Here is a 70,631-nt window from a genome sequence, read left to right on the forward strand (position 1 = left end):
GTGCACTTCAGAGAAGTCAACTGGAGTTTTGTGAGAGAGACCAGAGCAGGAACACAGTATATTTCACATAAGGGGTGCATTTTTAGAAAAATTAGGGCCCCCAGAATGAATGCCAGCTCATAAGGTAGTGGCCTCCATTCTTTTTGTCCAGACTATGTCATCAATGGAAGTCTGGGAAGCCCTGCTGTTAGTTCCATTGATGGGAGCAGCGAGATTTCCCTTTCTGGTATTAGTTTTGGCTGACCAGAGGTGTAATTCTTACAAATTTCTGTTATTCAAAATTTCCTTGGGTTTCCAGTTTCCAGGGTAAAAGAGCTCCATTTGAGGTCCAGAGTGGATTAAACAGTGAGTGCTAATCCAGACATAGTTTTTGAGATGCTGCACTGGTAGAGGGAGATGGCTTCAACCAGGATAAGGTGGAAGGAGGGTCCTGAGAATCAAAAACCAGCACAGGAGACAGAAGGATAATACCAATGAGGCATATCCCATATACACAGCTCTGTCTCAGTTGTACATAAATGTTCCCTGCCTCCCCAGCAGTCACTAACCCACTGATTTTCTTCCAGAAAGTAAATCCTTGACAGACTTGAAATGATGAGTAATGACTCCACTTTCTTCCATTCCAGCTGCCACACAGGCAGTACGTTGGTTGCTCATTGACCCAGCAAAATTGAATTTGAATGTCTTCCCCTTCTCCTGTTGTCCCACGTCTACCCTATCACTTACCAGCTGCTTGCTGTCATGGCACAGTGGGACCACCTTCTCTCAGCAGGCACTGTAATTGTTTTTTTTACAAGAAGAAAGAAAATGCTGGTAGGCAGTGGTACACATCTAGGGAAAATGTCAGCGCTTAAACCTGAGCCTTGCTTTCCCCTCTGAGCTGTCAGAGCTGGATCCTCTGCCCTTCCTTACAAGTGGGTTTGAGGAGGTGGTTGTTTTGGCTGGAATTGGAAAGGCACAGGTGGTACCACCAGCTGTAAATTGGAGGAGGCACTTCCTGATTATGACCACTGCCTACACACAGATCACTGCCAAGAGAGGAGCTGGAAGGCACAGAAGCCTTCTCCTTACTTGGAAAAGGAGGGTAGTCATCACTCCTCTCTCCTGCAGGCTTTCACCTGTACACTTTGGGCTTCTTTGTCAGTGCTTGGCTTCCTAAAATGCTGTGGTATGAACAACCCTCAGCCACCAGTGAGAGATGGATAAACTGAGGCACAGAGTATTTAAATTCATGCATCTAACATTTAGGTACTTGGGTCTGTATATACAAATGCATGGCATGTTTGAAAGCCAGCTTACTTTTTAAAGAGGCTTCAGCATGGATTCAGATGTCTACTTAGCCATGGCAAAGTAAGTAGTGAAAGACTTCCTGACCTCTGCAACATCAGGATTTTGCCCTCTGGCTCTGACTGTCAGTGGTGAAAGGCTTGTACCGAGCTGCAGAGCAAGCACGCACCAGGCTCACCTGTGAGGTGTTTGGAATGTTGCTCTGGGAGTGGGGGGGAGGAATTTCAGAGGGCACCAACAGCTGCCTGGTCTCAGCTGCAAGAAGACATCCCCATTTGCACTTAGGTATTTTTATTTCCAGGTTACAATTTTTTAATTATTGCCTGGTGCTCATGTCTCCACCTTCACGTCATGGAGACCTCTGCTAGCTGGCCTTGACTTGCCTTGTCTCCAGGAAAACTGGGCTGCCTTGTCACCCATGTGCTGAAAGCCCTTTGCCTGGGGTGATGCCTTGGCCTCTTGCACCCTCAGTCTTGGTTTCCATTTCTTGTCCTAAACGTGGATCCACAGCATGGATGGATCCACAGCAAGTGAGGGAGAGCCACCGGAGGGTTCACCCGCCGCCGCACGCTCCACGCCCACCAGCAGCAGGAGAGAGAGAGCCAGATTAAAAGATTAAAGTCCCAAACTGCAAAGCCCCTTGGGCTCCTGATGAGATCTGAGTGCCTGCTGCGAGGCCAAACTCCCACTGTGGGGGTGCAGAGCTGTGTGTGCTGTCGCTCACCAGCTGCTGCCTCCCAGCATCCCCTCGCTGGATTTACAGACCAAGAATTAAATAACAAACCAGTTTTGCCCTGAAGGAGGGTCCTGAGTGATGCCTGGGCAATACTCAGGGGCTCAGGGGGTGGCTTTATGCTCCCCTCATTGCACACCTGAGTTTTGGGGTTGGTAGCTTTCACTGGCACCTTGCTTGCTTGTGTTGTGGTGGCTGGATTGCTTTGCTTGGGATGTGGGATGGGGCTGGAGAGGGAGGGGCGGCAGTCAGCAGCATGGTAACCACCCAGAGAGGGTCCTGAGCCCTTTGGTGCCAGCTGGTCACCTCTTAGAGGTCTCTTACAAGCCTCACCCTAGCAAAACTACCACTAGGTGTGTGCTCACAGACAGTGTTTTTTCCTCGTTTTATTTTTTTTTTTCCTCCCACTTGATCTCTATTAGGACTGGGCAAATAATTGCCTTTTTGGATTTATGGCTGAAAGGCACAGAAGTCAAACTGTCACAAACACTATTACTGTGTTTCTGTCTGTAATTTTTGTTTGACTAAAGCAGTGAGTCCAAGCCAAAATGATGATTCCAGCATCACCACGGTACTCAGCATGCTGAGCTCTCAAAAGCAATTTTTTCCCAGTTGTTTTTTTTTTTTAAATATTGTTTTTACATTTTTGAGTGGTTTTTTATCAGAAGCAGGTAATTTCAAAATAAAAAGTTCAGCCCTGCTATTTTGAAAGTGTTGAAATAGTACATTTTGGCTTCTCAGGAGTTGTTCCTCCTTCTCCTCCCTGTGCTTTTCAGACAAAGCTCTTTGTCAGACACAGGCTGAAGCTGTGAAGATGTTCAGTTCTGGAGCTCCCTGTTTCAGCACATTTCCCAGCTCTGCTTCAGGTGACGCTGAAGTACAGTGTGTGCCAGCACCTTCTGGCCCTTGGGGCTGCGTGGTGGCCACACAAGCAGTGCCAGAGTGGCCATGAGCTGCCCCTTGTGCAGCCCTGCCCTGTCTCCAGCTGAGGAAGCATCGGGATCTGTGCCTCCAGGGAGAATGGCAGCAGGACCTGTGTTTCCCAAGCTGCTGAAACCAAAATATCACACAGGCACAACCCTAAAATGGAGTAACTTCCAGGCTTCTTCCTGTTTTGGGGAAGAGTAAAGGCTAGGTTTTATCAAAGTCTTTTTGCATTAACTGTATGCTCATAGGTCTTTGTGATGCATCTGTATCTTCCAACTGATTATAATTAGTGCACTGTTTTATTTACATAGGATTAATGTAATTCAAATGACTAGATGAAGTTCTTTGATCTCCAGGGTACAAGAGGTGAGATTATGATGATTTACGATTTTAAACAGTCGCTCCTGGCCATAAAATCTATTCATTTGAAAATCAATAGAAAGATATCACTTGCCATGTTGATGAGATAACTTCCTCTGCCACTCAGCCCTGACCCTACTCTCCTAGCTTGCACCATCCTATCAAGTTTGAATACCTTTTTTTTTTCTCCTGGAAGCTCTGCTCCACCTGATCCTGCACAGCCCTTCTGTGTGTCTGGGGTACACTCCTTTTAATTTGAAGCCACTTTCAGATTTATATTCTCCAAGCATGCAAACTCTTCTTCAAAACTCTTTTCCCAACCGTGCATTCAGTCAGATGGTGTAGCTGCCAAAAATATATGCATCTCCATATTTGTTCTTTGTTGCATTGGATGAATTTATAGGTGCACTGTATGAGAGACTGTAAACTTTATGATCTCTAACAAGGGCTGTTGTCTGTTCTGCAAGTCCTGCCATTGCACAATGGCATGAATATTTATGATGGTAAATAATAATGCTTGCCTCTGACCCTCTTCATCAGCAGATCTAGCATTGCTTCATTGAGGAAGCAGTTGAATCATTATCCTAATATCCAGATGGGGAAACTGAGGTGCTGCAAGGTGAAATAACTTGTCCAATGTCAGCAAAGGAGAGCTAGAAAGGGAATGCAGCTGTCTCTGTCCCCAGCTACATGGTACAGCCACTAGACCCTGCAGCCTTCTCAATGACAGCTCATGAAATTTCTCTTTTATGCAATGCATTCTTCTCTATTAACAGCAAGCAATTCCAGTGTTTTCTTCCCAGGTATTAATAGCCTCCCTGAGAAATATGCTTCAACATGCATTTTCAGCAGTCTTTGTGTGTGTTGTGCCCCAGCCAGCAGCTGTGACCTGCTGGGAGGAGAGCAAACTGGGGCAGGGTTGCACCCACACCCCTGCACTGTGCTCCTGTGCTCCAGCACCCCTCTGCTCCTCCAGTGGCAGTCAGGGAGGTTGGGACCGACCACGGAGATGTTCTGCAATACCAGCTGCTGTGTTGGCAGCCTTGGAGTTGCCTCTGGGTCTGACTTACTGTCTTGTCTCCTTGAATATAATTGCTCACTGCTGATGGGTTTTTTTTTCCTTTCCCTTTGATTCTGTAGCGCTCGTACCCTACTCAGATTCTCATCAATCTCGCAATCTGGGGAATCTGAGGAAACAGAGAACTGATCATCTGCAGACTTCTTCTGTACATTATGATAGTGTCCCTGTGCCATGTGTGATTGCAATCTCTTTTTCCTTTAATCAGACAGAACATCAGTGTGTCAGACTGCACCAGCCAGGTCTGTGTGCTGGGTGGGGAAGGACGGAGCCGCTTCTGCGGAGCTGCTCCATGGAGGTGACAGCACATCTCTGGCTTCCCCCTCCCTAACCCTCCACCTCCCCACCCTGCTCAGCTCAGCCTTGCAAATGCTCCATGGCAGGGCATGTTCCATGTTCCATGCCCGCTGGGGCTGGCTGCCTGAGCAGCACTGGCTGCAGGAGTCCTGGAGGACCGGCAGAACGCGCCTGCCTGGCAGCCTGCGTGTGCCGTGGGTGAGCCCGTCCCTCGCTCTTTGGAGGTCTCCAGGGACCAAATCACTCCATGGAATTGGCCAGAATTGTAATGATTCCCACTCAGGTACCTTAGCATGGTGGTAGAACAAGCATGGATAGAAGGTTGGGTGGGTTTATGTGGGTGCAAGGGTGCTCTTTATACATTACACTGGAATGGTTCATCACAAGGTTTCCAGCATTCTGTAGGGCCTCTGTCATGAAGATCAGACTAGGCAGTCCACACTAGGTAAGGGCATTCAATTTTGGCACTTATTCCCTAGCTTGTAAGCATTTTTGGAAGGAAAGGAGATCAGAAATACAAGTGAAATTCTGTCACCTTCATCTTTTTTTAGTGTTTTATTCACTTAGTGTTACAAGTTTTTGCTTTTATCTACCTGTACTCTCAGTATACTACAACCATTTCAATACTGAATGGAACAGCTATAAAATTAACACAACTCTATCCATCCCTCCCTTCCCATTTGTGCAGGGCAACATCTGAAGGACACTTTTACCTCCAGATGTCAGGACATGTGGGAGAGGGAGTAGACTCAGAACTTGTGTGTCCTCTGTGGGATGTAAGCAGAAACAGTACCTAGACAGGAAAGTGTTTGAATGTTAATGATAGGACAGTGCTAAAAAACACTTTCAAAATGCTTCCCTGCTTTTTTTTTCTGGGGAAATCTCAATTTGTTGGCTGCCACTGGCTTTTTGCCCAGCATTCTCAGATCTGCTGGTGAAGGGAGACAGCAGAGCACGTTTGTCCTATTCCTCTTCCCCAGAGTGAGATGCCAGACTGGAGCAGATATGCTGCTGTTCCTAAGGACACGCTGCAGTGGAGACTACAGTCTGTTCAACCCTTTCCTACACCTGCCTTGATATATTCAGTAGCCCAGGGCAGGGCTGAGTTACACCTCCCTCACTAGCAGCCCCTGGAAGCAGAGCTAAGTGCTGTGAGAATCTCCACAAATCCATTGGGATGCTCCTGGAGCAGTGGTGTTAGTCTCCCTATCCCTAGGGCACACACTCACAGTCCCAGCCATGGACTGTCCCTGCATCACAGCATTATCCTGGGTGGACTTCAGCAATGTCCAGGAGCTTCTTGTGGGAGAAGGGATTTGTGTTGGGCACCCCTGGTTAAAATTTGGCTTTCCACCTTGATGTGCATTGTTCCTGCTCCTTTTCCACGGGAGTGGCTGAATTTCTGTAGCATGGTCTATAAAGCATTTAGGACGGAAAGTCTGTAGAAGTGTGATACTAATAATATTTTACAGCTTTAATTACCATGATTGTAGTGCCTAGAGGCGTATGCAAAAACATTTTGAGTGGGTGGAGGGGAGGCAGTGCTGTGAACATTTTTGTGGTTTTGCTGGGCAATGCGCAATGGAGTTTTCTCATGGGAACCACAGCATGCCAGGGAGAAGAGCTGCCTCTGCCTCCTCATCTGCCCTGCTGGGATACTGGGATCTTTGGGATCACACCCCAAAGATAGACAGCCCCAGTCAGTCCAGTTGTGCTGATGGACGCTGCTCTGCAGAGGGGCTCTGGGGCAGGCGCCGCCCGCTCCTCCAGGCTATTTTCCCTCAGGCATCATCCCCTTTGTGCAGCCAGCTTCACCCGCGGGGTGATTTCGGGTTGGGCAAGCGCTGGTTTGGGGCAGGGCCCTGGGGAGCGGCGTGCCCGGCCCGGCTCAGGGTGCGCAGCGCGGACAGAGCTCCCGCCAGCCGCCCACCCGAGCGGCCGTGCCTGCGTGGGCACGCCGGGGACACACAGAGGGCTCCTGTGTGACACCCACCCGCGCCCGGCACCGCCGGGAAACTGGGAAATACCCCGGGCAAGTTCTGAGAGCTTGGGTGGTACAAAAGGAAAAGGGTATAGAAAAAAGGGTGCTTGCGTTTCCCCAGCTCCAGAATGTATCCTGCGTGCTTAGAACTTTTTCAAACTTTGTTCCTAGGTAATTTATTAATTCTTGGACTTTTTTTACTTAGTTTTAGTGACAGGGATGTGACATAGATGTACAAAGCCTCAGCCTTCAGGAAAAACTGAAGGAAAAATTTGGTTTTGTTCGGAGCTGTTCACCAAGGAGCCAGGTCATGACTCTGCCTCCTGCCTGGCCTGACCCTGCTCAGACAAACAGCCAAGGTATGGATTAGAAGGCAAGGGAAAAGGAAAGGAAACCCTGTGTGAAAGGTATTCCCAGCTCTAGGCGGAGCCGTACGTTGTCTACAGGACAAGCTTATTTTATTGAGGCTTTTTTTTTCCCTCACTCGCTATTTTTTTCCACACATATAATGGTTTTTTTTTCTATTGTTATCGGCACTAAATATGAGTTACTTAATTTATTACTTATTACTTAATTTTATCACTGAAACATTACTTAATTTTATTATGGAAACATTACTTAAAAACTCATCGTTTAACCAATTCTCCATCAGTAAAACAACTGTACGCTCCCTTTCTCCTCGCTCCAGCTGACACTGGGTACTTTCGCACCGGTTCTGCGTGTCGCACCCCAGGCCGGCCCTTTCAGCCCCGCGGCCGGCAGGGCGGCCCGGCGCGGTTCCCGGGCAGTTTTCCCGAGGCAGGCCCGTGGGGCTCCGCGCAGTTCCCGCGGGAGGTCGCGGCCCCGGCGCGCTCCGGCCGCTGGGGGGCGCTGCCGCTGCCGGTGCCGCCCCCGCCGGGCGCTGCGTCACGCGGCGGCCGCGCGTGGGCGGGCGGCGGAGCGCGCGCGGGCTCTCCCCATGTGACCGCGCGGGAGGGGGCGGCGAGCGGGGGGGCGGGGGCCGCTCCCTCCCTCCCTCCCTCCCCTCCCTTCCCTTCCCCTCCTTCCCTCCCTCCCCTCCTTTTCCCTCCTTCCTTCCCTCCCTGCCGCCCGCTCGGCCCCCGCGCACGGCGAAGGCGCGGCCGCGACGAGGCGAGGTGCGGCGGGGCGGCCGCGCGCCCCCCCGGCGGTGGCGGCGACAGCGAGGCGGTGGCGGGGACAGGGACAGGCTCGCCCACCCGCCCCGTCGATGGGAAAGGAGGAGCCTGGGCGGGGGGGGCGCGGGCAGGAACTTCGGCGGGGCTGAGTCTGCGGCCCCGGGACGGCACCGAGGGGGGCCCCGGGCAGCCGGCGGCGGCGGCCAACTGCAGAGTACGTGCGGGGCGGCCGGGGGGCGCGGGCAGCGCGGCCCCGGCGCCGCGGGGCACGGCCGGAAGGAGCGGGCGGGTCGTGCGTGGGTGCTTCCCGGAGAAATCCGGCGCGGGGGGGACGGGCGAGTGGGAGGAAAGTGCAGAAGCGTCCCCGCCGTGTGCGCCGCGGGGCGGGGGGGCCGCGGGGCGGGGGCGGCGGGCGGGACGGCGCGGCCGGGCCGGGCGGAGGCGGCGCCCCGGCGGCGGGCGCTGCTCCGGCGGGGTCCCGGGCAGGGGCGGCGGGGCTCCGGGCGCCCCCCGGGCTCTGCGGGGCCGCGCCTCTCCCCGGCGCCGACGGCAGCGGTTGTGCGGGAGCGGCGGCGCCCCGCGGGGCAGCCCCGACGGAGAAGGCGCCCCGGGAACGTTCCTGACGCCGGGCTCGGCGGCCGCGAACTTTGTGCGGGGACCGCGGCTGCCCGTCCGTGCCCGCCGCCGGGGTTTCCTTGCCGGGAGCTCCATCCCTCGGTGCGGGACCCTGCTCTGGAGGTATTTGTGCGCTCGTCTCGTCCTTACGCGAAGGGTGTTCTTGCATGTTTCGAGTTTCTCATTAGTTGAGGCGAGGTACGGGTTTGTACGTAAACGCGGAGCTCACTCATCGGCTGTATTTTGGCACATCTCAGAGCTAGACAAGACTATTTAATTTGCGAAGTCTCTCTTCTGCAGCTACATGTAATTTTCTCCTCCTGCTAAAAGTCCTTTGGAAACGCTGCAGAAATGTAATGAATATGCAAAGCAGCCAGCTCTCAAACCCAAACCCAGTTTGTCTTCAGAGACTTTTCAAAACGCCCAAAGTCATCAAGATACATTATGAAATAATCACTTTTGCCTAAAATACAGGGATGTGATGTTTCACACTTTCTCCTTGTATTCCTAATTTAATTGGTGACAGCTCAATTAGAATTCACCTGAAATAAAATCTCTACAATCGGTTCGCGTCGCTCGCTTGCTTTTACTTCCCGTGCAGCCTTAAAAAGCAGGAAAGCTGCTCAGGAAACCCTTGTCCCATGCGTACATCCCACAGCTCCCGAGTTTTCCTCCTGCCGGTGCTTCACCCACATCCAGCACCTGCCTACTTGAGCCGCGCATCTTCCTGCCACCTCCGGGAAGCGTGTGCGGCTCCGGGCACGGAACCGGTGCTTTCCCCTGGTTCAGGATGCCGAGCGGGGCTGCCGCTGCCCCGCTGTCTTCATAGAGGGAGCAGGAATAGGTTGTGACTCCTGCGCTAGTTGTTTACAAATATTTAGGAGCGCTCTGTGGCGTCTCTGTGGTTTTTGTTTTCTTTTTTCCCAGGAGTTATGTTTGTGGTCAGAGTTAAGGTGACAGCCAGCGTTTGGAGGGGAGGGCATGGCGTGTAGGGTGATGGGCTGTGGATGTGAATGAGGTAATGTGGAAAATCAGAATGCATGGTTGTGGGTTGCAAAGGCTGAGTGAAAAATCTAACTTGTGATTTCCTGGTTCTCCCGTGGCTATAACCGTGTGCAGCCTTGTGTTTATTTTAAACAGCTTTGTCTTCTGTGGGGAGTTTTCTGGCTTCTTTGTTCTATATGTGAAAAACTTAAGAGATGGCTGCCCTTCCCTCTGTGTTCTGACTCTTCTCACTGGTATGGACAGCCAGCAAAGAAGAGGGAGAAGTAGCAGCTAAAGTGCTGTGGCTGTGTTCATTTATTCCTGTAGACCTCCCTGTGCCAGCTTTGCATTCCTGCCTCTTGCTGGAGAAAGGGTTTGCAGTTGTGTCAGATGTACCTGCTCACTCCTGAGGCAGCAGATCGTTCGGGCTGCCTTCTTAGGATTTGCCAGAGGACATGACCAGGCTGTTACTCCTGAACCAGGTTGGTTTGGGATCACAGATTAGACAGCCTAAGACTTATCGAGCAGGCTGCAGAAGAGGAGGATCACACACGGTGCCCCAGGGTCTTATCCAAGATGCTCTTCCTGGTGAGGAGCAGACACAAATGTCCTGGCTGTGAGCTCTCCCTCTGTCTTCTCATTGTGTAACCTCTTCTCGTGCTCACCCTTTGCCCCAAAAGCACAGTGCCCAGTGCACTAAGAAATGAGAACAGTGGTGGAAAGCAGTGTTTCAGGGCTCTTAGATGCAGCTTAAAGGTCACCTGGAAGATGTGGGGCGCTGAGACTTGAGTGGGTGTGCTAAGGCTTTGTGTAGCCGGCCGGCTGAGCAGGGCCAGCAGCAGCAGCAGTGCCAGGTGTCCTTGGGGCTCACAGCCTCCTCGGGCTCAGGCAGTGCTGTGCTGCTTTCTCAGCACTCCTTGCTCATTGCTTGTCCTCTTCCCAAGCCTGCAGGTGGACTAGCAGAGCTGCTGCCCGGGCTTTGTGGGCTGGGAGCGGGGCGAAGCAGGGACTGGAGCGCTCTGTCGGGAGAGTCTCGGAAAGGGGAGGGAGCCTTCCCCTTGGGACAGTTCAGAAATAACTTGGGATGGCGTTGAGGTGAGTGCTGGAGGAGCTCTGTTTAATGCAAGGAGAAGAGAGGTTAAAGGAGGAGTGTTGGAAAGTGCCTTCTCTGCAGAAATCGGTAGCAGTCGTACGTGGAAAAATTGCTCAGCCCTCTCAGGAGTTACTGCGCTGAATTTGAAAAACAGAATGGGTCTTTAAAGTATGAAACAAAGGGATTTCAGTCTTGCTTTAAATGCAAATCTCAACGCAGTCTGAACCGTGGACTCTCTGCTGGTGCCTCCATAGTACATATTAATCCACTTTTATCTGTCATGAGGAGATTTGTTGATTAGAAGCCTCTGGGTAAAGGCTGCTCGTGGACTGGTGCTGCTCTTCCAGCCTGTGGGCTGGAAAAATGAGTTCAGTTCCATGGCTTGCCTGGAGCTCTTGGGCTGTGTGTAATTCCACTGCCACCGTCCTCCCAAGATTCAATTTAGCTCTCTGCACAAAGTCCATTTATGTAGATTTATGTAGATTTTGTGCTAAGATGAATAACTTTCAGAGGAAATGGGCCTTCTTTTAGAAGTTATATAAGTTAATTTGTGGTATTGATGGTGAAAAGTCAGCATCATTTGAAATGGGAGGGTAGGAATAGTTTACTGGAATGCCACTAAAACATAAGCTGTTAATTTTGTTTATCTTGACAAATTTTGTTAAGAATGGGAGGATTTTTCTAAGAAATTCAGTGAAATAATGGCACTTTTTAAAACAGTGAATTCTGTGCCCTGTAAAGAGTTACCTTTAAGCGATTTTCTTCACTTTCCTTGTTTCTTGTATCTTTGAGTGTTGACAGTACTTGGTTGATATCCTGCAGTTACCTATTCTTTCCGAAAGCCAAACTGTGTTTCTAAAATATGTAACTCTTAAATATTTACAGTTTCACCCTGAGTTCCAAAGTGTGTAGTTTATTTGCTCTTAAGCTCACCAGCAGCTCCTTGAGGTTGCTGTTTGAATCTGAACTGATATTACTGCCCTTCTGCTTTACACATACTGGCACACATATCAGGAATGATATGTTCAGCTGGTGGTTTGGGGGTTTTGTATATTTTGAGTCTTTTTTTTTATTTCCCCTGGGCTTCATCTCTCTTCCTGAAGAGATTGACTGTCAGTATCCTGTTGCTGCCACATACATTCTGGGAAGTTTCTGTTGGCCTCCTGATTTTATTTTTCTCTAGTACAGTTAAATCAGAATTTTGTAGCAAAAGCGTGGTCTTCCAGATGCCTCCTGAATAGAGTTTGGGCTCTGTTTGTTTTATCTGTATGTTTGACTTGCTGAAGAAAAGGCTTATGTTGTGAAAGAGCAACAAAAATACCCAAACATTTTTACAATGTTTTTCATCTTCTACAATATGCAAAAGCACACACTGTAAAAATAATTTCTGAGTTTTACTTTTGATAACCAATCTCCCAGTGCCCCATAGCAAACGTATTTGCTTGCATTGCAGTTTTGGAGGAAGGGGAGTTGCACAGTATTAAAATGCTTTTTCCCTAGTGCAAATCTTTCTGTAGGTGTTGTTTTTTAGGTTACTACTGTGTGTTTTTTCAAGTCCAGTGTGATAGTAGAGCCAGAGCAATGTTAGCAGACCTGCTCAATGTTTTAGTTCTCAACCAACTATAAATTACAGTCTTTAGACCTTATTGATTGGTGGTTTAGTGTAATACAGTAATACTGGAAATTATCTGCTTGTTTCTGTGAAAGCCACCACAGAGTGAAGAGGTGTGTGTGTGAGATCCTAGAATTCTCTGAGGAGTTTATTAGTTGTGCTATAACTGGATAAGGGGTTTATGAAGTTGAAACTTGTGCACATGTTTTTTCCTGCCACTGTAAGAGCTGAACACTGCAGAGATCTGTCTGTTGGGAGCCTTTAAGCACAATTGCTGTATTGCTGGTGGTATTTCATGTCTCAATGACAGGCAGTCTTGTTAGCAAATTAAACAGGCAGGTGAATTCAAACTAAGGTTTTTAAACTATATGTGTTGGAGTCCATCAGTAGTTTAGCTTTGTCTGCAGCTGCTGTTGCTGCCATAATTAAGATCAGCAGAGGCATTAGATCCCTTTTATGTGGAACAGGTAAAACTGTAGAAATACTTGATTCTTAAACACTCCTTTAGTGACCCAACTTCATTAATCCTCTGGGGTTCTGTGAACCACTTTTCTTCTTTGTTTTTCTTCTGCAGTCCTCCATACCTTCTATGGGGGGAAAATGATGCGACAATTAAGAAAAATTGAAACTGATGAGATTTTTTTTTTCTTCAGGGAATCAACTATTCTGTAATTGTTCAGAATGTGGTTTTGGATCATTTTGATCTTAAGGTACAAAAGAGAATAAGAGTAGAATCTGTGAGTTATATTGGCTGACATTCTTGGGAACAAACATGAAGTAGGAATGTTGAAACAAGCCGGCTTTGTGTTTGAATCATGTTTTTTTTTTAGGTGCATCACAATTATCTGCTGATTTGGTTTCTTTCAAAAATGTTTCCATTAAGTTAACAAGTCAAAAAATAGAGCTTTTGCCCCTTAATCATTTCTGTGGGTGTTCTTGTAATGAGAGAAAGAAAGGCTGTCCTCTGAGTTGACAGCCTTGTGGAAAGCTGGGTGGTGGGACAGCACATCTGGGTGTCGGTGTTTTGGTGCTCATCTTCTCTCTGTTCTTACTGCTTGCAGGTTCTGTCGTCCGTGATGGCGTCAGCTCTGCCCAGAACCCTTGGAGAACTGCAGCTGTATCGAATACTACAGAAAGCAAATCTCTTATTCTACTTTGATGCCTTCATTCAGCAGGGTGGTGATGATGTCCAGCAGCTCTGTGAAGCAGGTGAAGAGGAGTTTTTGGAGATAATGGCTCTCGTGGGCATGGCTAGCAAGCCTCTTCATGTCCGACGGCTGCAGAAGGCCTTGAGGGACTGGGTCACAAACCCTGGCCTTTTTAACCAGCCTCTCACCTCCCTGCCAGTCAGCAGCATTCCAATATACAAGCTGCCAGAAGGGTCTCCTGCGTGGCTGGGGATATCCTGCAGCAGTTACGAGAGGAACAGCAGCACCAGAGAGCCTCACCTGAAGATTCCAAAGTGCGCTGCCACGACGTGCGTGCAGAGCGTGGGCACGAGCAAATCTGATGTGGGGAGCTTATCACTGCAGAGCAGCAGCGAGCCCAGGCTCTGGCAAGGACACCACACCACAGAGAGTGAGCACAGCCTTTCCCCAGCTGACCTTGGCTCTCCAGCCTCACCAAAGGAAAACAGCGAGACCCTGGATGCTGCTGCTGCTCTGTCAGTTGCTGAGTGTGTAGAACGTATGGTGCCCTCCCTGCCCAAAAGTGACTCCAATGAAGTCAAGGAGTTACTGAAAACAAATAAGAAACTGGCAAAGATGATTGGTCACATCTTTGAGATGAGTGACGATGACCCTCACAAAGAGGAGGAGATCAGGAAGTACAGTGCAATATATGGCAGATTTGACTCGAAAAGAAAGGATGGCAAGCATCTCACCCTCCACGAGGTAAAACTGCCTGAGTGGAACTGGGCTTTCTCCCCTGTTCCTACACCTTTGACAAGATGTGTTTACAGGATACTCTTCTTGTATGGGCACTTCTTGCTGAGTGATGGTGAGAGCTGTGTGTCCGAAAGTTGTGCATTGAGTGCTGTAGGCAGGCCTGGCCTGACATGGAAATCTCAGGTGCAGCCCAGGTCTCCTTTTGTGGGTGAGTGTGTGTATGTGTGTGTGTGCACGTGGTGATTTGGTGTCATCAGAACTGCTCACTGGCTGGTGTGGCCTGTCAGACAGAAGGTTTAGAGAGTTTGGCACCCAAATAGCAACCACTAGCACCCTGAGCATGGCCTTGGGGATTCTCAGGATTTGGTACCTTCTTAAAGATGGTATTTCCTTGCAGCTTTGAGAGTAGACTTGTTTGGATCAATAACTAAAATTCCTTGTGTCTGATGTGATTGCTACCCTCTGCTGTCTTCCCTCACCTCAGGACTCTGCTCTGTAGCTTGTGCACTTAGATGAAAAGGATTCTGTCAACGAGGTCCCTACACCCAGTGGCATGGATTATTTTTTGTTTGTTTGTTTGAATTGGGATGAAGCTTAATTACATAACCTGTGGCTTTTTTGGGCATAGTGGCCTTAAGCCTGTCAAGTGACATGCAGACTGCGTGAGGAGTAAAGGAGAGGATGTCTCAGTATTGATGGGTAGTTCTATCTGAATGTTTGTCTTTTCATCCCTGAGAAGCATCTCTTGCCTTTGAAAGTTCCTGTGGGCCTCCCTTGCTCCTCCTGTGGCATTCCCGAGGCTCACACTGCATGTGTTGTAACGCAATAGGTGTGTCTGTGTGGGGAGTCGTTTCCTAGTGCCAAAGTACTCTACAAGAGGAGAACAAACATTAATTCAGAGCTCTGCCAAAACGCTGTTGATACGAATGCTGCATCAGCATTTTCACAGTTAACAGTGATTGCAAAATTTCAGTTGGATTTAAAATTTGGCATGTAAGGCTTAGCTCCCAAAAGGAAAGGCAGTGTTTATGTTACAGGAGTGCCAAAAAAACTGTACTGGCTTTAGCCTTTTTTCGCTTCAAGAAGAAGTTTTGTAGGTGTGTGATCCATAGCATAAGACTGAGTTCTCTTTATGCTTCTGAGTAGAAGGGCAGAAGGAAACAAGGCGTATTTCTTGACATTTTTATTTACATATTTACATTTATAAGGCAACTGCACATCACCGGCAGTGACTTGACAAGGGCTTTTACTGCAGACTGGGGAGACACTTCCAGAGTAGTGAGCCACATTCCAACCACACAGTTCTAGCTGTGCAGCTTACACTTACGTGCTCTGTGGCTTCGTGTCAAACACTTATAATCTATGAATTCATCTACTGTACAAGATGAGATCTCATCTTACTCCCCTGACCTTGTGGAAGTCTCCCTTGTAAAAGAACAAGCTGTGTATGAGATGGAGGCAGGATTTGAAAGGATTAATTGTGTAGATGCCCTGTATACATGGCTGCAGATTCAGGATTCAGAGAAAGGGGGTTCTCCTCACCTGAGGATGGAGGCACTCGAGGTGTACAACAACGTGTGCCTGTGTGCTTTCACAGCCTCTCTCTGGGGTAGCGACTGCAGAAAATACTCTGAAATCTGGGCAGACTGTTTGTAGGATAATTTTCTGGCATCCAGCAGTGTACTGGAAGGTGGGCTCCAGGGGCACCTTTGTGTAGGCTCAGCTGTGGCTCTGCAAAACTGGGGGGATGAACCCTGGGGTAGTAATTGAAGGAGCGGGATAGCAGTGAACTGGAAGAAAGGACAACTGCTCTGCCTTGTTCATTTTTTTTAGTATTGCACTACAGATCTTTACTACATCATTGTAAAACCACGTTTAAAAATGGAATGAGAGCATGGTTTGGCTTTAGGAAATATTTCTATCGCTATTGTGACTAAGGGCACAAGATCAAAGGAGTCTGTGGTTGACTTATGCCTCACTTACGCATGTGGGGCCTCACTGAACTTGATGGGAACTGCACACATGCAAGCAAGAAGAATTTGCTTGTAATTAGTTTACTGTTGGCTTAAAGAGGCTGGATTTCACAAAGTTTTGCCTTGAACAGTTTTGTCTTCATTTTCTGTTTGAGGCAGAAAATAAATAGCAGCAATGAGACCAAATTTTTTTTGTTTAAAATCTGCTAAACCAGAGTTTGGCTTTTGTAAAATCAGCCTTAGTGGTTTTTTGGTTCTGATAGCTTAAGGAATTTGCTGCTCAGAGGGAAGGACCTTAAACAACCAGGGAGGTAAGTTCCTGCAGATCCAGAGACTTTTTCTGCACGTGTTAATACGTTCCAGAGCTGTCATTCTGCCTCACAGTTCAAGGTTTCTCCTTGCAGCTGGCAAGGAACAGCTGAATAAACTTCTCTGTGAATTTAGAAAGCTTAAGTAATGGTTAGCTTTTTAATGTAAAGATTTGGATATCTCTGGCTCCTCAAGCAGAGGGGGGTTGGATGCAAATTAAGATCAAACATGGTAGAATTATCAGTGGTGAATTAGTGAGAATATTTTGTTTCAGAATGAGCACTGGAGTGTCTCAGAGGGCTGGAGCAGCCATTAGAGGCCTGTGAGAGCTGCAGACACTGGGCTGGTTGGAAAGTGTGTGCTCTTGGTAGGAGTATTTGCATAAAGCATTAATCTGACATAAAATCTTCCGAAGGCGTTCCAAAACTAATAAACATGCTGTCCTTAATCCATCCCATTGTTTCAGTGTTACACAGCTTTTCAAACACAGAGAGCACTTAATGTTTAAAGTTGGACTGGAGGAGGGATGAGTACAAGGCATGCCCCTGAACTCAGTGACCTCTGCAAAATTGAGTCAAGTTTGTAATTTGCATTTTAATTTTTCAGTCTTTGTCTCAGTACCTATAAAAGGCAAAAAAAAATCCAGTTCAGTGGAATTAGAAAAACAAGCAATGAATTTTGTCTAGCTAGGTTTCTTCCTTTTCTTTTGCTGACTCACCAAAACAGTAGGGCTTGGTATTTAATTATGTGGTTTCTCGTGGAGGAGTCTGTGAACCCCATCAGATGGAAGTATATGCATCCCTCTCCTGCATGGTTCTGTGCTGCTCCATATCCTCTTCAAGGCTTCCAGCAAACAGATTCTTTATTTTTAGGCATGCAATGCTTTGTATCTGCAGTATTATGCCTCCTGAAAAGGCAGAAAGCCATAATGCACTTCAATTCAGTGAGTCTGAATGTGACCTGAAAGAGAAACCAGGAAAAACAAGCAAATAAACATTTGGCTTTTCTCACATATTAGGATAAACAGCATTTGCCTACAACTACCCAAAGCATTTTCAGTCATTTCAACTCTTTGCAACCTTTCAGCACTTGGAGGGATAAAAAATATCTCAAATTATTTTGTAAGCATTAGCTGTATTATTCATCCTTGGCAAAGTAATAGCTATCAGTGTTACAGAAATTAATGCCTCCTTTGGATGGTAATTATTTTAATCGGTGTTGTAGTAATCTTATATTGTATCTTTTTCCCCATTGTGTTATTTTTCTGGAAAGACAGACATTGTGGAACAGCTGCTCCTGTCTAAGGGGTAATAGTTTGTTTTTTAAGTACCTGGTATTGTACAAACATAGTAACCTGTTCAGGTTAAGCCCTTGTACATCTGATCTCTGTGAGATTTGGGGTTTTTGTCTGCACAGAGACTAAAGGATCAGGCAACATATCCAGTGCACCTGTTAAAAACAAGTTTGTGCTCTAACATTTAGATGCCATAGGAAGTGCCCTACTGAGATCAGAGGCTTTTAGGCTAAACGCAGGAAAAATTGCTTCTGAAATATTAGGAGCAGCAGTTCTGTGTGAGGTTTCACTAGAAATACTGCACAGGCTGCTGAGAGAAGAATCTCAGCTCTTCTTAAGACATGTTTTTTGTTTTCTCAACCTTCCTGGAGAGCAGGTGTTGCATTGGGCAAAATAAATGTTTGATAGTTTGGATGCCACCAAGCCCCATGGTGAAGGAGTTCATGTGCTGTGACAGCTTCCGTCCTTCAGGGATGGAGCATGCAGCGATTTGCATGAGCTGCTGGCCTCTGCTTTAATTCACAGGTGACCCTGCAGGGTGGCAGGTGTCAGGAGGGGAGTTCTTGTCCTTCTCCCAAGGGACAGCTGTAAGTGCAGACCTGCTGGTCTGTGGGAGCAGCAGGTTTGGTGTCTGAGGTCACACACGTGCTCTGCCGCCAGGTGCGGGGTCAGGGATGGCACATCTCCATCCATCATGGATGTGCTGACTGTGCTGTGGAAACCAAGCTGCTCTGCAGTATTCACCAGCCTGGGACAGGTACTGTTGACAGTAGCTCCAAAGCAGCTGTGCTCCTTTGCCAGAAGCCAAGCCTGTTCAAAGCAGCTTAATTTCTAAAAGTAAAAGAGTAGAAAGTGCTGTGGGCACTTGGTAAAAACACCTGTAGTATTCTCTTGGCCACTTGCTGTTATGCCTCATTACACGTTCTGGTGGCTCTTCAGCTGAGGAAAAAGTGAGAAAGCCTCTTCAAGCCCTGCTTGCTGTGGAAGGAGCTTGGAATAGCCTGTCCAGCATCTCAGTTTGTGTCCCATGGCATTAATAATGTTGTGTCCATAGTGCTGACCATAGCTTCTTGGACAGCAGTACTTTTAAGCTGATATAATTCATGACAGTATCACAACTTCTTATAGGCTTCTGAAAAGCATTGCAAAACCATTTGGAGCTTCAATTTCAGGCTTTTCCTCCCCCCCACCCCAACTTCTTTATGAATCTTTTGCCAGCAGCAGAGGCACTAGAAATGTGTCCTGGCAGGCTCAGGAAAACATCCTTGAAACAAGTTACATTTGATTCATGTCTGAAGATAGTCTTCACAAACACGAGGGTGAGAAACATAGCTAAAAAAAGTTTAATCGTTTCTTAAACCATCACCTTCTACAGAATTTATTCTGTATTCACAAGGGAAAGCCATCTGTACCCACACTGTCAGGGTGGTTGGTTTTTTTTTTCCCCCAAGTCCTGGGCATATTGCGTTTATAAAAATAGTCTTCCCTGTAAGCCAGGCTTTGGGAGCCAAACACTGTGAACGTTCAGAGCTACTGTTTTATCCTGAAATTTAATTAGTGCTGGGATGAAGCAAAAGCAGTGCACATTTAGACAGTCTTACAATAATGTTTCACTTTATGAACCAGCTACATTCATATCTTTCCTCTTCACAAAGAGGTTACCTGGTTTAGTAAGGGGTATAAACAAACTGAAGAAACACCCCAGGGTTTAGTGTACAATTATAGATGATTTTACTTGCGATCAAAATTCTTTATTATTTCAGCAGATGTACATTTACAAGCACAGTAGGTGAAATTGTGCCTGTGTGTTTGATTTGCAGCTAACAGTTAATGAAGCAGCTGCCCAGCTGTGTGTGAAAGACAACGCCTTGCTGACCAGGAGGGATGAGCTCTTCGCCCTGGCCCGGCAGATCTCTCGGGAGGTCACCTACAAGTACACCTACAGGACCACCAAGTAAGGCTTTCCTTAGCTCAGAGGGTCTGCACTTTTGGGGAACCAAGCAGGCTGATTGCATTTCTTCTGAAGCACTGGACACACTTCCTTCTTGCTCTTCACTTAGCAAAATGCTCTTCTGAGGAAAGAGGGAAAGGCTGTTTGAGTCCTGAAGCTTATAGACTGATAAGATTCAGTTGTCTTGAATTACCATTTTATTTGCTCTCTAGTTTTGCAAGTATTTTGAGGATAGTGCACATTAAGAGGCATCTGAGAGGCTGGTATTTCAAGCATTTGAGGCATTAGTGTGTTTTGAGGTGAATGTAAATTGGCGTAGTAGCTAGAGATGCTCAATGCATCAATTTCCTTTTTTCCATACACAGATTTGGCTTGTTAGCCAAAAAGATAAGGTCAGGGGGAGTGGCTTACAAGCTTCCTTTAAAGGAACTGAAGCTGAGTCCTAATTTCAGTTGTTACTGTTCTGTCAAATGAACTGCTGTAATGAAATGGTGACAAAGGCTTAACAGCTTTTAAATACAATTAAAACCTTAGCATTAGTAAGTATGATTGAATATCTTGATACTTTCCTTAGATTTTTAAATGCTGATTCCCTTGCCTGTAATGTAATATCCTTTCAAAATACATTTTGCTACCCTTCTAGAAAGTTTTCCTTGGTTCCCCTTTCTTCCATGGAGATTCGTATAAATATACAACCATTCTGGATAAGCAGTGCCAAGGGCATTTCTGTAATTCTCTGTGCTTTCCTTTCTTTCTGGAAGGAAGAATCCATGAGTGTTTTGATGCTTCTGAAAACAACACAAAATACTTGGGTTCCTCTATACTTGAATGACTTTCATTGCCATGTCAAATTGAACTGGAGGCTTTTTTTGTGCATCTTGTTCTTCCCTGATCTGTTTTTTTTCCCTTGACTCCTTTTCATTATTATTAATAATTGGGGTTAATGTGCTGTTTACTGATCGTGTATGTGTTTTCTCTTGCAGATCTAAATGTGGAGAAAGGGATGAGCTGTCACCAAAGAGAATCAAGATAGAGGTACAGTAATGTGACTTCTGTATTTTGACCTGTGTGTGCTGAAATTCAGTTTTGTTTTGAAGGGATCTGTCTTAAAGAAATTTGTCAGAAAAACATTTGATAGACAGTTGATGGGTATGAGAGAGAGAGGGTGGGAAGACATCACCAGTGTCTCTGTAAATGCAAGTGTTTGATGGAGAAACCTGTAGGAGCAGGGGTAAAGAGTAGGATTTGTTTAATGGTAAAGATACTCTCAGTGTTTTGCACTCAGAGTGAGTAGGAGGGGAGGAATGGGACTGACTGACTTCCTGTGGTGGAATAAGCTCAAGCACTGTAGGAGATGTCTTCCCATAAGGCCTGCTGCTATTCAGTCAGCATGAGGTGGAGTTTGCCTAATTCACTGGAGTCAGCTGTTGATCATGTCCAAAATACAGAGTTCTGGATAAGGACTGATAGCAGAATATTAGCCATGTCTGACTGAGCCATAAATTGGGACACAGATCATATTGAAAAGTCAAAAACTATCTAAAAGGTGTATATCTCAACACAAAAGGTTGTGCCTGTAGATATTAAATTACAGCTTTTTGTTATGAGTTTTGTGTCAAATGCATGTATACATGGCTCATGTATACACTTGCACAAGATGTTGCTTAGGGAGGTGATGGGAATTCCTTGTTAAGAGTGCAGGAGCAGCATGTATGTAGTTTACCTCTTTCTTCAGTTACCACTGCTGGAAGGTAAATTTGAGGCCTGTTAAAGTTACTTTTAACAAAAAAATAGAAAAAGTAAAACGTACATATATATACCTATTACCTCATAAGAATAGCAGATCTTTCTTTATAATTTGTATTTTAAACAAATTACTGTTTCACCATTACGTGGGTATCTAATTCATCTTTAGCATTGTGGGTGTTTTTTATTGTACTATCTACTCAAAAAGGTGTAGGTTAAATGTGTGTTAGAATATGAGCTAGATTTGTATGTGACACAGATAGGTGATGTATTCTCTAACTGTAGAGGAAAATTGCAACACATTCTGGAATGTGTTTCTCATATGCAATGCATTCTGTGATAAATGATGCACTGTATGTGGTAAGGCTTTAATTTTTTTTTCAGTACTGCAGTGCTTTCACCTGTACAAAGGCTTTTCCTGTGAGGGAAACTGGTGAGAGCAGTTAGTTTTGAAAAGGTATAGAGAAGTTCATCTTATTGAAGTGAATTTATAGAAAGTTCCATCAGTCCATATACAGTTGTAGTTTTGAGTTTATGTAGTGCAAAATATACACGTGCAGTGAGGATTCACTGGTAGCTTTGATAAGTCAGCAATGTCGTTTTTGTGGGTCAGGATTTGCTTTTCACCTCTGCTTGTTCTTTGACCCACAAAAAAGAGGAGGGAAAAGCTGCATGAAATGATTTTATCCAGCTTCACCTTTATCAACAGCCTTGACCACCCTGTTGCAGGACGGTTGCTTGGATCTCCTCTCTTTTGTTCAGTCCAGCCCTAATTTGCAAGAGCTGGTGGGGAGCTGCCACTCCTCTGCTTGAAGTAGTATTTCAATGACTTGGATTTCAGCATTAGAAAGTTTTTCCTTCATTCAGTAATAATTGATGATGAGCAAGTGTCTAAAATGACACACTGTTAGGGAGGTGCTGTTTTTTACAGGATCTTCATTGAAAGAAAGAGTAAAATTAAAACCCTGAAAAATACAAGCTGAAACTCAAGGTTTTCTGGAGAGCAGGATATCTGGACAGCTTTAGGGGATGTGTAGTCTCCTATTTTCTGCATGGTGAAATCTTAAAAGTCTGGAAGGCCTGCTTCTTTTATACCCTTTATAGCTCAATAATTCTGAGAAAGGATATTTACTTGGTTCTTGTTTTATTACCAGTTATATTATAAAATGCTTGTGAAAATTTCATGTCCTAATTGTACAAATGACTATTTCAGAAATAGGTCATTTTCCCAAAATAAGAAATTGAAAATTAAATTGAATTAAATCTTCAATCTGATAGCATAGCATTATTAATTTTGAAATTACTGATATTGTTATCAGTAGAAATGTCTTTTTTCCTCACAACTTTGGGAGTGTTTTAAGGAGGAGAAAAGCATTATTTCAATGCATTTTAGATTTGAGGTACACCGTAAATGTTGGGCTTTACTTCAATGAAATGTAAAAAAGATGCAGTGTGACATAGTAGATCACTGCTGGTTTGGGTTCCTAGTGCTTGCATTTAAAAAAAAAAAAAAAAGTAAAAAGTCCTTTTTTTAGTAATATGTTCAGGGATTTTTTTGGTTATGTTTTGGTTTGGTTTTTTTTGGAAAGGTGAAAGTAAAAAGGAAAATGGTAGCAAATGCAGTTCTGGGTAAGAATTCCTTATACTGTTTTTGTAGTTGTAATGCCTCATTGTGGATGTGTTTGCTCGCTATCATGAAAATACAGAAAGGACCTGAACATGGGGTATATTTTTTGTTGTTATAACTAGTTCTTTTCTGTTTTTTTTTCCTTTTTTTCTTTTTTTTGAGAAGAGTCATTTTGCCTTTCTGTTTTAAGGCTGAACTCTGTATTTTGATTCACCATTCCTTTAACTATTAGTCATTAATGTCTCCGTGAAGCGTGGCCTAAAATTACTGGGACTTCAATTTGGAAAGACTTCACAGCCTGTTTGCATAGTGTAAAAGATTACTTAAAAAAAAGATGAGTTAATTTCCTGAAATATAATAACACTTAAAAAAGCCTCCAGAGAGGCTCTGAAGGTCATCCTTGAGCAGAGCCAGCAGAGAGCTGTGTGTGCAAGCTGCAGCTCTGTCAATCTGCAGCCACATTGTAAATTTATCCTTTTCATGAATATGAAACCCGCACAAGCATTACAAAGAAACAATGTGCCATGAATTACATCAAATTACCTGTAAAAGCCTTTCTCTTCCCCTGTGAGCTCTCCCCCTCTTATTCGTTGAGTGGGTGGGTGAGCTGTGGGAGTGAAGTGTAAAGAGGAGAAGGGGAAAAAATTCCAGGCAAATGACAGACTAAAGGTGTGGAGGGAGTGAAAAAAGGAGTGGAGTGAATTGGTATTTGGGAGCAGATTATAAAAAAGGAGTTGTAGTTCCTAAATCTGCTCTGGACAAAAAGCAGGACAGGCAGATAGGGGTGGAAATGGCACATCCTCCTGCAGAGCAAAGATCAATCCTGCTTAGGTGTTGTGTGGCAGGGGCACCCCTTATTTTGTCACCTTCTGTGACTCAGTGCTGGCACCACTCAAAGCAGTGAGCTGTTGTGGCAGCAGCTTAGAAAGCAAAACAAGTCACAGGTACATCAGGCAGAAGTGGAGGAAGAGGCTCCTCATTGCTGTTGGGGTTGACAAAGTTCCCCTTCAGAGTCTGTGTGAACAGCCTAGAGAGGAAAAAAGGAGAATTTACAAAAATATTCTTGCTGTCTGTTGTCGGAAGAAATGATTTTGTGTGTCTGTGTCTCCATTCATCTGAACAAGAGGGGTGGGAAGAGCTTTCAAAACCTCATTTCCCAAAGCTCAGTGGGAGTCAGGGGGCACAGGCAGGGAGACCTGAGCGGAGGCTGCAAGGAAGCATCTTCCCTTGGTGCCAGTATGGGTGGAAGAAGGGGAGAGAAAAGCCCCACCTCCACTGTTTCTGAGAAGGCTGAAAAGAAAACCAAAGTGTGGGATTTGTTTTTTTTCACAAAAACAGCAAAAGCAGTAGAAGGTACTGTTTTCATAGGAAAAATGTCATTAGAGGGAGCGAAAAAGCACATGTGGGACTGGGAACATCTGCTGCACAAAACCGCTTGGAAAACAACTAAGCAGCAGCATGGCAAAACAAAAATGCTGCAGTGCATGCAGGAGGACCTCAGGCAACCATGGGGCAGAGCAGCATGGTGCTTGGTCCAGCATTCTCCTCATCCCTCGGGGCACTGGGGACAGGCAGCAGTGGGAAGGGCTCTGGGAAGGTGACCCAGAAGGTGTTATCCTTCAGGAATTACCTGCCTGGCTGAGGGGGGACTGGCACAGCAGCAGGCAGCCAGAGCCACCTTTGGGAAACAGCCTGGTTGGTTATAGGCAGGTGATCACAAATGTGTTGTGAAGCACTGTGTTACCTTTTGTCCATCTGTTGTCGAAAACTTAATTATTGACATGTATGCATCTTTGGAATCTACAGGGCAAATCTGTCTAATTTAGTGTGTTTTTGAGACTGAGGTCTGTAGAACCTCAGTGACAGATGTCATTGTTCTCAGGTTTGGGTCTGTCTTAAGATCAGTGGCTTCCTCTCACATTTCAACAGAGCTACCTGTACTGTGCTTTTGTAAACATTTCTGGATGTTCCTCTAGTGCACATGAGCTTTCCTTTTGTAACACCAAGAGAGATAAACCCTTCATTTTGAACCTTTGCTTCAGTGATTGTTTTAATGGAGTCTGGCAGGCTTTCACAGGAACTTAATTTGCTTTATTGATACATATGCAAGCAGCAGAAGAGATTTGCATGTCATAAGAATTTCAGACTGGAAGAATTATTGAATCATGCTTTCTCATAGTCTGTAAATTTTCCACTGTACTTCTGAAATGGTGATATTTCATCTTGTGATACAAGTGTAGGTTCTGTGTGAAATGTGTTGAATTTCAGGAGGCTTTTCTCAGTTTCACAAGGTTAGTGTGTATCCTTGCCTCTATGTAAACTTGATTCCTGAAAAGTGACAGAAACCATAGGCCTAAATCTGCCTGTCAAGGCTGAATGTAAACTAGTTTAGTGTGAGTAACAAGGCTAGTCTGGATTCACCTGAAACTTGAGAGAGATAAGATTTTCTGTACCATTAGGTATATAGCAGTTGCTGTGGTTTATGCAGAAACTTAAATGAAGTGGATAGCCCAAACATGTAAATTGCAGTCCGGAATTTTCACAGAAGTTCAGGAATATGATTTTTAAGTTGTGGTTTTCTTCTATGTGTACATAGAAGGTAAAGAAAAAATAATATGTCCCTCTTGGTTTGGTTTCTTTTTACGCTCAATAGGATGGTTATCCTGATTTCCAGGACACAGTCCAGACGCTCTATCAGCAAGACAAAATGCCACTTGCTTTGGCTAAAGGAAAGAGTGAAGACCCAACAGCTCTTAATTCCCAGGTAAACCAACTACACTACGTTGTGAATAATACAGGCTGTGTCTTTGTACGTTGGTTTTGATGTTGTTGTTTTGATGACTAAATTAATTCCCATCAGTTTTAAAAGGCTACCTAGCTCAGCTGTGATTGCATCACTCTTAATTTGGGTTTACCTCCCGAAACTGTTCTGTCACAGTACTACAGCTTTGGCCTTGTTAGTTCCAAGGAGGTAAGATGCAGCATAGTAGGCTTGAAAATCTGTGGTTGCCTGTTGGGAGCAAGTAGGGTAGTATTGGTACAGTCTGTGCTGTGTTACTTGCGTTATCCATTGCTATAAATGGAAAGCTCAAGTTTCTGAGGCGAGAGGAATAGAGTAGGCGATCTTGGAGTCCTCTCTGCTGACATGTCTTACAAGAAGAAAGGCCAATGTGTTTAGGAAATAAGGAAACCTCTGGATCTGAGAGGATAAATTGCCTTCCTAAACAGCACCTAGCCTGGTGGAAGTGCAGTGTTCTTGAGCAGACAGAAAGCTTTGTATAAAAGAAGACAGGTTGCCAATTTTTTCTTTGTCTTTTCTGTAGCGTGTCCCAGCCTCGAGGCAAAATACCCATCTCCTACTGCCAGTTCTTGCCAAGGAGGGATTTCATGCTAAGTTGCAACAAATTTGTTTTGTATAGATGATTTGGGGCAAATGTAATCACCAAATTTGCACATAAGATTACATTTAGGAGTTAACTTCCTGTTTTCTGAGAATGGATGTGTTACCCTATCATTTACTTCCTTCTATTGCAAAGCAGTGTTAAGTCACACAAATCTGGGATACATCAAATGCAGTTACAGCACATGTTCTGATGTCACAGAATAATTACATGAGCTTGTTTTGTATATAAAGTTTTTGTTGGTCGCTGCCACATAACAATGGACTACAGATTTAGTTCAAGCTTAAACATATCTGCAACTCTGTAGGTTTTTTTTTGTGGTGATCAGAAGCATAATTGAAGTTTAAAATTCTGGTTTTATCCCAAGCGAACAACAAAGATGGCATGAATGAGAAATATTTTATTCCTTTTAAAAATTAATGTATAGTTCAAAAGTTGGTAAGAGGAGTGACAGAATAGCAAAGTTAAACCACACTTGCAAGTAAACTGAAAATAGTTTCTCTTTTTACCTTCCTCCCAAGACAGTGCTGGAGCTCTCAGTGTTCTTCTGCAGACCCTGATGAGCTCTGAGCCAGATTATGTAAATGCTGGCCATGCCTTACCCTGCTGTCAGGGTCACCATGGTGCTGGAGAAGCCCAGGGTTTGCTGGGTCTGTTAGGCTGTCATTGTACATGTTCAAATTATTGAACTATGCTGAGCAAGCAGCCTTTTGTGGGAAGTCAGGGCTTTCAGCATCTCCCATGAAAAGTGAAATGCTCTGCAATGAATAGACCTCTGTAGTAGTTGAAACAATTACGGCATTACCTGGAAGGAAAATCAATTTTTCCTATCAATTGTACGTGTTAAGTTTGTGTACTTTCTGTTCTTATGTTCATTGTGGCTCTTCTAAATCAACTTTCTTGACTTGTGATTTTCTTCTTATTTTTGCAAGATGCTTATTTACATTCTCTCAAGAACAAGATTATAGTGAAAGTTAGAATTCTCTTGGCATTAAAGTCAATGACAAGCATTCAGACGCCATTTCCTCCCACATTGCGCTGGATTGTTTAGCTCCACTCTCTAGAGGTGTATAGGTCTTGTTCTTCTTCTAGACAGACATTTCACACCTTTATCCCCCACAAACATACTGTCATCCTACACTTTCAGAATGGCAGATTTTTAAGCTTGTGTAGTGCTGTTTCCTAAAATAAAGATTCCAAGATGTCTGGTGAAATCTTGGCATAAGTTTTTAGCAGATGTTGCCATTGCATTTGGAATACTTTCTGGAATACTTTGTGAAGGCATATATTTGAACAGAGCTAACTGGATAATTAAAACATTCTTTTTTGCTTTTCTTGAGATTCTCTTCACGTAACCTGCAGTCCTAAAGTGCAGGAAGTGATTTTTGTGTGTTTTTGAAAAACAGAATTTAATGTTGCATTTCTGAGTAGATGAACTACAACAGCTTGCATTTTAAGTACTCTTGAGTGACTCAGATGTACATTATGAAAATCTCTATGGGTGCAAAAATATTTTGTTTGCTTCATAGTTTTGAAGAAACCGTAAAATACACATCTGTACATATGAGTCAACAAAAACCACTATCTAGGCTGTTAGTCTTTTCATCTGATCCTGTTTTTCCCCCTGTGTTTTGACTTGCTCTATGTATGTCTATAGAGAGAATCTTTTTTTGTTTCAATTGCAGTCGGAAAAGGTGATGGCAAAACAGATGGAGTTTCTCTGCAACCAGGCAGCGTTAGAGAGACGTCTTTCCACAGGGTGTTACAGGCAGAACTCAGAAGAGCACAGCCCCAATGGCATGTCATTAGATAATGCTGATGGACAAGGTATGGTAGCTCCCAGGCACACGCTGCTGCCAGCACAGACATTTGATGTTATGCAACCTCTGTCAGTGGTGGTGTTTATCTCATGCAGAACCCTGAGCACTGAATGGACAAGACAAGATCTCTCTCTGCCCTGAAGTGCTTACTGTGTAAATAATGCAATCAGATGCACACTGGGGTTCTGTTCTGTTCCTGTTGTGCATCTGGGCAAACTGCTTTCCCCAGGGATAACGTGGGGAGGGCAGGAGGTTGGGTGCACTGCTGTTCCTGACAGCAGGACTTTGCTCTAGCTTTATCCTCAGTTTTGAAAACAGAGCAGAGTGTTGCATTTCATTCGTGTTCTTGCTTTGAGAAATTGGAAATAAAGGAGGTAATATAGTTGGTACCCCTTTTTGTTTACCTGTTTGTGCAGTCTAGGAACAAAACCTGAGGAGCTGGCTATGTAAATTACTTAGCACTAAGCATGTTCTAATGATGTTCTTAGTGGCTTGTTATTCTTCAAAAAGCTTACAGTTCTGTGGTTCTCTTTGATTTACCAACTGGCTATTCCTTGTCTTGAATTAATTTTAGGAGTGTTTGTTTTGCTTGAGCATTTCTGTTTAGATCACTTTTTTTACTGTTGTGAATTGAGACAAAATGTTGCAAACAAGAAATACAACCAGAAGTTCTTGTGTCTGTTTTTTAAATGCTAGTTTTTCTAAGGGGGTTGAAAAGAACAGTAGAGGGACAACTAAGGGAATCAATACAAGCAAGTGTTAAAAACCAGATTTTCATTTGTGTGAATTGGTCAAGAACGAGGTACAGAAGTAATCATGAAGAATAGGTGTGTGGATCCAGCTTTCCTTGGCCCAGCAAGCTTCTTTGTGCCATTTAGCCATTGTGCAGGGAAACTGGAAATTTTTTTGATCTCAGAGGGATTGTGCAGTGGGAGAGGAAAATTTTTGTATCTCAAGAGGATTTTTGAGCAGGATAAAGGGTTTTTTAAATTTTTTTGTTTTTGTCTGGCTGAGTGTCCCTTCCTAGCAGTGCCTGTGAAGTAGTCTGCAAAGCAATATATTTACATAAGCCTCGTTTTGCTAGAAAACTTCTCTGAGCAGCTGGAATCTAGGATGCACTTTTGCTGATAGAATTAACATGTATTTAAGTCTGTTTTTTCATACTGATTTTCTTGTAATGCATCAATATCTCACTGTGAACAACCTGCAGGTGAGAGACCACTGAACCTGCGGATGTCCAACCTGCCAAGCAGACAGATGCAGCACATTTCACTTGATGGAGAGCAGCACGTTGGGAAATCTCTGTGCAGTGACTTGATCCGGCTTTACCCCAGCGGTGAGGCAAAGTCCCAGTCCTCGGGTTAGTGCTGCCCCTGAGAAATTACCCTCCATTCCTTATTTTCTGTGATCTCTCTGAGGGAAGCAGCCAGGAAGGCAGGCTGGCATGCATTGTGTGTAACCATGCCATCAAGGCTTTGGAGAAAACTCCAAGAGGAGTGTGACTTGCTAATCTAGAGTCAGGTTGAATATTATTTGGGAAAAGTTTAGGAGATGCAGTAGCTGGGATCAGATAATCAAGTCCTGACATGTGTCTGTCCTTGCTATTGACCCAGATTACTGCTATTAAATACTTACACTGCATCACAGTGACAGCAACATGATTATGACATGGCTTCCTTCTGCATAATAGAATCAGGCTTTTTATAAAGAAGATGTCTTTATTTTGATTTATAAGGACCTAGCACTGTTTCTCTGCTGTGAACTGCATGTCATGCAGTAAGTCTTTTCCACCTGGGTTTCTCATTCAGTGACCTCTGCTCACTGCCAGTCTTGTCATTCACCTCTGGCACTGGGAGAAACCCACTCTAAGTTTGATAGAAGAGAGCAAGAATCTCTGTGGGTGGCTTCAGTGTAATACTCAGTGCACTGAGCTAAAGCCAGGAGTTCTTGAGACTCTTACAACTTCAGAAGCAATAATTAAATCCCACCTGAGTTTTAAAGATGCAGTGGCAAAGAGGTTATTTGAAAGACAAGGTGCAAAAATAGATATTTTGAAAACCAGGCAGAATCTTGTCTGTTTCACTTTGGGATACTGCAGTCTTGGCTCACCTCTTCTGCAGATTTGTCCCAGTCCCAGTGCTAATACACTTAGTGAAATCTCTGGTGGGGGATTTTTACCTATTTTCTCTCAAAATGCAAGTGCAGAGTGCATCTCCATTAGCCCCTGCTGCCAAAGGGGTTGAAGTGAATCTGTGATGCTTCTCTGTCATCACTGCAGTGTAACCGAGGTGGTTCTAACCCAGCTGGGTAGGTTAAACACCAGGAGGAGGAGGCAGAATTTGTTTCATCTGTTGGTATTTATGTGGTTCTTGGACCTTTTTGTTAATTTAAGAACAAAACATATTTGCTTCCAAACAGTGTTTCAACTTCTTTCTTTCTTTCTTTTCTCAATGCAGAAGGCCTTGGTATATTAAAGGATTTTCCTCATTCAGCTTTCAACAACATTGAAAGGAAGGTCATAAAAACAGAACCTGAAGACACAAGATAGTCATTCTGCTCTGGAAAACAGTGTCATAGTAAAGAATGAAACTTCACAAGAGAAAAAAAAAACCAGCCTTAATAACCAGTGTTGCCTCATTCAAATAAGAGATTTCAATAGCCAAAGCCTAAGAACTGGTACAGTAATCTGTGGAAACAGGAAAGCAAGAGACACTGCAACTAAAACAGTAATACAGGTGGATAAACATTCCTGTAAAAGTGGTTTTATAATGTGGGAAGATTCACAAATTAATATTGTGGGTCTTCATTATTTAAGAATGTATTATGTATTTGTATAACTTATCACAGTAAATCTAGATGTCGGGACGTGTATTGAGTCCAGTAGATGTGGCTACAGTTCATTTTACTTGAAATTTCAATGTCTACTTTCAGTGTACCTAGCGTAGATATGGTTGTTAAACATTTGAATTAAAAATCATTGGAGAATTAGGAATGCAAACCTCGTGACACAATTAACAGCAAGTTTGCAACAATATTTGTAGAAAAAGGAAAATGCATACAATATTTTCATGGTTTAAAATGTTATGTGGATATAGCATTTGATAGACCTAGACCCTGATTCTGTATCATAGCAGATGTACTTGACACTTAACTATTGCTACATCACTTCCAATGGTTCCAGCAGCCTTTGTGTAACACTCTCACAGCATAATACCTACACACAGCTCAGGAGTGTGGGGAATGCCAGTTAGAGGATGGAAGAGTCCACATGATTGGCTCCTATTTCCTCAGGAAAAACTGGGGATTGAGGTACCATATAATTACTAAATTTCATTTGGTAGGAAACTCGAGAGACCAAGTTGTATGGACAGGGCTGCAAAAATTGTCATTCAGACCATTATAACTTCTTGGACTTCTCTGTGGATTTAAAAAAAAAAAAAAAAAGGCATCCCAAGTGTGGCAAAGATGAGAAACGGTGCAGAATTTATGCATCGGTGTAAAAGGTTGCACTTGATATCCAGAAACTATAAGATTTTTTGGAGGAGAAAAAGGAGTTGTCTTCAGCACATAACTCCTTACTAAGTGCTGTCCAGCCCACATGATTCTATGAATATACTGTATACTGCATACAGTATGCCAATACGTTTCTTTATGTATGTGATTAATTAACATCTGTATTCTTTATTTATTTGACTTTTTTTTATTTTTTGTACATGTTCACTTTTGAAGATGTCATTTTATCTAAGGAGGAGTAGTTGGCATATAACTTTGGAATTTACCATGGTGTGTGTGTGTGCATCCATCTTTCCTCTGTGCTGCTCTGCAGTCAGGACAGTTACATGTCTCCAGTTCCGAACACAGTTTGTGCTTACAGTGTGTTCTGGAGGGGAAAGGGAGAGCTGAAGAAAGTGAGTTACCATGTCAGAGGGTAAACTTCCCTATTCAGGTGTGCACTTCATGTCTGCAGTTTACTCTGTGTCCTAGGTGTGTATTAACAAACCAGTCAGTCTCTGTTGTACTGAAACGCTCAGCAAAATGTGAGCTGAAATGTCTACACTGCAGTCTCTTACCACTGTAAACATATCTAATTATTTTATCACTTGATTTGTGGAACAAAGCTTTATAGTAGAAACACCAGTAAAACAACTTTTTATACTATTAAAATGTTTGGTTTTTTTAAAAAAAAATGTTTCTTGAACTGTATGGTACTGTTTCACTTACTGAAGTATCTTACTTTAAGCAATGGAGTTTGCAGCTTTGCTGTTTAGGCATAAGAGATTGAATGTGTAGTTATATTTCCTCTTTCCTGTTGTGTGAGTTAGTAGCACGGATGTTTCTTCAGTTTGTAACATTAACCAGTGCCCTGGTTAGTACCTGAGTAGTTTTCCTGAGACGTGTATGGAACTTGTTAAAGGATAGTTTAAGGTTTGAACTGTACAGCTTGAGCAATAGAAGGTACCAAGCAGCAAACCTTTAGAGATGCAGGAAACATTTGGTTTTCTCCAACATCTGACACCATCAAAAGTTGTGTGTGGGTCACAGAAGAAGCTCTTAAGCTTGCTGGTCTCTTCAGTTAAAGTGAGAGGAAGGAAAAAGAACTTGCTAAGCAGCACGCTGTTTCAGTTGAGTCCAGAATTTATTTTGTAAACACTAATGTATTAAATTTGCTATAAATTAAAGTCTATAACAGTTATATTTTTGAGTTGTAAATACAGTACTTGTGTCACGACCAGTTGGTTATCTCCAGAACGATATTTCAGTTTATAGTCCAACAGGCCATTTCAGTCTCAATAAGCTGGAAGCAATTTTTTTTACTGGTTTGCAGCTGTATGATTTTTATTTTTTTTTTTATCCTGGGGTGGGGGAGGTGGGAGGTACATTCCAAGATTGCACATACGCTTGGTAATAGCAAATACTCAAGCATTGGTCTTTCCATGACAAAGGTCTTGGTGGACTGCATCCTGGCCAGCCTCTGGAGTCACAGGTAAAGGCTTGCCCTCGTCTGCTCGGGAAGGTTTGCTAGATCCAGGGTACTCTGGATCAAAGGCCAGCCCTGCAAATGATGCCTGTTTTATTCACATGTTTATATTGTTGCTTACAAAATAAAATTCACCGTGAGAACTCTTTAGTTTCCCCAGGGTTTGTCCTTTTTGGTTTTTTTTTTTAATTGTGTTTTCTAAAAGAAGATGTTAATTTGGGGGGGGATAGGGGAGGAGGGAGTACCTCGAACTGCAGCTCTCAGTGGAGGAAGCCTTTTCCTGCTCTTGTGGTTGAATCCTCATTTAAGGGTGGCCTCATTACGTGCACAGCCTGCAGGGTTCAGTGGGCCCAGGCAGGAGGCAGGAACTAAAACCTGGGCAGGGTCTGCAGCACTAAGTGCTGAGTTCCCTTCCCTCCTTCTGCGCTCCTGCTTTTGCGTGTGCTCCGATTTACACGGGGTTGCAAACAGCACAGAGCTGCTACAATGGGATGGCAGGCGTGTGTGAGTGCTCTTTGGGAATGGGGGAGCCGCAGTGATCCACCCTGTCCCAACTTGCTTTCTGAGCGGCAGCCCACAGCTCTGCTGGGAGGTTGTTAGGGTGCAGAAACTGGAGGGGAGATGAGGCACAAAAAGGGAGAAGCAGCAAAAACTTCAAAGAGAAGGCAGGGGGGACAACCCCTCTGTAAACCTTCAAAACATCCAGATTGCTGAGATGGCATGGAAGTCAGGAGTGGTTTGAAGCAGAGATGGGGTCAGAGTAGGTGCAGTCCCCCTGCCTTCTCTCAGTCCAGGGAATAGTAAACATGGAAATTCTGGACCAGTGGCTCAGTGTTTGCTGGCTTTTACCTTGCACTTCAGTGCAGTCTTGCCCTGTTCTAGGAAAGGAGGAAAAGGAGCAGCTACATACTCTTGTATGGAAGGTACAAGAGGGGGGAACTGCCACTATATTGGTCTGTCAGGCTGCACACAAGTATAACTGGAAAACCTTTAGATGTCTAGTTTTTCTAATTTGCTGTGGGCTGAGCAGTGGCTGCCTGAAATTCAGTAGGAACCCAGTGGTGCTGGAAGGGCACTGTGCTGCTGGAGCCCACACGTTTGCTTCAGGCCTGCCCACAGAGTCAGTGTCTTACCAAGCTGTGACATCCTGGGTTGGAAAGCACTGCTGGATGGGACAACTTACACAAGGGTCATTAATGCTCACTTGAAGCTTCAGGAGGTACAGCCAAAATTTAGGTTTTATTGCTGGCTACCTGCCAAAGCTCTTCTCTTTTCCTAAATAAGCATTTGATATGAGGGTCAGCCAGGAGGGCCTTCGTCTGTGGCTGAGCCTCCACTCACGGCAATGACTTTGCCCACGATAACAACTGAAGAACTCATTTCCTTCCCATTTTCCTTTCATAATACAGAGAACTCATACACAGCACCAGTATCAGACCTGATGGAAACATGTCAGCAGCCCCTGGTTAAGGCATGAAGGCTTGGAACTGTGGAAATTGAGATTTGGGAACTGTGGTTTGGATGTGGGCCTCCGAGGCCGTGAGGGGAGCACGGCATGCTCAGTGCACCCTGCTCTGCTCCCTCCCTTGAGTGTGGAGCTATTTTCCAGCTAAACAAGCAGCATTATTCCAGGCACCCTCATGCAGGCATCAGGATGTGGTTTTGGGGTGCCAGCTGGCAGAAGGAGGGGTGTATGCCCCCAACCAGAGCTAGCAGGATTCGTGTTGTTCCCAGCCTGGAGCTGGGGTGCAAGTGGGTCACATTGTGGAGCTTGCTGGCTGTCTCCTTAAGCAGGGAAATGAGGAGAAATGCCGAGAGGCTCTTTTGTGCTGTACAGAAGGGTTGAAAAGATGTTGTGCTGCAGTGATTCAGTGGGGAAAGGATAAATCCCTCACATACACCTACGCACCACCACGAGAAAGAACTCCGTGGGCAGAGAAGGAGCAGAACATGAAATATGAATTTCCTCGAGCTGCTCGGGAGGGATGGCTTCCCAGAGCCCTTCCCCCGGTGGCTCTGGGCTCCCCCTGCCTGGCTGAGCCGGGATGAAGGCCGGCCCCGCAGAGCAGGCCGCAGGTGGGGCTGCTTGCCCTGCCCTTCACTGCACCTGCAGCCCCGGGCGAGGGCGAGGCCCCCTCACAAGTGTGGGGTTTTGGGCTGTGGCTCTCAGCCGAGAACAGGGCTCCAGCTGACTGGCCGTGCCTGGCTGAGCTGGCAGTGCTTCAGGGCTGAGGGGGATGCTGGAGGTGCTTCCCACTGTGGGAAAGCTTGGGAAGCCCTACCAAAACTTTGGGTCATCAGATGGTGTTCCAGACACCTGCTGACTCCAAAACCACCACTCAGCCTGAGTCCTCATGCTCCTGTCTTCCTGTTCTTTGGGTAAGTGTGCAACAAATACTGCTTTTGACCATTTAAAAAAATATTTGGAAGTCGTCAAATCATGTTTGTTTGAGGTGCACACTGCCTGCGATGGGTGCTGGTGAGGCAGGGGCCTTGTGGAGCCTGGGGCACATAGAGTCTCTGGAGGAGCCATGGCAGCAAAGGTAATCACTGCTGGTTTGGGCAGATTTAATTTACATTGCAAGAGGTTTTATTCAATTATATTTGCTTTCTTAAATATTTTATATTACTTCTCAGTAAATTTGAATTCTTCCTATGTCTATGGAGCGTATGGGGATGCAGTCAATTTCCTATTACCTTGGGGATTTCAGACAGCTTCATTCTCAAAGCTATTTAGAAAATTATTTAATCACCTTGGAAAATCCAAGCCAAAAAATCTTGTGTTTACTTATTACTCGGTTGTAAATTTGTGATGCAAAACGTAGCAGTACTGGGTTGTAACACTGCAGATAAGCCTCCATTGAAATCCAGTGCCAAAATTAAAAAAAAAAAAAACAACCCTAAAAGCCACACTAACTCTCTGCATGCAGTGACACTAATTTAGATGAATTTTTGCATCATAAGGTTGGGCAGGAATTTCCGAGGTTTCTGTGGAGCCGAGTAACCCGCAGATGCAGGGTAGCTGGCTGTGACACACTGAATTAGGATGTGACCATATTTACGCATTTTGAAACCCCGTAATGACTCATCCCCATGCCGTTAGAAGTCTGCTCTTCGTAAATGTGTGCTTGGCTGCTGTGAAGGGGCCATGTGAACGCCCACGGGACCTGGGGAAGGCAGCCCTTCCTCCCACCGCCTCCGGCGGGCAGGGAATGGAGGCAGGGATGCTGCTTGGCAGTGGGTGCCTGCCTGTGACCTCCGTTCTCCTCCCACTGGTCACCAAAATGGGATTTGCATGGACGCCAAGCCGCTACCAGAGGGAGCCCTTAGGTTCAGCATTGCCATAAGAAGAAGTGTGAGCTGGTCCCACCCTGAATACAGAAATATTGGGGGACACATTCTTGTGTTTGGCAGGGACCTGTGGAAGTCACCCATCTCTGTGCTTGGCACCACAGTTCATTGGACTTGAGACATGTATAAGAACGGCCTTATTTATAAAGGACAATATCCAGCTTTCCCCCCTCACTCTGGGTGTCTGGTGAACCAACTGCTGAGCCTGGCAAGGGGCACGGCCCCAGCCTGGGCTTGACGTGGGCTCCCACTGGTTTTGGTGGAGCGGTGTCAGCCCGACGCCCACACGGCAGCCTCAGGATCCGCCCTGCACTCATTCAGGAGCTGCAGCTTCTCCGCCACGCTCACACTGAGCTCAGAGCATCCCTCTCGTATCTCCCCTCCCTGGCTCCCTTCCAGCCTCTCCGTGTGCGCCTGGTTATTACTGTAGCATCCAGCATGTTTTACTTCATATTCATCTCCCTTGCACATACCGGCCCACTCATGTATTAGATCCGAATCCCTTTTTTTTTTGTTCCCTTTTTTTCCGGCTTGTTGCTCGACAGAGCGGTGAGGCACGACACGCCGCATGTTGTGACACATCCTGACAGGTCCCGGCGGCACGGCGTGCCGGGCTGGGAGCTGCCATCTCCCCGTGTCCTCTTTTCCCACTGGCCAGACCCGCTGCTTCCCAGCAGCAGCCGCCTCCAGGGAAGCAGAGGAGAGTGTTGGATGCTATGGGTGGTGATGGCACCCAAGGTGTCTTGGCTTTTAACGTGCCTCCTTGCCAAAGCAGGGGAAAGGCAAGGAGAAACACAGCCACTCGATATTCCCAAAGCCTTGCTTGCTCTCTTCTTGGATAATGTTTCATTCTCTCAGGTGGTGGTGGCTGTGTTAGCTGGAGGTGGCTCCATAGGGATGGTTGGGGCCGTGCTGGGTTCCCTGATGCACTGGCAGAAGTGAAGTGCCAGAAACAGTGTGAATACAGAGTTTTCCAATTATTTTGGTGTGTTAGGCCTGTGGCCAGTTTTGAAGGGCTTGTCACTGTGCTCCTGAGAAGGATCAGAAAAGCTTTTGAAGCTGGATAGGAACAAAGAGTTGTGAATGGGAAGGAGAATGGAGTGTATCTTGCCAAGGAGCTGCTGTGACTGCCTGGGGAAGGCAGCACGGGTGCATGGCTGCAGTGGGAGTGGGGAGGGGAACATTTTCTGAAATACTGCTTTTTGATTTGCTGATTTTCCTCCTCTGAAGTGACCTACTCAAAAGGCTAAAACTAATTCTTCTGGTTGGTGGAGTCTGGGTTTTATTTAAATCTGAGGAGGAAAATAGTCAAAATGATATTCAAAGTGGCCTTCTTAAAGTATGCATCCACTGCAGGAGATTCCTGATGTAGCTGTGTATGTTTTAATTATGAGATAGAGGAGAATTAATGTCAGTGCTTGAAACCAAGTTTACATCTCAACCTCACGCAAGCATCTTTCTCTTGGTGGCCAAAGCAATCCCCCGAGTGTTGGTGGACTGGGATCCCATCTTGCTGCCCAAAGTTTCCTTCCTTCAAATAGAGATGAGCTGGCCTGGAGAGCAGCAGACACTCTGCATATTGCTTTGTTGGCCCCCCACTTGTGGCAGCTGTTTCATTTCACCCTTTGCTGTGCCCAGCAGTGGCCAGACAGTGCTGGGTCTCAGGCTGGGCACTTGCTGAGGTGGATTTGTTTGTTCTCTATCCATTTCCACGCCTTTGGAGGCAGTGAAAGGATCAATGTGAACTCCACGCCAAGACAGAGCCAGTGAAGCAGGTGGCAAACTGGCATCGGGTGCAGGGAAGAAAAAATCCTTCAAACCCAACTGAAAGCCTTTTAATTAAAACAAAAGATTAGATCAACAAGGTATTACAACAGGTGGTTAAATCCTGCGGCTAAACAGTCCAGGCTTTGTTCTCCGAGTCTGATGCATGAAGAGAAACCTTCTACAGGGCAAACAAGGGATGCTGAATGCATGGCATTAAATGTTTATTAAGGTAACACAGCAGAACTGGCCCCTGCATTTCACAGGGAGAGAGCAGAGACATGCAAATACGCAGCTCACATCGAAGGGCGCTCTCCAATGGTGTCAAAAGTTTGCGTTCCCATGGGATGGCGAGAGGCTGATTTGGTTTGCTGCTTGCTGGGGCTGTGCTGGAGCTCCTGGCAGCCCTGTGCACCCAGGAGGGGGACACTGAGGGACTGGCACTGCCTGGGCTCCTTGTGTCCTGCCCCTGCCTGGCAGGGAGGCTGGCACAGCCATCGCTCCCCCACTCTACACCCTCTTTGTTGAATTAATGGGACGTGTTTTGCTCCTCATGGGCTGTGGTATTTGCAAAGCACTTTGGTGTGTGCATTGTTAGGGGTTCTGGGCAGTTCTGCAGCCATGCTGGGGAAGGGGCTGGATGTGTCACCTGCTGCTGACCCTGCTCCCAACCCCATGAGGTGCAACTGAAGGGCCTGCCAGAGGTGCCTTGGTCTTTGTAGATGAGCTACATCTCAACTTTCAGAGCCATTGCACCTTATTTCAGTCTCCTGATCTCACACACCTAAACCTCAGGATGTGCACCTGATGGAATGAGTTCAGAGGAGAGCCACAAATGTGGTCAAAGGGCTGGGCCACCTCTCCAATGAAGATGGGCTGAGCTAGTTCAGCCTGGAAAAGAAGAGGAGGCTTTGAGGAGCCTTACAGCAGCCTTTCAATACCTAAAGAGGGGCCACAAGAGAGCTAAAGAGAGCTGTTGGCAAGGACAGGTAGTGACAGGACAAAGGGTAACGGCTTCAAGCTGACAGAGGACAGGTTTAGATTAGTTATTAGGAAGGAACTGTTCCCCATGAGGCTCTGGCACAGGCTGCCCAGAGAAGCTGAGAGTGTCCCATCCCTGGAAGTGTTCAAGGCTGTGCAGGGGATGAGGCCAATGCAATGGGGATGTGCCCTCACTGCAGCTGAGCACTGCACTGAAGACAAGGACTTGGGGAAACAGGTGAGTGTTCTGCCTGCTCTCACAAACACAAATGATACCAGGGAAAGGAAGCCCTATTCAGAATTGTTCGAATTCTCCTTTCAATTGAGGCTGGAGGGAAAAAGAAAAAATGGAAAGAAGAGACCCACCACTGTACTGTTTGGTTGCTTTGCTCTAGTCCGCATTCAACAGAATCTGGGGAAATTACTATCTTCCTGAAAGACAACCTTTAACCAGAAAAAAAGTCCAACCTAAAATCCTCACTGAAGTGCTCCAAAGGGAGGAGGAATTGGATTACCTATGGCTGTGCACTGGGAGAACCAACGCCAAGCTATCATCTGGTGCTTTTAGAACATAGCAGGGACACCATTTCCGGAGGCAGGTGAGTGTGGCAGGTCCCAGAGCAGTGATGCAGCTCTCCCACAGAGTGGGCACTGCAGGCACAGGCCCAGCTCCAGCGTCACTGCCAGCGCAGGATCCCTGGGAAGCGGCGCTGTTCCGCGCCTCGGCACCGCCTGCTATTTTCTGCAGAATGAGGAAAACGCTCTTGCCTGACCCAGGGGCTCCTTCCCCCTGGGAGAGCACAGATGGTCTCCTGGTGAAGGTGTGGGCCTGGAAATTGGGAGCTCTGGATGCCTTTCCCGGCTACATCAGAAACTTGCTATGTGGCACCACCTACTTCTACGCCCACGTTTCCTCCTACTCCTTCTCTCTCGCTCGCCGCTTTTTCCAGACCTTTCACCTCGCTGCTCGAATGTGTTTTTCCTTTTGCAGAGTGCTTTTCTCAGACTCCAGAGCCTCCTGGAGTGCTGTCACCAGTACCTGGACCAGACACCCACTCCTGCCCAGGCTGCTTCTGCCTCTTCACCCTTCCCATCAATCTCTCCCTTCCCTTGTAGTGCTGCTGCTGTTTGGTGTCTCCTCCTGACACTGCTCATGGCCAGAATTCTCCTTGCTCCTCTCTGGGAGTGTTGTTCTCAGTCTCCCGCAGGCAGAGTGCTCAGAGGCAGAGCTGAGGTGGGTTCTGGGGGCAGAGGCAGCAGCAGGCAGGCTGTAGCCCCTGCTCGGGCAAGCCTGCTGGCAGGAGTGCTGGGAAATCGATGGATGTGACTCACAGCCTGACTCAGCCCATGGGTTTTCTGCTCTGGACTGAATGAAACCCTCAGAGCCGGGACCTGCTCGTTCTCTTGGTTGCGTTTGTCCTGAGGCTCTGCATTTTGCTGTAATTTGTTGCTTCAAGGTAATGCTCCCCATTTTTGGCTGGAAGCGTGTGCTTCATGGAGCAGGCACTGCCTAGCTAATAAGCCTGGGACAGGTTTTTTCTTCCTTAACGATGACCTGTGTGACTGTGCATCCCCTCCCCAAGGGCTCTTTGCAAAGGCTTTTCTTTCTGTGCTCCATCCAAGCTGGCTGTGAACATCAATTGATATTGAGTGACTAATCACAACATGCCAGTTATTTATTGTGCCTAAAAAAGATCAGATGTGCACTCCTAAGTCAAGTCAAAACATCTGCAGGATTTCTAAAGCCAGATCTACTCTGTGCTGCCAGGCATGTGCTGCTGTTCCTGGTCACCCAAGGGCTGGATCAAGGTGGTGAGCCATGGCCAGCAGTGCCAAACCCCTCAGCAGCATCCTCAGCAGCCGCTGTTACAGCTCACTGCTGAGAGCGAGCACCAGGGACAGTGTGGGGCTCACTTGGAGGCACAGCCCTGTTTCTCTGGTGCTCCCACTCGGGATGAGATTTGGGATGAGACTCAGGCTTGCTCCAACCCGTGTTGATGCAGCTTGTGCCCCTTGGAGAGCTCTGTTCCAGCAGTCCCATCCCTCAAAGTCCCCCCTTGGTCAGATTTTACCTTGGGCACACACAGCAGTGGCTCTGTGACTTCAAATCCCAGCAGGAGCCTCCCCTTGATGGAATGAGAGTGGATCTGTTGGGGCAGGAACCCGGGTAATTAATTGGGTATTTTAGTGGTGGAGTATGGGAACGCAGTGGATGCTCCAGTCCTGGTCTCCAGCCAGGAGTTTGGTGGGCAGACTCATGAAGGAGCAAGCACAATGTCATCTGGATCCAAACGTCCAGGGAGTCTGAGAACACCCGTGGTCCACTCCAAAGAGGAGTGTGCTTAGGAGTGGAGACCAGAGGCATTTCCTCCCTTCAAAACACCAGGGTGAGGAAAACTGGCTCACCTAGTCTGCAGAGAAAAGCTGGGAATGAGGGAAAGAAGCAATGCCAGCAGGATAAGGGGATGCCAGGATATAACCCTCGAACCTACAGTTCACAGCTTTCATTTTTCTGGAGATGTCCCAAAGGTGGGACAAGCCTGGGGGTGCTGGGAGTGAGGTCTGAAGCTGGTGGCATCCCCACACACTGCAGAAGGGCAGGGAGAGAGGAGCAGCTTGGGAATGTGTGGCAAAGCAAAAGGTGAACCACAGGACTGGGTGAAAATATCTCTACTTTTCATAACCCAGCAATCCATCTTGCATGTAAATGAGGAGTCTGGAGTGTTCCCACCACCATCAGCAGGATTTCTATCTGCCTGCAAGAAAGGCAGCTGGGTAGGAACCTTGTGTTACTGAATAATCTTGCAAGGGGAGAAAATACAAGAACTAATTAAATTAAGTCTTATTTAATACTTGGCTCAGGGATAGGATAGTAATAAAAGAAGAGAAACTGTTTCCTTGTTGTAATATGGTGGAGCATTAATTAAGGGAAAAAAAGGCCCCAAATGGTTGTGATGCCAAGCTGCATTAACATCCAGCTGTTGTGCTCTGCATCTGCTGGAGTGCCGAGGCAGTCCTTTAAAATATGAGGCTTTGGGTTTGCAAATAAATAAAAGCAATGATCAAGGCTGAGGGACAGCAAATCAAAGGGAAAGCAGAGGGGCAGGAGACAGAGTTTATTACGGACCACCAGAGGAGAACACAAACCCCTGGTCCTTCAGACCTCTCCTGCTGCCACTGCAGCCTCCAGCAAGGCTTCTGCTCAGTGGAACTGATGGGCTTTTCCTTCCCCTACTCAGCAAAAGAGGTGGCCACTAGCTGATGAGAAAAACATCCCTAAACCTGCAATCTTTTCATCTAGAAATTGAGGATTCAGAAATGTCTTTCTACCTTTTAAAAACCTTATACAATTAACGCACAAATATTTTTATCAAAGTATTTTGACAATTTGTTTTGCTATTTTAATTTATAAATGTATTGTAAATCTGAAGAAGAATCTTAGGTTCTCTAGGACCTTCTTGATGAGACAGAAATATGCCTTTGAAATATTTTGGATTTACTAAATCTGATATTTCTTTTTGTCCTTGGAGATCAGCTGGTGCAGAAAGAATTCAGCAAACTTCTGTGATAATACATCACATACTAACCAAATCAGGCTTCAGCAGACATTATGTGAAGCTGGTGTTTTATAAACCCAACATATGACAGAGAGATAAAGTTCAGGATTGGATTTCAGGATTCTTATAAAATGCCCCAAAGAAAATAATCTGTAGCTGCTGAATTAGAACAAACCCAAATATTTTCAGTTTTTCATAAACTGGAATTTGGGAAAATCTTTTTCTAATTATTATTATTTAAATTTTTTTTTTTTTTTAAATTTTAGAATGCTTGAGGAAAATCTGGTTAGTGTGTGCGGATGTTTTGCCATTCCAACTTCTGTGTCATCCCTGTAAAGGGAGTGCACAGGGATGCCTTACAATTACCTACACATCATAGTATGATGTAAGAGCTTCAGCTATTTTTATTTTTAATTTTTTAATTAAGAGTGGTTTGGCTAGATACTGATTAATCTCCCTTGCCTTTGTTTCTAGATCAAAGTGCCTCATGTTCATGTTGTAACGAAACGGTTTGACGACTTCACTGGGGCACAAACAGGAGCCACTTTGATCTAGAACAAAGAAAAGATGTCTTGAACAGCACCAGATAACAGCTGCTCTTTGTGATTGCAATGGCAAGTAAAAGGAGAATATTTCAACTATTATTCCTGTCATAATATGACATGATAGAGGAACTACTTCTGACATGTAATTTAATAGGTAAAAATAATATTATTAGAATGAAACTCCATAAAATAAGATTTTTTTTTTAATGGAGGAGCCTTCATTTATAAAGTGGCAGCTTTCATCAGTATGCATGTTTCACGAACAGCTGAATTCTGTTGTGAGTGCCTTTGTGACAGAAAATACTTAGTTTGACCAAAAATGAAGGAACAGCTGTCGTTAGTTTGGGGTCCTCACTGCACAGCCCCTTGGGATGCAGAGATGCCCTGGCAGATGTGCCCTGTACCAGGGGACAGGTCAAGAGCTTTGCCCTGCTGGGACTAGGAGGGGGATGCTGGCCACCACTGAAACGTGGGGAAGCTGCAGGATTTCTTCCAAAAAGAAGGGTTTTCTTTGCTCAGGCGTTTTCCAGAGCTGCATGTAAACAGGCCCTGTGGTCTCAGGATGTGACTTTGTGACCTCACCTTGTGGCTCTGACTAATGTCTCTCCCTGGGACACAGAGAACTGCTGTGGGAGGGGAGGTTTCCTCAGCCCACCACAGCTAGGGTCTCGCTGTCCTCACTCCAAAATCAAAGAACTCTGCCTCGCTGCCAGCCGTGGTGTCGTGTGGCCATGACCCATTAAACACCCCCGTGTTCCCTGGCAGGTGCCAGGGCAGGCAGGGACCCAGTACAGCCCTTCCCCATGTCCCTGCAGCCTGGCCACCAGCACACCTGGAGGCACAGCCAGGTACAGAGAGGTTTCCTGGGATTTGGGGCTAGGAGGCCCAGTCTGCTCCCAGGGCAGCAGGCAAAGTTTGCTGGAACTTCAGGAGCTGTCAGCAGGGCTGCTGGCCAGCCCTAGCCACAGGTGCTGCAGTGAGGAGCAGCAAACAAAACCCAAAACTATTTAGTGTGTGTAAATTGTCTCCTGAAACAGGCGTTTGGCAACCCTAATGGTTTTCTGCATGCCGGGGTGTATCCAGGCACTAAAATAAGTCAGGATGTAGGAGGGATGGGAGGTGGGAGATAGGGAAGACTCTTTTTATATTACTCCCCTTGCTATATTAAGAGGCACTGTTCCCTTTCCTGGCTTGAGAAAAAGCTCTCCCTTGCCTTGCAGTCTGTCTCCCATCCTGCTTTAACTGCTCGCAGAGCAGGATTTAGAGATCCTTGTTCCTGGCCCCACCACCTGCATCCCTGTGACCTGCAGGGATGTGAGGAGGCCCTGGCCAAGCCTGGCTGCAAGGGTGAGGCTGTGGCAGTGCTGTTAGCTGACACCAGGCTGCAGGGGTTGCCAGTGTCCTGAGAGAATACAGGTAACTGAGCATTAGAGGGAGGTCCTGCTCTTCCCAGAGAAGGGTGGGCTGGCCAAGGGGATTGCTTCTTGCTTCTCTCCTTATTTTTTTTCCCTCCTCTTTTCCCCCCACCCAAGGCTCGCAGCTGGGTGTTGCTGGGGGTGAGGCTGACAGGGGGTGGATGTGCATGTTTTAAATCATGGCACTGAGCCCAGAGCTTTTTGCATGGGTGGTGCCTTAGTATTGTAGAAATCCAGGGAAATAAATAACTAATCACTGACTCTGACAAAGTCTCTGCTCATGGCTGGCTACTACTACAGGTGAACTTCATCCCTCAACAGTGACAATTTACAAGCGCTGCAGGCGCTCTGTAACTCCTGGCCTTGGAAAAGAATCAATGAGGTGTTTAACCAGTGACCTCCCCGTAGCTCTGGAGTTGCACCCACTCTGCTGACAGGACTCTTGCCTCGCTGGCAGCCCGGCACTGCTGGAAGCCGACAGCAGTGAGGAGGAACTGAGAGCAGGCTGTTTTCTTCCCGGCGTCAGTGGGAGTAGGGAGTGGGCGATGCTGCTCCCCCGCTTGTCACAGCTGTTGTTTTCCGCCTGAGCGAGGGGAAGGGATGCAGGCACGGAGAAAGCTGGATCCCAGTGAACTGCTGTGCCCCAAGCTCCTTCCAAAGGCCAAACCCATCCCAATCCATCCCAGTGCTCAGAGCAGTAATTAATGGGTGTTACAGAGCCCCCGAACAGAGGAGCTCAGGTGAAAAGCAAAGCAGAAACACGGATAGCCCCAGGTGCCCTTGCAGCGCCTGGCAGGTTTGGCATGGCTGGCTGGGAACCGTGGGCTCCTGGCCACAAAGAGGATGGGAGCAGAGGCTGTGCCTGAGGTCAGGGAATGCTGGATAACACCCCGAGCTGTTTCTCTGAATGTAAAGATTTATTGTTTTTCCATAAGCCTAACTACCAGGTTGCAGTGGAGGTGACTGTAGCTTTTAGTTCACCAGGGTTTCGGATGAAAAGCAAGTCAGGGGAGTGATCCCACAGGGACATGTGTGGATTTATTCACCCTGCTTATTGATGTTTGTGGGCTACAGCCTGAGCAGAGCAGCTGAAATTACACTCTTTGTGTAGATATCGCTATTAACATCTACCCTTAATGACAGTGTCATCATTCCTACACTAATTACTCCAACAGACAAAATGCAGAGGGGGGGTCCCTGCAGTCAGAGCATCCTGCTCCCTCCTCCTCCTCACTGCTTGGTGTGTGAGCCAGCTGCTGTGGCAGAGCCACATCCCCCAAATGCTCTCCTTTTCTTCAGCAGTGCAAAGGGAGTAAAACGTGAGGTTTTTACACCTTTCAGAGTGCTCCATGGTTCATCCTCATACTGGGATGCAGTGGAAACAACCCTTGCCTCTGTATTTCTGGCACGTGTAGGGATGTTGTGCTGATGACTGGGCTGTGAGGAGGAGGAGGAGGGAGCAGGATGCTCTGACTGCTACCCACAGGAGTGACAGCTCTTTGCTGGGGCACACCCAGTCCCTGTAAAACGCTGGCAGCTTCCAGGAGTGTAGGAAAGACATTAAGGAGCATATATCAAAACTCAGTAATGACAAATTAACAAATTCCTCCGTGGTGTCTAGAGATTTCCCCCCGTGCTCTCATCATGTAAATGCCGATTGACTCAGGAAAACCCAATGCATATTTTAAAGCCTTATATGCCATTGTAATAACTTTGAGTACCAATTCCAGAAATTATCCACTCCCATTGCTGGAACAACACCCCACCAATTTTCCACAGTAAGCACTGTGTTTGCCTTGTGCTTTGTATCAGATCAAGGTGTCCTATAGAGCCTGCAATACCAGGAGACAACTAATACAGTGTTTTTCAACAGGAATGTTTCTAGGGGTAGAAAATAAGCCATTTGTTAGCCATTACATCTATGTAAGTGTCATCCTGAATTTTATTTCCTTTTTTCCTTCCTTCTTTCCTCACTCTGTCACTTTTTCTCAAGCTCTCTAGAAACAGCTCCTGGTGCTAAACGGAGCCCCAGTCTGACAGTGTGACTATTGAGTACATCCAAGATTTCTTCCTGCAATATCAGGTGTGCTTTGAGGATTAGACAGCAGAGCCCTCACCAGATGCCTTTGCTATCAAGCTTCATGAAATCTGCTCTGACAGGGGCAGGCGATCCCCGCTCAGAGCCTGCTGACAGGGCTGTCTGCCTTGTGATGCTCAGCTTTATTTTTGGAGCGCTCAGTGTCTTCAATGTGTTAGGTTCTGAGATGCCATTTTGCTTTCTCCAAAAATAAATTCACAGTCTTTGTATTTGAGGGCAAAAATGCCAAGATTGTATTTTTCTTTCCATTGTTTAAGAGAAGACAGAACAATTATCTTCTAAAGTTACCTTTTTAGGTATTTCAAAGAAGGAAGAAAAGGCATGAGGTCCTTTTTGCTCTGCAGATCACCTTGAATTCCCAAGTGCCATTCCCACACCACCCTCTTGGTCCTTGATGAAAGAAACCAAAATACAGTGACTTTTTACTGCTTGGTTTTTTTGGTTTTTTTTTTTTGGTTTTTTTTTTTTTTGTTTTTTTTTTGTTTGTTTGTTTGTTTTTTTGTTTTGTTTTTTTTTTTTTTTGTTTTGTTTTGTTTTTTTTTTACACTTTGCTCCCCATCTGAAATCAAAGTGTTCCTAGTGCAGCTGGGAGAGGGGCAGCAGCTGACCCCTGTTCCCCAGGGACTGTGCTGTTACATTTCCTCTGGGGAGGATGGGATGCAACCTGTCACTCCTTGGGCTCCCCACTCAGAGTCTTTACTAAAATTTCTCTTCTAAAAAGAAGGCAGAAAGCATATTTAAGCAGATACTACATTTTTACTTGTTTTCTTTTTTGCTGTGCTGAGGACTTCCCTTGGAAAGGATGGAGAAGGGAGGATGTAAGAGGATGGATGTTACCACAGTGCCTTAGTCTTTGGTGATATTAAAAAGCCTCCCTTGTGGTCACTGGAAGTTGGTAGCAGAAGGTAAAGGTGGGGGACACTGGCTTTTGCTTTGCTGTTTGCATGAAATTTGTCTGTGCTGATCTTCAGGTCAGCAGGACATCAGCACTCCTGTAATGCCAACTCAGGCTCTGTTCATGGCAGAGGGGCTCCCAAAAAAGGGATTTGTTCTCCTGTCCAAGCTGAAAAATCATTTAATTTATTGTGGGCACAGCTGGGTTGTGAATCAGATCAACAGGAGATGTTATGGGTTTCCTTGCTGTTGTAGGTATGTGGTTGTAGGCACACACAGTTTGTGGTGGTTGGGAGTGGGGCTGGCCCAGCCTCATCCCCAATGGGCACAGCTGTGAGCAGCACTGACAGCAACGAGCCATGGAGTGCCCAGGGGCACTGACCAACACCACAGGGAACAGAGGGCACACAGGTGCCATGCATCAACAGGAGGGGATAAAAGGTTGGGCTAAACAACAAGAAGAGCAGATGCTTGAAGCCTTCTGAAGTGGTAGGCTGCTACTCTGTACATCGTGGCTGGCTCAACTGTGACATTTGCTGCACCAGGTGGGAAATAAAAAGGTATGTGGCACTTAGGGACATGGTTTCATGGTGGATGTGGCAGTGTTAGGTTTATGGTTGGACTCAGTGACTGCAAGTCTTTTTCAATCTAATTGATTCTGTAATTCCAAGGTAAATAAAAATGAACATTTAGATATCAAATATGTTGTTAATATCCCAAATGGTGTACACTGCCAGTGGGATTTGACCTAAAGGACTGACTCTCAGTGTGGCTGTACACAGACGGATTTGAGGTGTTTAACTTGGGAGTGTTTGATCAGGCTTGCTCTAATCAGGTTTACCAGACTTGGCCTTTCTTTTCCCTTCATTTGTTTAGCTATGGGCCGAATTGATTTTTAATTAAATAGACTAGAACCACATACCAAGTGAAATTGACCATTTTCTCAAGCTAAATAAATGTTTGAAAAAGGGTTTAGGCTGCTTAAAGAGTCAGCGGCGGGGGAGGTGCTGGTGCTGGGGGGACAGCCACAAGCCCCATCGCCGTGCCAGGTGTCCGTGGGCTGCCTCCCCTCCACAGCGCGCTGCCGCGGCTCTCGGGGCCCGGGGCTCCCCGCCGAGCGCGGCTTTGCTGCTCGGGATGGCTGCGGCTCCCGCTGCGAGCGGAGCCAGCAGCGCCCGCGCCTTGGCATCCCCGCTGCGAGCGGCTCCCCTGGCGCGGCTCCTGCGCGCTGCACCAGCGTCACTCCCTCCCTGACACGCTGCTCCCTCCCCGCGCCCGAGCGAGAGAACAAATGTTCCCCCACTCAGGCACAGCCAAGGGGCTTTCGGCAGCTCTCAACAGAGAGGGAGGGCTGCTGGGGAGAGCGGCTCGGTGCCAAGATGCTGCAGAGAGGCGAGGCTGAAAATCCGTGCTCAAAGGCCGCTGAGGTGTGAGCCTCCACCAATGGGACAATAAATATCCCATGCCCCACCAGTGTGCCCTTTGATCACAGATAAAATTTGCAATGAAAAAATATTTAAACCAAAAAAAACCTGAGCGTTGTGCAAGGCCCTGGGAAGGGCCTGAATTGGAGCGTTCACCCTGGCTTGCTCCAAACCTCTGCTCCTACAGGCAAACACCCACCTCTGCGCCTGCCCACACACATGGCTGTCGTGTTCCTCCCACCCCCTGCACCCCAGGATGCAGCAGATGATTAATGCCAGAAGAGTAGGCATGCAAGTAGTATTTGTCTTGATCCTAAATAAATAAGACACGTATGGAAATAACTGAATAAACAACAATATTTTAACTGCGGCTCCTCTGGGGTGTATCATTTAGGGCTGGTGTGTTAGGAATAATAGGGGAAATCAGGCAGTTTCCATTTGGTTTTGTGATTCATTTTGATTTTGCTTATATATTGCATATCCTTTATGGACTGGAAGACAGAAATTCTCCCTCTAGTGACTTGCTTGCCTTGCTGCTTCCCACTCAGAAGTGCTGCAAGGGTCGGCAAGGGCTGAGTGCCACTTTCTGAGCATGATGCTCAGTGATGCTGATGGCCATCAACACCCTAAAAATATTTGAGACTGCTGAGACTTCAGTTACCATATAATATCTATTTTCTTAAAATGCTGGGTATCACAGGTTGCCACTCTGGCTATTCAAAAAATGTTATTCATCTTCCAGTGAACGTGTTGAAAATTTGGGTTTGGCCCAAGGCAGTATTTTTCAGGCTGGTGAAATGTGCTGTTTTCCCAGACTTGCATGCATCATTCCCATCGAGCATAAAAAAAGCACAGGGAAAGTGCAGTGCAATTCAAATCAAATCACACAATGTTTTTTCTACCCCTTTCTCTCCCTCCTCCCCCAGTTCTCTTGAAAACAAACAAAAACAAAATGAAAGAAAATGAACAAAAACAACCAGGGGAAAAAAGGGAGAAAGGGTTGTTCAGTACTGAAGTACTACATCGTTGTAGGTTTTCCAGAAAAAAAACACCCAGGGAGTGTTAGCCCTTGCTGTGCTCCCTGGATCACTTGGGCTATTTTTGGCACTTTTTGAGGTGTCCAGGAATTGAGTTCAGCCACATTTTGCAGTAAGGGTTGGTCCAGCCTCCTGATGTTGCTGTTATTCTTGTAAAAAATTACCACATTGAGATTCATGCTTCCCTAGTTCAAGATGTTCCAATTAATGAGCAGCCCCCCTCCAGGCCGGCAGAGCGCTCCCTTGCCACACCCTGCAGTGCTCTCCAGGAGGAATTGCTGGAAGATAAAGCACTCAGCGCTCCCAGGGAGAGCTGGGACCAGCTGTGCCCGGTGTAGGGGGGGCTCATCTCCACAGACTTGGTTTAAATAAACCTGTAGCTCCCAGAGCTCCTTTGCAGCTGGGCTGTGTTTTGCAGGGGGAGATGGATGGCCACAGGTTCCCCCCTCTCCCCTGGTGCCAGGCATGATGGCAGTGCTGAGACCCATTAGGAGGATGGATGGGGAATATAAAAGGGTGAGCCCAAACATCAGCCACTGGGAAGCTTTGAAGATTTGGCTTTCTGTTCCTCATCTGCTGTGCAGAAGGGAGTTAATTGGTTTTGTACCCAGGGAGCAAAGGGAAGCAATTTGGCCCTGGGTTTCCCATCTCTAATTGCATTCCTGCAGTCTCTTCTTGCAGGGAGGTGACAGAAGCTTTGCCACAGACTTCAGGAAGCTCAGGTGTAGGCTTCAATTTTCACATCTTTATTTTTTTTCTTAATATTTAGCATTTTAGGCATGTCTGGGAATTATCCTTGTGACAACTCCATGAAACCCATCTGGCTTCTCTTTTTTCTTTTCTTTTTTTGTTTTAATTGTGCTTCAAATGCATCTGTGCAAACCTAAATAAGCCCTTAGTGATCTACACCCTCTAAAGTGTGAATTCCGTGTCCTTAGAGCTTGTTATCAAGGAGTGCAAATCCACTGAGCAGGGCGTTTGCAAGGGGCCCTCCTGTCCTTGATAATTCAGGTGGTGTTTGCGCAGATAAATCAGGGCACCAAAGCGTTTATTTGCTTTTAGTGACAGGCACCATCTGCTCCTTGCCTGTGAAGCACTCAGGAAGGAATGCTGCCTGCCTGCTGTGCGCAGGGAGGCTGTGGCATGGGGATGATGCTGGTGCCTGCAGCAGCAGGGCGTGAGGAAGGTACGTTTTCAAGGTTGAGTGCTGCCTGTGAGAGGGGAGGGGTAGCTCAGCTGCAGGCTGGCACGGCCCGGCCAACAGCCTCCGGGTGGGAATGAGCACCTCTGGCTGTCCACCCTCAGCCATGGCAGCATCCTCCACAAACCACATAACGGCTGGGAGGGATGGCAGGCTCAGGAATGCTCCCCATGGCCTTTGTGGATCCACCCACAAGTGCTGCATTGATCACCAGGAGACAACACCCGCTAGGAAAGAGTTTGGGTACCCCTGGGGCACATATTGGGATAACGAGGGACCACAAATCTGCCAGACAGTAGGCGTGAAGCCTTGGTGGTAGCCTGGGTGTCATTAGTGCCTTCCCCTGTGACAGGAGCCAAACTGCACTGCCCTGAGGTGTCCAGGACAGATCATGGCCTGTGCCTTCGTTAAGGTGCTGCCAGTGGCAGGCTGGCTCCTGCCAAAGTGCACTTGGAGCTTTGGCACCACCGTGCTGCCATCTGCAAAGTGAGGAGAGGGTCATAAACTGGGGAAGGTGGGAAAAGACTGAAGAGATTTGGTGGAAAGGGGTTCTGAGCATCACTGTGGCCTTGTATCCCAGAACAATGCTGTCCCCACTACCTAAGCACATGTATATAATTTTTTAAAGTCCAATGAGATTTTTTAATATAAAACAATTGCTCTTCATTTTGGATAAGTAAGCAGTTCCCTCCTGGAAGAAGTTCCCAGGAGTTTTGTGCTCTCGCACGCCTGTGCTCTTCAGCGGGGTCAGCCCTCTGTGCGAGCCAAATTCATGCAAAACACCATACATGCAGGCTCTAGTCTACTGGGTTTAGATCAGAGACGGATCAGATGACTCACAGGAATCTATGGAAATAGATCAAAGTAGCAGCACACATTTGAAGGGAGCGTTCGGCGGGGAGCGGGGCTCTTGGAGCGCGCCTCGGAGCATGAGTCACAGCGTGGGCCGGCGTGGGTGGCGGCGTGGGCGGCCGCAGCTGTGGGTGTCGGGCCGAGACAGACGCACAGAGATGGCTGCAATTAAGTAGTTAGTGAAATGACTGGAATAGTAAAATGAATTTAAAGGCGCAGGTTGCGAGAGCGGCATTTCCCGGAGAGCTGCTCGGGGGCCAGCGGGCGTTTCCCGCTGGATGCCGTGCTCCTGGAGCCAGTTATCCCTGCTGGTGAGGGAGGTGACTCCAGCAGCTGCTGGTTGGAACATGGGCCGGTTTCCAGGTGCCCTGCGCACCTCCATGGTGAATCCGTGCCTGGAGCTGCAGGCGCTGACCTGCAGAGGGAAGGAGAGCTGAGGCGAGGAAGGAATGCCAAGCAGAGACAGCAAGGGAACAAGGAGAGGAGAACAGATCTACATTTACTGGGAATAGTTGCAAAACGCCCACGCACTTCTGTGGGACTAGGATCATGCCCAGAGCTCACAGAAAAGCTTGAGTTGGTGGGATTTTTTTTTTCTTTATGTTGCCCATCACTATCACTTCTAGGGACTGGTGCTAGATCCCAGTTGTGATGTGACCCCAATACTCCAGCCCAGAAAGATCTTGAGTGCTACTGCTGCCTTTGCAGTCAACGCAAATCCTTTGCAACCAAGAGCCTCCAAGGGATGTGGGTTTGGCTCCTTTGCTGTTTGTCTCAGTGCCCCTGCAATGGGAGCAGCATCCAAATTCCGCTGTCTGGCTGACTCCATCCCATGGGACCCCACCTCGCTGCAGCCCCGTGTGGCAGATTTCTGGGAGGAGGGTGGAAGTAGAGCGAGACTCTTCCTCGCTTCTATTTTCAGGGATTGCTATTTCATGCCCTGCCAGTCAGGTTTGATGAGTGTGTGTGACGTGAGAGAAATCTGATTAAAATAAATAAATCAATAAAGCTTTCGTTCGGTAAGGGATGAAGGAAACTCAAATCTTGTGGTCACAAACCTGCATAACCAGTGGAATGGCACCTGCTTTGGGCTGATACCTAGGCTTTTGATGTTCAGGCTTCACTTCTATGCAGCAGCACTGCTGACTTAATTCATAGTATTAATTTACTTGAGTCTGTTAGTAATTTTTATCTGTTTTGAGGTGAAAAAATGTAAAAAGTCATTCTCCAAGGCCAGCTTTGCCATTCTGTTGCAAGATGAGATAAATAATTCCCTATGTTTTGCTGCCACTTTTAATGATGAATTATAATTAGATTTGCTGCCAGCAAGTGCAAGCAGCTCAGGCATCTCATGTGCCATGAGGATGCTGTGTGCTGAAGCACAGCTCCCAGAAAGATGTCCTCCCAAGTCCTACAAACAGGGCCCTGCACGTTTCCAGGTGTACCAGTTCAGGATGGCCTGGATGCTTCAGAAAACCTCTAAGCTTCTGATGGAGAAACAGTGTGTGTGTTTTTTAGTGGTATTTTGATAAAGTGGCTCTGCTAGAAGACATGTATGCTGGGGATTTCCTTCTCCACGCAGATGGCTGTGGAAAGAAGGCTTTATAATTTATTGATACTTTTTTTTTGTGATGGTTTTGTGCACAGAGAAGGGTCCAAAGGATTCCTCTTCACTCTGATTGATATGCAGAACAAATTTTAGCAGGGAGAAAGGGTGTTATTTTGAATAATTAAAAAAACCCACCCCAAAAAAACCCAACCTCTTGAAGTAGTAGATGTGTAAAATTAATGTATTTTTAAAAGTCAGTGTAAGTGCTTCTAAATGTGTCCACTGTATCATGCTCTGCCCACGCAGTTGCAGCATTTCCCAGCACGAATGAGCAGCCCTGTCTCTGCTGTCAGAGCTGAGCACGGCCACCATCAGCTCCAGTGCCCAAATCTCACCTGGTTCCTAAACCTCAGAAACTACTCCAGGTCTGCAGCAGGCTGTGGGTGCAACAATTTGATTTTTGTGGCTGAAGAGGTCACACTGAAACAGCTGCCCAGTGTGGTACCTGCACTGCTGGTTATCCCTGCCAGCAGGGAGGACAGGTGCCTGGTAGGGACTTGAGAGACTTTGGGCTGGGTGGTGGATGTCCTGTGCAGAGGTGAGGAGCTGTACAAAAGTGAGATGAAACTCTGTCACTTCCAGCCACCTGGTGCTCACCTTACTTGCTGCACTTCCTGGGACGTGGCCTGCAAGCAGTTTCATGGAATATAAGTTACTGGAGATAGTTTAGGTTTGCTTATTAGGTCTTTTTTATTTACAACAGTCTCTGGTGACATCATAATTTACAGAGGTATTGCCCATCATCATTTAAAAATACTTACATTTCAAATTATGGATTAGAAAGGGAGAGAAACTTAATTGCAATATGATTTTTTTGGAGGCACATTTCTATTCCTGCCTGTTCTCAGATTGGGGTGCAATTACAGAGCTCAGGTTTCCTTTGCCCTCTTTGATTGCCAGCAGTCAGACCCCTGCCTTTCCCCACCCTGTAATTTAGCTGCTGCTCTGCCATGACACCTGGCTCTGGTTTAATTGGGATGATCACTCAAGGGGGCTGAGGCTGGGTTCTTTGAGCCCCTCCTGCTTGAAGGCTGTTCTGGAGCCAGGGCTGCTTCACAAAGCTGTGCCCAGCAGGCCGTGCACCTGGCAGGAGGGCTTTGCATCTCATGGGAGAAGCATTTTAGGCTGCAAACCAGGATCAGGGCACTGCAAAGCTGCCAGATGTGCAGGATGCAGGAAAGCCATTAACCAGCAGCTTTCTGCTTTCTCATTCTGTGTAAAAGCAGGTCTTTGGTGTTTTTTTGCTTTTTCCCTGTGGCAATTGGAGCCCATGCATTCTGCAAGGACCCTCCCTGAGCAGTTCTGTGCCTGCCCACTCCCCAGTCCTGCTCATGGCCCTCACCCCAACCCACTCACACTGACTCATCCTCCTGCCCCACTGCAACTTCACAGGCTGCTGCTGCTGCCTCACCACTCCCTCCATCACTGTCTTTTTTCTTTTATTTTTTAAAAGCCTCTTGAAGAACTTCAAATCAAAACCAATCTTTCTTGCCATTTCCCTTGTCCACTGGGAATAGCAGTGAATGGCAGCCTCTTTCCATGCTTGTTTTTCACCTCATACTCTCTGTGGTTCAGTCAAGATATCAATCAGCTTGTGAACCTATCCAGGTGCTTCAGGAGACAGTGCAGAGGTCCCTGAGATCCTTAAAACTTTGTTCCCCCTTAGTCCTGAGTCCCACCACCCCGCTGGATGAGCACCTCTCTTGGCTTTGGTTTCCTGGTTGTGGGATACCAGGTAGGAGCACAAGAAGTGTTACTTTTAAGCTGCTTCTGCTAAATGTCAGAACTGCACTGTTGTTGGACTTCTTATGTTTTGGGAATTGTTGATGCCAAGCCATCTCTCTCATCTGTTTTTCTGGATCAAAGGGTCTTTTGCTGGGCTTGCCCTGGTGCTGCCCTGTCAGCAGCTGCGGCAGGGCCTGGTGGTGGCAGGGCTGTGTTCCCCCCTCAGGCAAAGGTGCTTTGGGTTAGGGAAAAAACAACTCCAGTTGGAAAGGTTGCAGTGGGAAGGAACACTGAGATGAAGAAGGGAACAAACAGAGTGGGAGATACTTAATGGATGCAAGGAGATAATTAATTCCCACCACTGGTGTTCCTGCCCCACCAGAGTTCTGACACAATCAAGCAATTTGGCTGTGGCTGCACTGGGCTTGCAGCAGACACTAAGTGTATGAAAAGGATGAAACCGTAAAATAATTTTTTTTTCATGTAAATGTATTAGTGTTTTTTAGTGATGGCAGTTCCCCACCTATAAGGGAGAAAGGGCTAAGTAATTTAATGTGCAGCAGCCTGGGAGATGTTTCTGGCAGTTTGGACTTGGGTCAGGAAAGACTCTTATGGAAAAAAATCATTGTGACTGTGCTTGTGCTGTGGTCTTTCTGCAAGAGAAGGAAAATTGAGGAGCAAACCACAACTGTGCTCTTCCCAGTGTCTTTCCAGTGTCAATTCATAAGGATGACAGGGATGGAGTTCACCTGATGGAGCATCTTCCCAGGGTGAGCCCGTCCTGCTGCCCTGGCCCAGCTCGCCCCTTGTCTGCTCCCTTTCCCACCCCTCACCCTCTGAGTAAGAGGAGAGGGGTCCTCCAGGCCCTGGCATTGATGATGCTGCACTTGGTGAAAAAATTTCAATATTCAGCCATAACAAAAATGTGTCAGAGTACAGAGGGACAGTTTTGAGGCAGCACATGCTCTGCTGTTTGGTGTAACATCAGCCTCTGTTCAAAGCCCATTAATGTGCAGTTGAAAGATGACATTTAATTTTCTTCTGATTTTTCCTTTTTCCTCCTTCTTTTCTCAGTTCCAGTTTCTTTTATCTCTGCCCTGTCACAAGGCTTGGCTTTTGCTCCCCAAGGCTGTAATCTCTGAGCAAATATCCTTTGCTGATACACTTTGTGCCAGCTGAGGAGCAGCTCCGTGTGCCTTGGGAGATCCGGTTTGGCCACACGTAGCATTTACAGAGGGAATTTGTTTATTTAAATAAAGTTTTGTATTTTCTCCCAACTTGAACATTGGTGAATGCTTGGGTGCCAGAGCCAGCTATACTCTGGAGAGGGAGATGGGAGCAGCTGGGTTTTTGTTTGCTGCCTGTAGCCACTGGAGCAGCAGTGCATGAGGGCACATTCCCTGCCATGAGTGTCCCAGAGCTCCAGGATGAGTGAGGACTGGAAAATGAAAGCTGGGAACAGGTGGTGGGGAAGTAGAGGGATGGTGAGGTGATGGGAATGATGGGGCCATGCAGCACTCAGGCCACACAAGCACTTCTTTCTGTGTGTTTTTTTGTCTACTCCTTTCCCTGCTGCATGGGAAGTGCCACCCTGCATCCCTGATGGAGCATCTCCCTCCTGAGATGATGCCTTCAGTTGTGAGCTTGATTGTTTTCGAGCACGAATGAGTGTGGGTCACTTCAACCCCAGTACTGTGGAGCAGTGCTAGGGCCACAGGTGTTCCTGTGCCACTTGTGCTACTCAGGCTGAGCTGTTTGCTCAAAGCCAGGAAAGCAAATCTCTTACATTTCGCTTTCCTGAGCATGTCTCAGCTGTTGGGTCTGTATTGGTCACCGTTTTCTTTAATTCTTTAGTTTCAAAGCCTTGCTGTAGCATTTAATTTCTGTAAAACTCATGCTTTTCTTGGTCTTTTAAAATTTCATTGCAAGTCCCTTACGAAGGAGGGTGATGGAAGTACATTAGCCATCAGTCCTTACAAGTGACTCATCTCTGTTTCAAGGTATTTCAGGTTGGCAGGGGCTGATGGAGCCTGTAAGCAGGAGATGGCCTGAGGGTATTGGAAGCTGTGCAGGGGGATGTCAGACATTTTTACTCCCACACTTTCACAGGGCTGTTGGAAATGGGTTTCTACAAAGCACCCATCCTCCCCTTTGTGTTTGTTCCAGGAGGGGGACAAAATATGGATCCTGGGAAAGATACCCACATTGATGGAAGCATTTAGAAGCAAAACCAAAGCAAGAGAACATGACACGATTCCTGACTTTATGAACCATAGTAATCAATGGTTATATTTAATAGTTATAATTGCTTTGATTTGCTTCCCTGCTGGTCCCTCAGCAGCTGAGGCTTTGTGGAGGGTTCCCCAGGTGATGCCTCCTTTCTGGGTATGACGGAGCTGAAGCTCAGGCCTCTCCCTTTGGGCAAAGCAATGGCTGTCACTCCCTCTTAGCAGTGGTCCAGCACAGCCAAAGGCACTCACCCAGGGTGAAATTCCTGTTATCCTTGGGCTGCTATCCATCTGATGGTTTCCCAGCCCATGGGGCACCCAAGGACTCCTCTTGCAGGCTGCCTGTGCAAAGATCCTGCAGTGCCAGTGGTGGTGGAGGTTTGGGTGAGTTCCTGGTGGGGTGGTTCCATGACAGCTTCCCTGTGGGAGATGGTGCTGGGCTGGTTTGTGCAGCTGCTGTGAAGCACTGATGAAGCCCCCGGTGTTTCTGGTGAGCTGATTGAGGAGAGATTTGGGCTCCAGAGGATCCCACTAAGTGAAAACAGTTGTTGAAGTGTTTTTAAAAAATGCCCTATATAGTGTTTACCTCAAGCTCAGAAATTGCTGTGAGATGAGAAATTGCTATTTGCCTGTGTTTTTTCACTTAGCATTCACAACTCACATCTTGGATAGGGATGCTTTGGGAATCCCAATGCTTCTGAAAAGAAACACCACTCAAAGCCTTGCTCTTGCACATCCTGCTAAAATCCCCCATCCCTGCATTTACTCTGGCATCCTGGAGGACCTAGCTGTGACCTCTTGGAGAGGGCAATTCAGGCTGAAGTGGCCCAAAACAGTGATATTTCCTGAGAAAAAGGCTTGTGAAGCATCGGTGTTGTTCGTGCCCCTAAGGAAGGAGCTGAGGGTCACTTGTCAGGCATCCTTGCTCTGTATGAGGGTTTTGTGTCCTGTTACAGAAGTGCCCAGTGAGAGGTGGCTCCTGAAACCCCAGCCAGGTCCCCTGAGGGGCATGTAAGGCATATCTGGGTAATTCTGGTCCTTGTCCAGGTGGAGAACAACTCCATTTATCTCATGTTCCCCAGGCACCTTGATTTGGGGCCAGCTCGTTGTCCCGGGCAGGGGATGCGGTGTCAGCTGGAATGACAACTGACTTCCATGTGACACCTGCTGGCAAGAAAAGGCACGGCTGCCCTTTGCAAACGAGACCTGCCCGTGCCTTTTTGTTTTTCCAGAAAGCACTCAGTTCCTACACCCCTCCTCTGCGGGGTTTATTTTATTGGTGCTCCTCGTTGGTATTCTCAGCACTCTGACTCATTTTGGCAGGTTGGAAAGTACTTTTTCCAGGGCGCTTATGCATACAGGATGTATCTCTTTAGGTGCTTGATTTTTTTTTTTTTTTTTTTTTATTCTGCAGAAAATGGGCTTTCAAAAAGCCCCACCCCTAACCTAATTAAACTTCAAATTATTTCAGTGCCAACAGAAGCTGCTCTGAACGTGAGCCAGTACAATGAGCTGACCTGGCCCACAGGGGCTGGCATTACATCCATCCACATTTTATGAGGAAAAAGTAAATATGCTGGCTGCAAAAGAGATATGCTATAATATGCTGGCTGTAAAAGAGATACACTATGTGCAGTCCTTGATAATGTTTGTGGTGAGGGCTGCTCCCTGGTTACAGTGCAAACACTGACTTCCTGAAGGCCTCTCTCTGCTTATGCAAATCCTCCTGAGCTTATCCTGAAATCCAGCATCACCCTGAGAGCTCTGGCAGGCTTCAAATGTGGCCCTGAGTGCTGCTAAGGTTGTGAACCCTTGATTTACAGGTGTCACTATATTCTTTGGCTGGCTGTTTAAGAAGAATATCATTCAACAAACAGTAGTTGAATGCATTCATGTCAAGTGAAATCATTCCTTTAAGATTTTTAGTTGTCAGGTATTCATTAAAGCAGGTTTCACATCAAAATGATAGTCACTAATCCAGTGAAAACATCTTTTAGAGCTTTCAGGATTTTTATGTTGCATGGTATAAATGCTGGATCTCCACTGGTATGGAAGTGTCTTCCTGGACCTACAAACTGTATGTGTACCTGTGGTCCCCTTCAGAAGAAAATGAATGTAGTATGTCAGTGTGGTAGGAACAAGGACATTTCCTGGGAGTCCTTTATGTAAATAGGGTGCAATGGATTGTAGCTACAACTTCAGCATAGCATTCCCATCACTTCTGCCAAGGTGTTTTCCACCTTGTAAACACTAAAAATTGGAGTTTGTATTTTATTATTTCTGCAAGGTGAAAATTGTCATTCTAACTTCATTTAAAAAAGCAAAGGTTCCTGAGTTAAAAAGCAGTTCTGGCTTAAGAAATTGAAAGTAAGTAGCAATTTGGTAACTTCAGACTTTGGGTGCTTTGGAGAATTTCACTCATCTGAGAGACTGCTAAATCACCACTTAGCACAAACCAGTCCCTTTTTGCTTGTCTCAGGCTGGAGAAACCCAGAGGACACTGCTAAGGCTGAAATGGCAGGGGGTCCCAAATTCAGGTTAATGGGAGCTGCAGCAGGCCCAGCTCTTCCTGAAAGTCAGTCAGGTGCCTAAATAGAGATCCAGGCAGCTCACTTCAGACTAGCTATTTTTGAAGCTCCTGGCCCTGGTGTGTGAATTGATGGCATTTCAGTTGCAAAGAGCAGATGGTACTCGCTAGTGATCCAGGACAGCTTTTTTGCATTAGTGTCAAAAATAGATCAAGTGCCAGCTGTAGCTCTTTTGGGTCAGTGGAGGTGAATTCACTCAGTGATGTGCACAATATTGCAGCAGAATAGGGAAAAATCAGGTGTCCCTTTTAGGACCCCAAAGTGCTTTTAAGTGTCTTAAACTGCTGTTTCTCACGTGGTTTTGGACACCTCAATCTCAAGTGTATCCCACTCAGCAGTGAACTAAACTGCCTGGTGCTGTAACAGCATTATTCTGTGTAGCTGTAGCTTTCAGGGGGGTGAAAACTTTGGCCTTGCTGCTGGTGGGGCACTGCCTGGGGACAGGGTCCCTTCCCAGCCCTGTGAGCTGCAGAACTCGCAGCCTTCCATGGAGCTGGAGGGAAGCAGGAGCTGCCCTGCCTTTTTGTGCCTCCCCAGGAAACCAGGTTTCAGCTGGGAAGGATGCCAGGCTGACCTGCCCAAGAGCAGGCAGTGTAAAGAGGAGTTTGGGAGTGTTTATGTTTATTAGAAACAAACAGAGGTGATTCTGATTCTCAGCCTACTGCTCCTTTTACGTATTGCTGAAGTTTTGCTGTATTTTAGTGAGAAACTACAGAGAGGTGGTGCAGGATCAGCAAGGATGATCTATTCTTGTTAGTTTAATTGGGTCATGGACTCCTTTTTTTAAAGAAAGCTATGATGCATGAGGAGGAGAGCTTGCATCATTTAAGGCAAAAAATGAGTTGTGTGCAGGAAAGCTGGTGCACTGGCACACCCCGCTGGCTTGCGGTGGGAGTGCAAAGGAAATGCATGGCTACACGTTTTATGAAGAGACTGCATTCCTGTCTTTTTATAACCTAAATTAACTTTTTTTTACCGTGGTGTCTCTCTTGGTTTTCACTTCTGAAAACACGAGCAGTGATGTGTGAGCTGCTAAGGAGGGACCTGCAGAAGTCAGGGAGTTGCCTGGCCAGGAATGCTCCCACAGCAGATTCCAGTACTTTTGTAAACATCTACCAGATCCTTGTGCCTACCAAAACGACTTCATTGTGCAGCTGCAACTGCTGACATCTAAAGTAGGGTGTATAAGACATCTCCATGCCCTAAGAGAGGTAAAGAACACGGTGAGCTTGACAGTTGTTGAGATTCTTCTACATGAACAAAATTACCAGAATAGCAAAACAGAAAAAACCCCTGTTCTTTGATTCTGCTCTGGAATCTCTCCCAGATGCCCATGTGATGATTGCCTCCATATGACTTTCCATCCAAAAGAACAGAATAATAATAAAAAAAAGAGAATAAATAATGGTCCCTTTATCCCTGAACAAAATATCTGCAGTGATTCGGAAATAGTTATTCCAGCCAATTTCCGCACGTGGACCTGCTGCAGTTAACAGAGTGACTAAATTACCTGGGAGCAGTAAAGGTCTTCAGACTGGATCTGGCCTTCACAGGGCATGTAGGAAGACTGATATTTTGAAGAGTTGTAGGTGATGGTTGGCCACCCCATTTGAATCCTCTCAAGTGGAGCCAATTTAGAAAAATTGCTGTGCAGCTGAAAGCCAGGCTTTTTTAGAGCCCTGAAACAAACCTTGTTCATTAGTTCTGGAGTGGCTGAGTCACCTGCATTTTTCAAGACACAAATTACAATGTTCATATATTTGGGAGTCAGGAGACTGATGGGGCCAGAGCTGCCTGGGGAGGGGGACTGAAAAGACCCCTCACTTCTGGTGTATGACCCTCAGGGGGGCACAGCTGACTGAGCATTAGCAGCCAGGGCTCTCCTCTTCTCCCCCCACCCCTGATTTGGATAACCCTGACAACCTGGTACCAGCACAGCCCTGCCCTGCAGACCTCATCCCCTGGCTGTGGGTTATGCTCCAGCTCACTGGACCCACGTATGTTGGTGAGACTGGAAAAAACCATTGCCTGGTGATCAAAGTAATGTCCTGGAGATGCAGAAATATGGAGTTTGGAATATTTTCCTGTGACATTGCTGCAGGAAAGGGGATGGAGGCAGAAGAGGTGGCCAGCAGGGTGAGCAGGCTGCATTCACAGCTACTCAGCAAGCTCCCTGAAGAAAAGGAGCCTTCCCTGGAGGCAACCCACCTTTCCTTTTGCCTTTTCTCCTTCCTGTATCTGGTGTACATAATGCTCTTATGGACTCAAGTGTCTGACTTGTTGGAGAAGGAGGTGATATTACAAATTCAGTGAGTAATTCACTCCAAGGACAGAAGAACTTCGAGGTAAAACCGTTATTAATATGATGATCCAACCTTCATTCAGTGTTTTTCTCAGTACCCAGTGCTTGTGTTCCTGTCAGGTTTGGAATTCCTCTTCCAGCCCCTTGCCCAGGAGGGTTAAGCACAGGCCCTTGCTCTGGAAAGGGAACGCTTGGTTGCTGGCATGGGGACCTGTGGAGCTTTCTGTATCCCTTTGACATCCACCGCCGTTTTTACCCTGTCAGGAGGACTTTTCCCTGGTGGATAAGCTGCTTTTCCATGGCGGTGAGCCGCGCTGGCGCCCTCAGCCCGGCTGCAGTATCAGCTTGTACCTGTAGGTTGTGCCTCTGGATAGCTTTTCCCATCAGCTCCGATTGCTCTCCCAGAGCCAGCCCGGAAAATGACGCAGTTTGTGTCTTACTGCTCGCGGATTATCTTAGTTGGGGAAGTTATTAATCGCTCGCATTTGCTAGATTACCTTTGCATCTGTATAAACCTATCATGAGCTTATGAGAAATCAGAGCGAGATAGATAGCTGCTGCACGGTAAAATAACCAACAAATGCAGCAACAGCCTTGGTAATAATCATCTATGCAGATACTTGCTTGTGTATATTTTATGATGCTTTCATATGATGCCAGCAGAGCACTTCAAAGCCTTGGGAGACAGATCTTTGCCCCACAGCACTCTTGGAGCAAAAGCAGTTCAGAGGAAGGGCGATGAGGGAGGGCCTTGTCTGGTTGGGATGTTAGAGCAGCGATGTCATTGAGTGATTAATTAACGTCAGTGGCATGATGAAAGTGCTGGGGCTGATGTGTTTTCTATGGTTGAAGACTTTTTTTCTGTTGAGTCCTTTGCTGTTCATGAGGAAATAGCTCTGTTGCTGACCGCACCTGATAATGTGCCACTCCGCAAATGTGGTGAAATGCAGTGAAAGTCCTGTGCTGATTTTGCTGTTACAGTATGAAAGGGCTGTGCCTGGTGCTGCTAAATGGAGAAGTAGCTTGGATATGGCAGGCGCAGGAGGAAACAGGCAGCTTGGCTCGGAACAAGTTGAATTTAGTTACAACAGGTTTTATTTTGTTTTGCTTAATGACTTTGTAGAAGAAACAAAAATATCCCTTGTTTCTGCATATCCAGTTTGCATTGTTTTTACAGCATGTTCCTTTCTCAGCTCTCCTCCTCCTCTCACACATAAAAAAAGATGTTATTTTGGATTAAGCCATCACTGTGGTATGCATGGTGGTACTACTCAAGGAAGTAAACAAAACAAAGTGCACCACAACTCTTCCTCTTGCGCTGCAAACCTACTGGTCTAAAACATTTTTGTTGTTCTCTGGTAACTTTTCTGATCTCCCCGCCTTCGTTCTGATTGCTGCAGTAGATTTGTAAAATAAGCCATGAAAGCAGCAGTAGACACTACGTGCCCTGCCTGACAGACAAGCCTCCTGTGACACAGTAGCCCTGGTTGTCTACAGCGAGCCACGCACTGGTGCACAAATACCTTGGATTATGATGAGATTAAATTTGGGTGGAGCAGTAAATCCGCATTGACTCTGCACATGCCTCAGCACCCATTCAGCAGGGCTCACGTGCTGCTGCTGGAGTGCAGGGTGGCAGACACAGGGAGAGGAGAAAGGATCATGGGGTCCCAGAGGGAGAGGCTGGTACGTGCTGTTTTTGCAAAGTGCTCATCCTTCAAAAAGGAAACAAGTCTTGGTAAGGCGATGTTCCACCAGGCAGGTAACAAACAAACTGGGCAGCAGCTGCAAGGTGACAAATTTCAGCTTCTCCCTTCAGCTGACGTGACTTTTTCCAGTGACACTATTCCAATAGAATGCTCTTGGGATTTGAGAAACCACCACATAACTAGTGGCATTTCAGTTTTGAAAAGTGAGTCATCTCCAAGCTGAGGAGCACACAATGATGCCTTTCAATGGCTTTTAAGAGCAGGCTGACTTGCATTTATAGATCCAGTTAGCAGTCTATGAGTAGGGCCGTGGCAGGCATGTAGGAAAATCAACGGGGACACTGCTAATCCTTTATTAAGAAATAATAAATTCTGGTTTTAACTATACCAAAGTAATTGCTCTTGCTTAGGAAGAAGAGGCTGACAGCTAAAGATACTCTTAGCCACTGGCTTGCTAATCCACTGCAGACAGGGCAGCCAAGGATAGCATCATCTCTGTCACTTTATTTCAATAGTTCATTGAATCTGTGCCTGAATCAGCATCTGAGCAATAGCTTTTCTTTATGAAAAGCACATTTTAAGGCAAATCTGTAATCCACTTTACACAGCTGTGAGGTGTTAACTGCTAAGACTCCATGTGTTAGGATGGTTGACGCAGAATATCTTTATCCAGGGCATCACAATTGCGCAGAGCTAGGTTCAAACTTGCATCTCTGCAGCTCCTTTGAAAATTCAGCACTTGAGATCTGATATAAGCATTATCAGTTCAACCATAAACAGGGTCAGGCTTAAACCTGGCTTCCAGCCTGAGTGTAGTATAAGTATATATACCACAATCTGAACACTTTTTGTCTTCCTTTAGCTTCTCAGGATTGCTACCGCAGTAACTGAACTGCTTGTCGTCTCCAAACTGCTTTACCCTCCCTGGATTTGAGACAATAGCGGGGTTTTTCTGGCTAAGGGCTCAAAGGGGAGTTAGCTGGGCTGGCATGTTTGTTATTACCGATTCTCTGGCGCCCTTTGTGAGAGGGCTCTTGGGAGGGATGAGTCAGGGCCCAGCCCAGTCTCCTTGGAACTGAAGCCGTTTTTGATGGGGTTTTCACTATTTTCTGTGGTGCTTACATGACGGTGCTGCCCGGGGATCAGAGATGAGTGGCAGAGCTCTGCCGAGTTAAGCACTGGATGAACATGTGATGAAGAGACAAGTGCTGAAGAGTTTGCAGGCTATTGTTGGTGGGCAAAACTCATGGTACAAACATTACACATTCTCTGAGCTGATTGTTTTTGGGAGGGAGGCGGGGTGGCTTTTTCAAAGGACGAAGTCAGCTGGCATTTAGCAAAGGCAAAAGGAGAATTCTCTTTTCTTCTTTCTGGCTTGGTACAATGGCTTATCAGAGTGCAGGACTATTTTTTTGCACTGAAGGCTAAAGACTAAGGGAATAGCTAAGTCCAGCTGAGCCCAAAGCTTTGCCTTATAAGGGAACTGCCCGAAAGCGCAGCTCTCCGGCAAGCCTCTCCTCGGGAGAGAAATCAGCGCCGTGCTGATGTGTCAGAGCGGAGCTTGCAGGGATGGCCGGGAAAACAGCGCTCCTTTACAGAACCTGCAAAACTTCAGCGTGAAGGAGGCCACCAGCTTCCTTCTGAGGAGCAGTGTGTGCAGTCACACCAAAGGAACAGCAATAAGTTTGCCTGAACAGGAGCCTCCTTTGTGAGAGCCAGTGCAGTCTCCGTTTAGCTGACTTGTCAGCTGGAAGCTATAAACACTTTCTGACTACAGGCACTTTCAGCTGGACGGAGAGAGAGCTCTTTCCCCTGGTTTAGGAAATGCTCCTGGTTGTCACCCCAGGCACCAGTGTGAGCTGTCCTCTCTGACTGCTGGGGCAGATAATTCGTACCATGGTCTGTAAAAGCCTCACCTATGTGCAGATGTGTCCAGGCAGCTCGAGGGTTCTGAGAGAGGGAATGGGGCCCATAGATTCTCCTCTCATGCCTTGGGTCCCTTCCTGAGCTCACCTGCTGTTTGCAAAGACTGCTGGCTCAGCAAAGAAGGTCGTAATTTTTTTAATTAAAAGGCTTAGTGGTTATGAAATGTTCCTGAAGCCGGAATGTAAGTAGACATTGAACCAGTTGTGTTTGAAGCATAATCAATTTAAATAGATCTGCTGGTGTCTGCCACGCAGCCATGTGACTGCCCTGGCTTTGGCATCTCGCAGCCGCCCGCTGCAAGGGGCGGGATGAGGCGCAGCCCTGTGAGAGCACAAGGTCTGCTTTGTGCGGGAGGCAGCCTCCCAAAGCACAGCGCCGTGCTCTGCTTGCGCTGCCTCTGGTGCTGCCGGCCGGGCTGTACAGTCAGACAGAAATGGAATTTGCAAGCCAGCAGATGTGGGGAACTTCCTCGTTTTAGAAAGCAAGGGCCAAAGCTGGGAAATCCCCAGCAGCTTACTGTGCACAGACTGTCATCCAACGGGAGAGCTTCACCTGGTCCCACTCGGTGTTGAGCCCAGCTCTGAGTCCCCAGCACAGGGCAGTGACTGAATTCCAATACTTTGGGAATTCAGTTTGGCCTGCCTCCTGCTTCAGAGGTACATGGCTCCTCCCTGGAGGAGAGGGATACTTCTGAGGAAGCTGATTAGTGCCAAGTGTCAGGGATGCTGAGAGTCTGGTTTTGACTTCTGTGGGAGCAGGTTTTGGTCTAGAATATACCTTGAGGGCAAGTGTTCATGTAACACACAAAACCTGCTTGTGACAGCACCCAAGCGAATCTTCCTCTGCTGTTACTGGATACGGGTGATGCTACTGTCACATAGCTGTAAACCTGGGGTGATTCTAGGTGTAAGTGATGATAAGCTGGTGTTAATTAAAGAAAGCTTCAGGTCCCCTCACTAAAAGATCAACACTAAAAACTGATTAAAAAAAAAAAAAAAGAAATATATATATATATACAGCTGTGCATGGAAAAAATGTTTGTGCAGAAACATCTGATACCCGAGAGCTCAATTAGGCCTGATGAAGGAGTCTGAAGTTACACTTCAAGAGCAGCCTTCAGAAGTGCAAGGTTGTTTCCCCACATTAATTACACACACACATGTAAGTGGCTCTGTAGAGGTCTGAAACATCATCTACTGAGAGCAGGTGCAGGAACACAGCACCTTGTCAAAAACTCTTGACAGATTTTAGCAAAACACAAAGCCTAAGGATAATTAGGAACAATAAATTTTTTTTTCATAATATTTTTTCTATTAGCACGGTAAAAATTTGAATTGAAATTAAATCAATCCCTCCTCATCAGCATTTAGTGCAGGGTCCTTTCTCCCAGAGGGATCACTTCACTATAGGTTGCATTTTACCTCGTGTGTGGGAGCAAGGCACACCAGAACCTGTCAGATCTAGAAACACAGGGAGGTACCTGTCTCTCAGGGAAGTTAAACCTGTACACTTTCATCTCAGGCTGGAGTTAATAATTGATATCCCTCAGATGTAAGCTACCTGCTTCTGAGGAAATAAAAACCAAACATACATTCCTGCCTCAAACAAACATCCCTGTGCCCGAATTTGAATTGCTAATGAGTAACTTTAGCATCTACTTCAGGAAACAGGTATAAGCTCTTCTGTTTAAAACCCTTCTTGGGTAAAACTTTTATCATTGTCTTTGAAAGTACTGCAGCATCTAGCTAGGGGTCCTTGAGCATATTTTTTCTGATCTGTGCTTTCCTTAACCTCTTTTCCCATTCTGGTGTCTATCCCTAAATGCACAATGTAGCTTTTTGAAGCGGACAGTCACGCAGATGTGTTGTTTCAGGTGTGCAGTATGACATGTGTTTGACTCAGAGGTTCATCTGAGGGTCTGCTGTTGGTGGCTCTGGGGCAGCCTTGGCAGTTTGCAGCACTTCATTCAGCACTACAGGATGACAGCTTAATGTTGACTTGTATGATTTATTTTCTTTCACTGCAGAAGGAAAATCCCAGCTTCTCTCAAGGTGGTGGTCACCAGAACCTAATGCTGTGGAAAAAACACCACCTCACCCTAACAGAAACAACCTGTGTGGCTATTGCCCTGCTCTTCATGAAAGACAGTATGTTTGAGCACCCATCTCTGGCACTCGTCTGTACAGTCACAGACAGCTCAACCACCATGGCCATCCCTTCTTGCACCTGGAAAGATGTGTGTTGCATGGTCTATGTGTCATTGTTTTCTCATTACAGCTATCTGCTTATTAACATAATCTTTTAATTGTCATTACATTGAGGAATTACATGCTGGGTGCTGTTGCACACTCCAGGAAGGCAATTTTCCTTCCAGGCATGGCATTTGCTCCTCCAGGATGACTGGCAGGGCTTATCTGAAAGGGATGGAGTCACACCTGGCAAGCTAGGGGTGTCCTGTCTCCCCATAATTCTGTGCTTTCATTTATGGGTTCCGTGTCCTTTTCCTGAAACACCATGTCTTCCCTCCGGTGTATGAGTTCTTTTAATTTTTAAGTTTAGCCAAAATTCTGGGAACTCAGACCTGACTTTAGTCTGGTGACTGTAATTTTCCCATTTACTTGACAGGGGTGTGGTTTTGACTGAGCACCTGTTTGATGGAGTGGCACTGTCATATCCTAGTGCTGTCAGGGTGCCAGTCAAGTCTCTGGTTAGGGAGTCAGCTCAGAGGGTGTAACAGTGCAGGCCCTGAATGAATCCTGTATTACCTTATGAGCCTTACTCCCAGAGCTGTGGAGACCAGGTATCTATTTTGGTGTTTTGTGAAGATGTCTCTTGTTTCAGCCTGGCTGAGATCTGAACACATTCTGTTATCTAAGCAGAGACTTCAGATAGGTAAATTAGTTGACCTGGATGCAAACCTTTATTTTTGATGTAGGTAGATGTATTTTGGCTGTGCTGATGCATCATCTGGACAGGTTGTGAGTGGTGTTTGTGTATGAGTCTGGTCTGGTGCTGCCACTCAAGGAGGTGATGGTGACTAACAAGATGGTCAAGCTGCCATCTGTTTCTTGGTGGCTTTACTGTCTCATGTGTTCTGTAGGGCAACATTGACTCTGGGCAGCATGCAAGGAGGAGGAACTTCCCTCAGTGCTGCCAAACCACATGAGTTATGCTGGACACAGGCAGGAGCAGGGGGTGACTCACAGGATGATATGTCAGCTGTGTGACCTTCTGAGCTGGGGCCTGGGGCCAGCTGGAGACCACTGACCAGCTCCCTCCAGATAACTCATGCTTTCTTTGTTGCTGTCGTGCAGTCTCTCCAGGGCCATGGTTGCTGTTGTCTGCATGTCCCAAATCAGCTGATGAAGCACTTGACTGCTTGTCCTCTCAGTCCTCTAGCAGAGCTTGAGTACTGAAATTAATGTGGAGAGGTAGGAGTGGGATTCATCTTCAGATGAATGAAAAGGATCTCTTCCACTTGCCCTGTGTAAGAGCTCCTGGGATGATTTAGTATATTAAAAATGCAGGTGGTTAAACACACTACCCATATTCTTGCAAATGCTTTCCAGACAGAAGACATTGCATTTGTGTGGTTGTATAATACTATGGCTATGGTATTATGGTCTCTTGTATCCCCCACCTTTGTCAGGGCAGGAACAGCTTGCTTTGTGCAGTTGTGGCACTATCAGGTTGCTGAAAGCCCTTGCTTCATTTATCTTCAGCTCCTTGGAAGTGCTGAGGGCCGCCAGCCAGGCTGCGAGGTGAGAGTGATCATGGCAGTCCCTTGCAGCAGCAGCTGGGGAGGATGTTTTTGTGAGCACAGGTACACAGGCCTTGGCTGTGCACAGCTGAGAGCATGGAGAGGAGGATTTGTGTGTGTGTGTTTTAATCTCTAGGGTCAAGAGATGAATATGTGCGTGGGCTCACAGTGAGTGTGTCAGCCCTGCACATGGAAGGCTGCCCAGAAGTGTGGAGATGTGCCAGCAACTCTTATTTCAAGTGCTGAGGTAGGTCATGGCTGTGCTGTGACTGCCTGAGCAGTGAGCCTGCTCCCTTGCATATCCTCCCTGTGTCTGATCCACACTGCCCTGGGCATCCAGGAAATCCTTTCCACTGAGTCAGAGGAGGGATCCTGTTGTGTAACAAAGGGCTTGCAATCCATCATGGCTTCAACACAGGATTAGGGAAACATCCACACTTTCCCTAAACTAATCTGCAAGTATGCTGGCGGGGCTGGGGCAGCCAGCCTCCACAGGGTGTCCCTGACAGTGTAAAGGGAATTAAAGGGACACTGAAGCCCCTCTTTGCAGGGATGAGCAACAGGCACAGAACTTGCC

The 70,631-nt window shown here is 46.5% G+C and overlaps 1 protein-coding gene across 3 annotated transcripts; it reads left to right on the forward strand.

The window, feature by feature from the left end:
* Positions 1 to 7,904: 7,904 nt before the first annotated feature.
* NAB1 (NGFI-A binding protein 1) lies at positions 7,905 to 33,234 on the forward strand. Of its 3 annotated transcripts, none has more exons than XM_058028102.1 (8): positions 7,905 to 8,013; positions 13,165 to 13,995; positions 19,386 to 19,519; positions 20,500 to 20,551; positions 25,543 to 25,653; positions 27,976 to 28,117; positions 29,321 to 29,470; positions 30,567 to 33,234. In XM_058028102.1, the coding sequence occupies exons 2-8, from the start codon at positions 13,180 to 13,182 to the stop codon at positions 30,656 to 30,658; spliced, it is 1,497 nt and encodes a 498-aa protein (XP_057884085.1). In that variant the 5' UTR covers positions 7,905 to 8,013; positions 13,165 to 13,179; the 3' UTR covers positions 30,659 to 33,234. The 3 variants fall into 3 exon arrangements, with proteins under 3 accessions (XP_057884085.1, XP_057884087.1, XP_057884086.1); XM_058028104.1 differs by having other exon boundaries at positions 29,321 to 29,446; XM_058028103.1 differs by lacking the exon at positions 7,905 to 8,013 and adding an exon at positions 8,372 to 8,537.
* The last annotated feature ends 37,397 nt before the right edge of the window (positions 33,235 to 70,631 follow it).

Source organism: Melospiza georgiana, chromosome 7, assembly GCF_028018845.1.
Source record: "Melospiza georgiana isolate bMelGeo1 chromosome 7, bMelGeo1.pri, whole genome shotgun sequence".
Lineage (NCBI taxonomy): Eukaryota > Metazoa > Chordata > Aves > Passeriformes > Passerellidae > Melospiza > Melospiza georgiana.

Coding starts and splice junctions, on each gene's coding strand:
- NAB1 (XM_058028102.1), top strand. CDS start 13,180: ATGGCGTCAGCTCTGCCCAGAACCCTTGGAGAACTGCAGCTGTATCGA. Junction 13,996..19,385: donor AGCATCTCACCCTCCACGAG/GTAAAACTGCCT, acceptor TTTGATTTGCAG/CTAACAGTTAATGAAGCAGC. Junction 28,118..29,320: donor AGATAATGCTGATGGACAAG/GTATGGTAGCTC, acceptor AACAACCTGCAG/GTGAGAGACCACTGAACCTG.